The sequence below is a fragment of the Lytechinus variegatus genome, chromosome 2, assembly GCF_018143015.1.
Source record: "Lytechinus variegatus isolate NC3 chromosome 2, Lvar_3.0, whole genome shotgun sequence".
Taxonomy (NCBI): Eukaryota; Metazoa; Echinodermata; class Echinoidea; order Temnopleuroida; family Toxopneustidae; genus Lytechinus; species Lytechinus variegatus.
In genome coordinates, this window is record NC_054741.1 from 17,150,927 (window position 1) to 17,223,015 (window position 72,089).

The 72,089-nt window shown below is 37.6% G+C and overlaps 1 protein-coding gene across 4 annotated transcripts; it reads right to left on the reverse strand.

Moving 5' to 3' along the window:
- Nucleotides 1-18,295: 18,295 nt before the first annotated feature.
- LOC121407463 lies at nt 18,296-43,755 on the reverse strand. 4 transcript variants are annotated; one of them, XM_041598544.1, is made up of 3 exons: nt 43,093-43,755; nt 23,267-23,466; nt 18,296-20,213 (listed from the first exon to the last, which is right to left on the reverse strand). In XM_041598544.1, exons 2-3 carry the CDS (start codon nt 23,423-23,425, stop codon nt 19,488-19,490), a joined length of 885 nt encoding a protein of 294 aa, XP_041454478.1. In that variant the 5' UTR covers nt 23,426-23,466; nt 43,093-43,755; the 3' UTR covers nt 18,296-19,487. The 4 variants fall into 4 exon arrangements, with proteins under 4 accessions (XP_041454478.1, XP_041454476.1, XP_041454479.1 ...); XM_041598542.1 differs by lacking the exon at nt 43,093-43,755 and adding an exon at nt 30,847-31,984; XM_041598545.1 differs by lacking the exon at nt 43,093-43,755 and adding an exon at nt 30,490-30,840.
- Nucleotides 43,756-72,089: the final 28,334 nt, after the last annotated feature.

Here is a 72,089-nt window from a genome sequence, read left to right on the forward strand (position 1 = left end):
ATAAACATTTTGTCAAAATCAAACTCAAATTAGATCTTCATTTTAGAATGATTTTTGGCTTTTTTTTTGGTGGCTCCCTTTCGCTCGCTTGGGATTAAAGGAAATATTGCCAGATATAGGCCAGTGTTGTGCCCCTTATTTGGGGGCCCTGCGCCATTTGTCCCTACATCCATTGACATACTCATGTGTAAACCATAATTTGAATTTCATTTTATTGACTTGAAAAAATAAAGGTTTTTGGTAGCTAACTATTTTCTTTAAAATCTGAACGTTCATCGACTTACGCAATAAACGATAAAATCGGTTCAACTGACTGATAAATGATAAAAATCAGAGTAGTTTGAACCTATAGCTGGAAAAGAGAATTTGATAATTAGAAAGTATTAACTGCTATGACATTTGAAATATGTTTGTATTCATTTTACGTGTGAACATTCGCGGTTGACTAGATGACCAAAACTGTAAAAACAGAAGATTTTACAGAAGAACAATTAAAAAACATTTTACGGAAAGAAATAACAAAATAATTCTGTAAATTCTTATAACAGGAAAGATTTTCTTAAAAAAATTCTACAATTTTATAGAACAGGTCTGTTTAAAAAAGGAGAAAAACGTTTTTTTTACAATAAATTTGTAAGGTTACATACATCAAATACCAATATTCTGTAATTTTACACAAATTTTACACAGTGCAGTAAGACTACAGGGGCCCGTTGCAGAAAGAGTTGCGATCAAACACAACTAAAAAAAATCTTGCGCAACTTGATTTTCAGCCAATGAAGCGCCCGTATTCGGGACTTGCGCTTGATATTTTGACTTCCTGCAGGAGGCCCCAGGCGTTCTCGAGACTCTGCTGCAGGATTTTTATTAGGTAGAAATTTTCTGAGTACATATTCTGAACCCCAGTATGATTTAAATCCAGGATCCCGTCTTACAAAGAGTTACGATTGATCCAATCAATTTCAACTCTATGGAGTCCATCAGTGTCATATTTTTTTGTACAGGAAATTTGCAAAATGTCCTTTGCAAACAAAGGAGAACACACCAAATTGCCAAGAAATCAATGAATTTATGGACATACATTCATATCTAGAATTTTTTTAAAACAAACACGCATTTCATAATTGTTGACTTTTCTTGGTTGTTCATAGTTGCGATTGATTAGCTCAACTGCAACTCCTTTTAAGACGTGGCCCAGGTCTAAATTTAAGTTGTGCTTTAACTGTGGAAAGCCAATTGTGACAAAAAATTTTTATTAGCTCATCGACAATATCATTGGTAGAAATGCCAATCCTATACCCACGGGTGCAGGTGAACGAACCACTATATCATCTGATTTCTGTTGTTTCTCACCTTATCATTCGTCCTCTTTTAATTACCCCCCTAGTTAGTTTGATCCCATCTGTGCTACTAACTCCATCCTTCACCTTTTGCGTTACATCATTAGCTTTTTAAATTCTTGTCTCCCTCATCCTTCTCCATCATTATTATCAAATTTTCATCCTTTTTCTATAAAACTAATGCGATACAGAGATAACCATATTTCATTACGCTGTTTACGAAGAAGTGGCTCTACGTAGTTCGACGCCTTCATGCATAGCTTCCTCGTGGAACATTGAAAGGGGAACGGAGGCATCTGAGGGGGGGGGGGGGGGGGAGTGGGCTGTCAGTCATATTTTTAACAATCGACACTTTTTTAAAATTAAAATATTTCAGCTCTTTTTCACAAAGTACCCCTCCATCAAATCCCAAATATAATTTGATCATAGGGAAGAATAAAAACTCACCATGCAGATAAAATCTTTTTTTTGCATTGACGCCCAATGGCGACAATGCATTGTTCTTGTTCCATATTCCTATTCCGTAATCTTCTTCTTCTTCTTCTTCTTCCACCAAAATCCCATTTGTTTAACACATGGTTTTGTTAGCTCTACCCTGACTCCGTCCCTCATCCAAATTCATCCAAATTTGGTAGACATGTTGTCCAGCATCCCTAGTTGTGCCTCTCGTCTTCCATTTTCCAAAATCACTCATGCATGACCATCCAGGCGCCATTTTGTCAATTTCAAGTCCATTTGCATACCATTCTTCATTCTTTCATATCTCAGTTATCCTGCATGCTACAGACTTCTAACAAATTGCTATAGATAGTCCAAGAGTTGCTCCATCATCTGCCACGTATAACTTGACCTTCAAAATGCCATCTACATGCCTTAAATTCAAATCCGAAATAGCCTTCCTTCAAAAACTTCATATTTATTGAAATGTAATGTCTAAAAGTCGTAAAATGGCCGTAACTTTTGTGTTTTTATTCATTTTGCGCTCATTCTTTTAGAAATTGATCACGGTATCATAGCATACATGCTACTAAGTTTTCACGCATCATTGATCTTCCGTCATTGAAATAGCGCCCTCTAAAGTTTCAAAAACGCTTACCTTTGAATGCCCCTCATTGCGTCATGCATGGCCAAACCCGTACCCTTTCTTGGATTTAGGGTCTTTAAGATATGCCCTTTCATGCCATTTAAAAAAATATATACCTTACAACTGACGAAATATCTGAAAAATGCTCCCGAAAATCAGCAAAATACCCAAAAATGCACTTTACTGCCAGCACAACTTCAACTTGCTCTTATTTCCTTATTATTGAAGCTTATTCTTTTTAACTTGGCAGATATGAGTATTGATATATACTTAAACAGTTCGTTAATGTTTTGTAACAGAAACTAACAAATTGCTGACGGTAGCTTAAAATTATTGTGCAAAACCTTCATTTTTAATGTCTTTCTTTATATGGCATTTACTTCCGGTCTATTGCTTCCACACAAATAAAAGTGGTATCAATGTCACCGCATTGGAATACTCTTTCCAGTGATACCAAATACGACATAGGTTACAACAGAAAATTTCAAGATAAGTCAATCTGAACACATGGTATACTGCTCACAATGCACACATTTTCAACAACCACGTATGGGCCGCCAATATGGTCTAAAAAATTTTACTCGAGAATGTAACTTCCTATGGACAGCAAAATGTGCTAATATCCAATTTGATTAACATGTAATATTTGTTAGTCCTCCCCTGCCACCGTTCCTCATCAAAATTCATTCTAATTTGGTAGACATGTTATCCATAATTAGTGACCATAACTTTAGAAATAGCGCCCTCTATTGCAAAGTCTTAAAATAGTTGAATTGCCGTAACTTCCTTTGAATTTATTTTTGTCTCATATTTTCAGGGTTTGCCAATTGTATCATTTCACATAATCTAACTGTGTTTTACGCATCAGCGACCATTCCTTTAAGAAATAGCGCCCTCTAATATTTTGAGAATGTATATCATCTACAGTTTTCTTTCTATCTCTTTTTGTTTCTTGCCCTCTATTAAATCAGAGGCGTCAATGCATGCACATCGTTCTGAAACGATTGCAGTTCTAGTTTTAACTTTCGCCTTGTTCTCAACCATCCATGGAACTGTGAATGACTCTAAACACGAGACACAAAGTCTGTGGTTTCTGCGCTTAGCTTATGTAAGATATGGTAAATTAGAAATTATCGAATAAAACATTCATGAAAAGATAGTAGGGGATTGGGCGGCTGCGGGAGAGAAGGGGCGTAGTTCAAGAAATGACGCCGCTCCTCTTTTTTTTTGTTTCTTAAGATGTAGACAATCACAATGAAAGCGATTCCAGGTCATGGGGCCCGTTGCAGAAAGAGTTGCGTTTAAACGCAAGTCAAAAAATCAATCGCAAGTCCCAAATGCGCGCTGTTGATTGGTTGAAAATCAAGTTGCGCATGATTTTTAGGGTTGCGATTGATTGCAGCTTTTTCTGCAACGGGTACCTGATGCCTTGCGCTAGGAGACACTATAGGCCCGTCCATGTTTCTCGATTGATTGTCGAATTACCTCGTTCTCGAACCCGCTCTCATCCAGGGGGCCGCGAAACCATTTTGAATGTGGAGAGGGGGGGGGGGGGGCTGACCAAATAGAACATCACAATCTGATGGTGATTATCGCACTTTTGTCTGCGTTTATAGACAGCTTCAGCCCCCCCCCCCCCCCGATCCCGTGTCCCCAGTCATCCAAGATGACGTCAATGCATCGCTAAACTCCGAACAGTTAAAATAAAATTAGGTGCTATGTCATCATGGGTGGAAATCTGTCCCCAAAGGTAGGTGACCATGGGGCTAGAAAAAAGGTTATCACCAAAAAAGTAAAGCAATTTTAACCAAAATCAACATTTGACAAGCCCCCCCCCCCAAAAAAAAGGTTTTCACCCCAAATGTAAGGTCATACATGTCTTATTTCGATCGTGAATGATGTATTTTTCTCCATCATAAAAGACCACAAATATTCGGGGGATATTTGATATCGTGTCCCTGCTAATATTTTTGGTATAGGGGACACGTCTCCTGGTCCTCTCTGGGATTTTTGCCCATGCCTACAGGGGTGGCGGAGCGAAGTTACAAAGGGGGGGGGGTTACGCACATGATTCATGAAACTTAAGGCACGTAGAATTATATATAAAAATGTTACATCTTTGAAATAGTTACCTATTAGGGGCACTGATTCTAGAAAGGGCACTTACAAGAAGGAAAAGGGGGCACTCGTTAACACATAAAACGGGCCCTTCTCATGTGAAAGGGGCACAGAACACGTTTTTGAGGGGGTATTTTTGCGGTAAAAATTGGCACTGATTCGAAAAATGACACTTGCTTACACATAAGACTCCTTCTCAGGTGAAAGGGGCACAGAACACATTCGAGAGGGGGCATTTTTCTTGCGTAAAAAGGGCACTTTTTTAGTGCACCTGGGGGTCGATTGCATGACATGGACTCTGCTTGGAACAGCGTTATTAGTATATATCTCTATGGCTTGGAACTTATATCGTGTCGCCGATTGATTATGGTTCGCCGTATGAGACGCCTTTTAACAAATAATCAGCAAAACTTTTCTTTTATTCATTTCAACATGGACTCAGGTCCATCATGTCCATGATTATTTTAAGTGACCGAAAATTGTTGCTAAAAGTAATATAATATATCGTATCTTTGTATAGAAATGGATTTAAAAGTGACGTCAACAAATCTAATTTGTGATCCCATTAAAAATCGGTTTAAGTTTTGCTTACTCTTAGAGAGCGGGGAAGGGGGGAACAAAATAGGGGAGCAAACTCAGATAAAGGAGGGGTGTTAAGAAGTAAAATTTAGTAGGATAGGACGGAAAAGGGGGAAGGATTAAAAGGGGGAAGTGTGAATGTTTTGATTTATGATTCTACACAGAGTGATTGGCAGGTTTCATATTTTCAATCCATTACGGGAAGGTACTCTAACCAACTACCCCCCGAGCGCCATTATAATACATACAATAGGAATGTTGTACATGGGCGGTATAGTAGCATGTAAAGTCCCAACACATCCATATTGATACTGCGTCTTAGGGTATGATAATAGGAATAAGGAACAGGATTATAAAACTGTAAAGGAAATATCATCGCCATTAGCGATTGCAAACAAACATTTTAATCGACAGATATAGACGTCTGAAGACCTAGAAGTATTATCGTTTAAAATATGAAAGGATAGAAAGGGGCAGACCCCCCTTAAAAAGGCATAAGCGTGGGTCCATTAAAACTGTATATATACAGACGCGCAACTTTTAGTGTTTTCAAACCACCCCATAGTAAACATATTCATATACAGTATGCCACTTCTTCTTACAAGAGTGAGCATTATCCATTATCATACAAAAATAATGCCAAAATAATGATTCGGTATGAATCCTGTCTGAAAAATAAAACAGTTTGGTTAGTTATAAACTTTTATTAACACAGCCGAATACTCCTCACGAGGTTGATAATGAAGTGTCATGCCACGGTCAAACTAAAGGAATCCAGTGTTACGATTGATCTGGGGCCCGTTGCAGAAAGAGTTGCGTTTAAACGTCGGCCAAAAAATCAATCGCAAGTCCCAAATGCGCGCTTTTAACTGGTTGAAAATCAAGTTGCGCGTGATTTTCAGAGTTGCACTTGATGGCAACTCTTTCTGCAACGGGCCCCTGATCCGGGATCTGATCAACCTCAACTATATGGAAATCCACCAACGTCATAATTTGTTACAGGAACTTTGCCCAGTTTCCTTTTTCAACAAATAGAACCACATTGACTTTTTAAGAAAACATTTAATGTATGAATAAACAGCAAATCTAGAAAAATCTTTTTGCAGAACTATTCATTTTAGGTGTTGACGAAGCTGGCTTTCCATACTTGTGGTTTATAGGATCAGTCGTAACTCTTTGTAAGACGGGATCCAGACCGATCAAAAATATTACTTTATTGAATGTCCAATGACATATATGGGCGGAAAGCCCAGGGGGGGCAGACGGACGCGTCCCCCTACCCAAAATAGTAGGGGACACAATATCAAATGTCTCCAGTACACTGCGAAAACACCGGTGTTGATTTAACACCAGCCCGGAATCTCTTCATTATGTCCACACCAGAGAAGTGTTAAACAACACCAGTTTGGTTTTGGTCCAACACTTGATAGGTGTTTATACAACACCAATGAGTATTAAAACAGCATTGGTTTGATTCTAAACTGGTGTTGTTTCAATACGTTTCTGTAGGTTCCGGGCTGGTGTTTTTGCAGTGAACTATGTTTGGTCATTTAAGATAAAGACAAATACATCATTCACAATCGAAATAATACAATGTATTTTGGACTAAATGACCTCACATTTTTGGGTGACCCCCCCCTTTTTGTTTTTGCTTGTCAAATTTTGTTTTTGGTTAAAACGACTTTACATTTTTTGTGATAACCTTTTTTTTTCAGCCCCTGGTCCCCTTACCTTTGAGGACAGATTTCCTCCCATGCCTACAGGTACACAATCCAGGACCTCTCCCCCACCCCCATCTCGCTCTACCCCCTCTCTGCCATTCCGCTCTCTGTCTATGATTTAATTTTCAGAACATGTTTTCATTCACGTCATTACGACACTAACGCCCCATCGCTTCTCCTTTCATTATACCATTGTCTACACTTTCGAGTCTGGTGGGTTTTATGGTCTGTTAATTTGCTTACGTTACAAACGGATTTTCTTCAAATCTGTCCACCCCCCCACCTTATCAATTTCCCGTCCCCATTTTAATTCTATTTTTCTCTCTTCTTTTCTTTTCTATGCAATGTGTTTCACTTTCCGTGAGGATGCGCAGATCCTGACGGGTAAGAGTGGTAGAGTACAGCAGCCCCCCAATTTTTTTTTAAACTTATCATTTTAATGAAAATTCTAAACCAATTTACAGCAAACTTACGGGAAGTATACACAACGATTTTCAATTTCACTTCGAGAAATGCAAAAGCACCCACACAGCGGTCCTTGCTCCACGATCCCCTCCTTTTCTATTTTTTTTGTTTTGTTAATTAACTTCATTCCATATCTTTTTTACGGTACTTTCATCCAGACAAGGAGAAAGAAAGAAAAACGGAGGGAACACTAAACAAGCCAAAGGAGGAAGTGAGAGAAACGATTTCATGACAAAACAAAACTAAAAAAAGGGATTTATTTATACCTTAATTGGATTCGATAATGGCTCTCAAAACGATATTGTTCTCACGTCAGCCAATGATTACATTTCAAGTGCCAATAAAAAGGGGCCATAGTTCAAAGTGCGAGTAATGACAGACGCCTGAATACCTATTGAAAACATGATATGATTAATTTATGTGTATCATATTTGTATAAGTATGAATTGGAGCGGTAAAATGCATTTGTCTGTTGTCATCAACGAATGAAATGACAGCTCGTGACAAAACACGAAATCCCAAAGAATATAGCGTGTGTGAGTGTGTGCGTGGGTGTGTGTTGGGTCACCTGATTGATCACGTGGTGGCTTTCTGAGTATTGTTGTCTGGTCTGACTAAATATAGATCTGTCGGTTTCGAAGCGCATCAAAATACGTCACGCACGTTTGACAAACTTGAATAGTGAGCTGTAGAATCCTCATCTGAATGCGGTTATACCATTGTAAGATTTAAATGAAATCTAAGAAAATTAATGACTAGAATAGAAAATAATAATCAACGACTTGATTACGTTCACCCCTTGCCGCACTTTTCAATTGTCACCCCCCTGCCCTACTTTTCAATCACCGAAATCACCCGCCTCGTTTCACAGCATGACTTGTATGAGCAATATATGCCACACTGTTTCTAGTTTTGAAATGAAAAGCATTACAAATTATATCATGCACTGCGGCGGATTCAGAATAGACCATTACGGGGGGTGGGGGGCAAAAGGGGCCTACCTTTTCTTCCAGTATTTTCTGACCCCCCCCCATAAAGTAGGCCGAAGGTAAGATTTTTTTTTTACTTTCCCTTCGAAAATAATTTGTTTATACTTGCCTCTGAGTTGCGTTTGGTGTTATGCGCAGTACATAAAAAGAATAAATCACAGATTTAAGAATTTTAACTTAAGGTCTGCTTCAGTTAGTTCTTACATGAAAACAAATCACATAATATAATCGTAAAATGGACCATCACAATATTTACAAGTAAATGCAAAATTCTAATAAAAAAAAATCAATTTAACGATAACATAATTCCAGTCATCCACCCATGGTGGCTAACGTTCGTCAATAAGAATGTCTTGGTTTAAGTAGTAGACAGAGGTTAACAGTATTCATGGTAAGCAGCTATTATTCAAAATAAATATTATCATGCAAGGCGAAATTAATGTAGGTTTATTGCCCCCGTTTAAATAAACTCAACTTAAGCATAATAACTTGAATCATATTTAGAACGAGGGCAAGGGCCACAGAATTGGCAAGGGCGTACACAGGCCCGGGCGTACATCAATCTCAGACAAACAAACAGAAAATGTGATTCCATATTTTATTGTTTGCTTTGTCATATCCCACTAGCTAGACGAATCAGACTGGTTAAAATCGAGGTTAACGTGACATCTTTCAAGTTTTGGTTTGTCTTTTCTTTTCTTTTTATTCAAGTCTTCCAAACACAATGTACCCGACAGTAACGCCTTCCAAAAATCAAGGTAAAATCAATCACCTCTATACACAAAGCCCCTAATAGTAAGGCGAGACGTTGGAGAAACGATGAATTGCCAATTCGTCTACTGCAAAGTCGTTCACCCGGCACATGGTCTACCTTCATTTAGTCTAATGCCATTCCGTCCATCAACATTTTTTCCAGGTTAAACCATTTGGTCCAACCATCACTTCGTCTAATCACCAGTTCGTCTATGACCATTTCGTCTCATAACCAGTTGGGCCCGATTAGACCGAATGGTACACTGTAAAAAATATTGGGTAAATTTTTTACCATCACGAGGGTAATTATGTGTCTAACCAATTTTGGGCAGTATTTTACCCAATGCCGGAAGCATATTGTCCAGTAAGGGTTAAAGAATAAGCAGCAAAGAATGGGCAAAATTTTTCATCACTTTGGATAAATCAAAATACCCAAGAGAAATGTCCAATGTTGGTTGGACACATAGTTACCCTCATGGAGCATTTTACCTTATGTTTTAGAGTGTATATTAGACAAAATGTCTATTGGACCAACTGGTTAGATGAAATGGTGAGTGGACGAAATGGCGATTCGACCAATTGAAAATAAAACATGGAAACGTACTCCTTCCAACAAATAAATAAATAAACAAAGAAACAAAGTTAAATAAATATAAAAATGAATAAGTAAATGAATAAAAAATGAATAGACAATTAGATAAATCAGATGTAAAATAAGAAAGTTATGACGTTTCAAAGTTTCGCTTATTTTAAACAAAATAGTTATATGAACGAGCCAGTTACATCCAAATGAGAGAGTCGATGATGTCACTCACTCACTATTTATTTTGTTTTTTTATTGTTTGGATTATACAATATTTCAATTTTTACGAATTTGATGATTCGGACCTCCTTGCCTGAAACACAAAATGTTAAAATAATGGAATTCCACGTGTTCAGGGAGGAATGAAACTTCATTTCACATGACAATGACAAGAAAATACAAATATTTCATATAAAATACAAAAGAAATAATGAGTGAGTGATGTCATCAGTTCCCTCATTTGCATGCAGACTGAGATGTGCATATTATTGTTTTGTGAAATGAAGCAAAACTTTAAAATGTAATAACTTTCTTATTTTACATCCGATTTTGATGACATTTTCAGTGTTATGCTTGTTGAATTTTCCTCTTTTATTCAAATCAAGTTTTTGTGTGGGTGGACTTGTCCTTTAAAATTATCCCTGATAATTCCCATAATGCAACGTTTTGGATAATTACAAACTTTATGATACACACCAAATAGTAGATGGTGTTCACCGGTGAATTCGAGGGGGACTAAATCAGTCATCATACACCATGTGTTTAATTCAGTGTTAGTTTAACACCCATGACTGTTCAGTTATTACCCCACCTTTGGTGTTATATGTTCACGCACAGTGGTGCGATTTGTTTACACCTGGTATATATGGCAACAACTGGTGTTTAGTCTAACTCTTTTGCTCTTCAAAAAAGGAGGATATTTCCACGATCGCTGTTAATGCTATAAAACAGATCACACAATCATCAAACCCTTATAACCCAACCCTCCCAAATAATAACCATCGATAAAAAATGGGGGACTTCCCCGGAGACTTCCAAACTATACGAAACAAATGATATGAAGAATTACCCCCCCCCCCCGTTACACAGAATTGCTATGTCATAGCAACAATGCACGTTTTATATTTGTTTTATATGTATCAGAAAGGGGAAATCGTGCAGCCGACGTAATAAATTTGAACTTTCTTTTCTTCCCATAATTGAAGCCATCCATCATCTACGCCATCATAATTCATTACAATTGGGTGAGAGGGGGGGGGGGGGGGGCTAAATCATAATTAAGTATTTTTTAAAGATGTCTTGTTAATATATTTGTGTCATTACCTTGCCTTTCAACAATTACTCGTAATATTAATAAATAAATGATAATCACCATCATCGATGTGGATTAAGCTGGTATACACCGAAGAGGGCGATATAACAATCTGTATTTTGTTTAATAATTTGGATAATGGAATAAATTGACATACCGGAACTGCTCCCTTTCTCCACTGTAAAAAACCTTGTTTAATATTCTAAGCATGTTGTCTAAACCAGTCTACTCTAACTCTAACAAGTTGTTTAAACTCAGGTGTCTTAAACATTTGCAAATGATGCATGGGTAGAACAACTCCTCGTGCTCATTGGGAAAGTTTTCTTAAGGAAACGAGATAGAGAGAGAGAGAGAGGGGGGGGGGGGGGTGGCAGGTTCTTGCTTGGAAACAAAAAATGTTGAATTATTGCCAGAATACTGACGAGCAAATAAAAAATAAGAAAGATAAAGTTATCACTCCTACAATGCTCGTAACTTCCTCCGGAACCAAACTGACAAATACCCCCCCCTTCCACAAAACGTCTTCAATTTGAAAATTTTGTCTATTTCCACTACCCATTCCCACCATCAGGCGGGGGGGGGGGGCAATGTATAGGGTAAAAATCATGTATCTATTTTGTGATGATTTTATAAGTTTGAATATGAATCTGTAAACAAGAAGACAACATAGAGTTCATTCTCTTCAGCTTGTCAAACAGTATTTTTTAATGCATTTTTTTTTGGGTGGGCCTATTGATAAATCCTGGATGCACCTCTTGTGCCCCATCCCATTTCACCATGGCAACTACTTCACCACCTCACTGTATCATAATTTCGGGATAGGAAGGAGTTAAAACGGGGGATTCTTTATATTTAGCCAATTTTGATAACACAACGGATGACAAATTATCTCAAGATCGATTTAACAAACAAGTGGAACGCCTCTGGCAGCCTCGCCTGCATTACGTGATTCGATATAGCAGCAGTGCCGACTTTGAAAACAGCTATTGAATAACTATTCACAAAAATAACATTCATATGATAATAAAATACTATGTCCATCAATCCCAAAATGACCTTTGAGTTGACCATGATCATGTGACCTAAAACGTGTGCAAAACAATTTTTCATACCCGATTACCCTTATGTCTGTTTCATGAAGTTATGAAAATACCCCTAACACGGCCAATCAAAAATTCATTGACCTTTGATATTGGTCATGTGACCTGAAACACGCATATGATATAAACTTTTCAGTTATGTACACAATTCCAGAAATACACCCGACATTACAAGTTTGTTGACCCAAAGTGACCTTTGAGTTTGGTCATGTGACCTGAATCTCGCACAGGATATTTAGGGATACTCAATTGCTCTTATGTCCAAGTTTCATAAACTAGGTCCATTGACTTTCTACCTTTATGATGACATTTTCTAAAACTTAACCTTGGTTATTTCACAGTTAACGACGCCGCCGCCGTCGCCAAAGCGGCACTTATATTTTGCTCTGATATGCCGGCGAGACAAACATTGGAGAGTATATTGTAATTTTGTTGATGTTCCAAGGATAAGAATAAATGATAAATGGAAATGCATTGGTGCTTTCAAATTTCACGGTCCCTTGACATATAGCTTAACAATCGATCGGGGGGATATTCACGATTGATCATATATAATGATCAATGCAATCAATAACATTGTAAAGATCAGTCCCCTGTTACTAGTAATTGCTAAACGATATGATAAGGGCCTCAGGCAAGGGGAGGGGTGTTTTATAAAGCTGTTCAGGTTCGCGAGTTAAAAGCGACTTCAAGAATGACTGCTGATCCTTTGATGTGGTAAATGGTATACACCAAAATGTTCATTGGTGATTATTTAGCACGTAAGGATCACCAATCATTCTTAAAGTCACTCTTAACACTCTTATCTCTATGAAACGCCCACCTGGGGAGCATTTTATGAAAGGACTTGTCGGACGTTTTATCCGACAAGTCCTGTTTAATCTGACAGTTACCATAGTAACAGTGCTTTTCAGCCAATCAGAATCAGGGAAAGTTGTCAGATCTGAGAACTTGTCGGATGAAAATGTTGATGGAATGCTCCCCTGGTCTTACAATTTATTACAACTGATTGCATAGGTTATGTGTGATCAATCGTAAAGATCAGCCCTAATCTATAAGCTCTATGTAACAGGGCCCCATATTAGATGATATCTCCCTAACATTCTCAAGGAACCTTCTTCCTCCAATCCAAAACAATGCCCAGGTGGCAGTTTAAAAAAGACTCAAATGGAATATTGAGTCATGCTCATCAACTTACACATTATTCATTAATGCACTGCAGTAACATGCCCCCCCCCCGTGTGATCTGACTAAATGACCAACTAGGAATTGAAGAGTGACTGTAAGTTACACGTAGTGAACCCCCATAGTAACAGGCCATCGCACACCCAAGGACTGGTCTTTTGACTCAATTTTGGAATAAGATGTAGTAAAATTTGATGCAAATACTGAGACTTGGAATATCTGTGTAAAGTTCCTAATCATCAGACAAATACTTTCAAGACGTTCAACTCTGTGACTATACAACTACCATCCTTATCAGAATAAAAAAGCGAATTGAATATCTAGTCGCAATGACATAGCAATTTTACTAAAAAGAAAGGAGTTACATTACTTTTCTTACAATTAATTTGAAAATATACTTTTCATTTACATTTTCTGGAAATGAGCAAAATTCGATTTGTTCCAAAATCAGATTGAAGAACAGGACTTGTGAGTAGGCCTTTAGACAATAGAAATTATCACAAATGATACACAGGTTTTGTATGTGAAGCATCTTCATATTTACTCTTTTTTATTTATCATCAATTGCTGCTCAGTTTTTAACTGTAAACTCTCTTTTTTATCATCCTTAAAGACAATGGCTCAAACAACAATATAATTATATGCCATTCAGCCTTGTTCGTACACTCAAACAAGACTTTGGAGATTTGTTTTTTTTATCGTTTTCTTCATCATATCACCATTACATTTTCTTCAGCATCACAGAACAATTTTCATGGCATGCAAAAATGAATAAATACACAAATAAAAAAATGAAGAAAAAAATTACATACCACATTAATCATTCATAATCAATAACTTCATAAATTCTTTTTTTCCCCTAGAACGGAAAGTGTATGACGACAAGAACAGATTCATATTTTTTTTACTCTCCCTTCTTTTGTTTGAGGCTAGTACAGAAAATGTTGAACAATGACAGACAGGCCTAGATCAATTTTAAACAAAGATTTTTTTTTACCTCTTGGCCAACAATATAATAAAGATTACAATGATTACATTGCATGTGAACAGAATTATTTCATAAATCTTCCAGCAACTTTAAGCTGCAGGCATTCTTTGTTAAAAAGCTTTTTTTTTACCACGCGACTGAAACACTATCACATGCTTGCTACTGCAGCTTCACACATGGAATATCTTTTGGAGTTTTTTGCTTTCAAAATGAAGGGATCAATATTTTACACAGCTTTCCTGTGTATATTCATTGCTAGATTATTGGTAACATGATGAAGCACATTACAAAAAAATGAATAAAATTGGTGGGTTATCATTGAAGTTATTCTTTGGTCTGGACTATTGGTTCAACCCCCCCCCCAAAAAAAAAAAGAACTTATTAGCCTATTCTAGATAACCTTTTTAAAATGCCTGATTTATGTCAAGCAATCAAACATTTGGTAGAAATTTGAAAAAGAAAAACCAACAACTTCCTGCTAATGCAAATGGCATCTGTACTGTTTGCTAAATGGCCCCCAAACCCCCACCCAAAACAAGTTGAAATTAAGGAATTTTGAAGTCAGGAAGGCCAAGTAAAATCAGTCATAAAAAAGGGGGAAAATGCAATTGATTTGATGATCCAAATGAGTTATATTCTAGTTAGGCTAGTATGTCTGTTTTGAACCGTCAAAATTGACTAACGCATCCTTTACGTCACATCTGTTCTTCTTTTCGCTATACTCTGGACACACACTTATTAAATGAGAGAAGACAGCAAGATCATGTCTTCTAATTCAAAGGTATCTGCTTGGCAGTAGTATATACTGGAACACATAATGAACAAAATAATAATCACATTAATTATTTCAACTGATCTTCGATATCCTCAGATATCTGTAGAAGTATCTCGCAAACATCATTATGAACAAGATACAAAGATATTATTCTTTCCACATGGATAAATGAATGACTGAAAACAGAAAACAATACAACTTATGATTGGTAAATGAAATGAAAACCAGATCAAGAATGCACGGATTGCACAAGGATTGAGTAGCAAGTAGTGGGATGTATCAAGTGCTGTTCGTTCCAACCAACCTAATTGCCCAACATAAATCAATCAGTATGTCATGCTTGGCGGAAACACAATTTGAATATTTCACTCAAATTCATACTAAATGTTCACTTTTTAGGACAAATTATTTCAAAATACAAGAATGCAAATGGTCTTGTAATTACTAAAATATATTTTTAACATACTAAAAACATAAAGAGTAAAAAATTCATATCTATGATATTTGCCATAAATTCAATTAATTCAAATGCAAATGGTCTTGCAATTTTTATATTTTTTTTCAACATACAAAAAAATTCACATCTATATTTGCCAAAGATTCTATATATTAAAATGCAAACCTCTAAAAATAATGCAAAGAAATAATTAGGGAGAATTGCTCTTTATATACCATTATAATTTTATAATTATGATCAGAGCTCTTTGGATACAATACACCAACAAGGGTTTGGATATGTATTTTTTTTGTACAAAATAAACACAAAAATAGGTTTTAAATCATTTTTAAATAAAACATTCAAAATGATGTTTTAAAGATTTTTGTTGTGTCAATCAAACACAACACCTACTCACAGAAGGGAAGGGGGAGAGGGGGGGTGAGTTAACTGTGAGAACCAATCCCTCTCTGTCCCCTTTATACATTTGATACATCCCAAAGCTTGCGTACTCTGAAGTATCGTTTCTTTAGGTCGATACAAAGTATGCATTCTTGAATGGTATATATCCACCGTCTTCTTCTATCAAATTACTAATTAGTCAACAAAGAGAGAAATGAGACAGACAAAAGAATAAAATTAACATAAAAACTGACATCAAAACCAATTATGATGGTTTCATTCACTAGAAACGGAAATGGACAGGGTCATTTAAGATCACTGTAGCAAGATTCGTCTATTTTTGTACTATTAAGAGAAAAAAAATTGAAAAGTTGGTCACAATAACAGAATTATATTCTGTTTTTGGTTGGTAAATGAGCAAGAAAATGAAAGCGGAAATGTGATATTTGATTTTTTTTTAAATAGCTGTGGATAATCTTAATTTCCTTTCTTTCATCCATCTCTCTCTGACCAAAATGGAAAACACATAAAATTCAATCACAATAAGGTTTAACATAAACTCCTTTAGATACAAAAATTAGCAGATGAGTCGGGGTCTTTTGGCTTTGGTGGTTGGCATAATAACTAGCATGATAAATGCAAAGAAAACAATAAGATATAACATTGTTTTGAGAGGATTTCTATAAAATACAAACTCACACACTTAGTTTAGCTGGCTTTCAAAGATCCGCTTTCCCTTGGTCTATGACCAAATTAATAGAGTTATGGTAGCTTTGAAAGTTCCAAGACGCTCAGACGTTAACAGAGCCTTTAAAAAAATTATGCCAGTCAGAACCGGAAAGTTTAAGTAAAAATCCTTCCATCTGGCTTGTTACAACTGATATATGAACTATGCAGGTGCTTCGGGGGGGGGGAATGTTTGGAGATTGTCATGGAAAAGGTTGGTGCATCTCATATTCTGATGGGAAATGCCAATATAATAAACTTTTGGTATGAATAATGGTGATGGATTTTCCACGAATATATATCAAAATAAATTTAATATCACTTGCTGGTATGTTACAAGACAGTAATGCCCTTTGAAACAATATGAAAGATACATGTATGTGTAGGTCTTATTTTTTTAAACATAATTTTGACAGCGAATACCTCCAAGATGTTAAAACCAGATGTTACAAATAGTTCCATCTTTTTCTATTGTCAACAAAATTTTCAGAAAAATATATCTGAACAGGATCAATTCTTTAATATTGTTTAAAACGACTTCTTGGGTACATGTGATTGTATCACATTTTAACATGAAAATTGAATAATAAATTGGATGTGTAAGAGTTGGTGTATGTGTCAATTCCAAAAGTTAAAAAGGTTGTCATCAACCTTTTTTTTTCCCCAATGCAAGGACAAATATTGTAATTGTAACAGAATGCAGATCAACCGGATAGTCCTGTAGTTGTGGTTATAAAAAGAAGAAAAAATGCTCCATCACATAAAAATATGCAATTAATAACTTAACAAGCATTGGCCAATCAGGATCAGTGTTTCATACACATTTTGATCATAACAATGATCAGGAACCAATAAGAATTGTTCTTTCAAAGGCATTAAATTTAATATTTTTTAGAGCAAGGCCACTATTCCATAGGACACATTTCTATATGATGCCAGCTTAAAGGGGACTAATAAAAAAGGGGTACAATGGAAGAGACATCGATGGTCTTGGAATAAATTCAAGCCCTGCTTTCATATTTGCAATTAACTGCAAACCTTAGTTTAAAATGGGATTGCATTCTTATTGTCACAGATAATGCTTACATGTAAGTGAGGATGCATTTCTACTGAACAATTTTTACTCAGAATACATATTCTGAAATGTTTTTGGTTTATAAGATGGCCATGTCATTTTCATACAGTGCTATTATATTGAAAGGTTGATCATAGACTAACAAAAGGGCTCATTCGTGATGTACGTCTTTGCAAGTGTGGTTCTAGGAGAAGCACTGACACAACAATCACGGGAGACAAAATAGTGAAAATATATAAACTGATAAACCACCCATGAATGTGATCTTTGGTTATATTTCCTAGCCTCCCTAGTTAAGTATGAAGACAACTAGCCTTGATTTTAAAGGACTTTCAAATTAAACAATTGTTGCAACTAGATTCTTTCAGCTTCGGAGCATTAACCATCTTCAAGTGAGCTATGCTTTCGATCTGCATTTCAAAATGAGCATTCTGCCTTCCAACAGTATTATGGGACACCTTTAAAGAGGAATTTCACCCTGACAAAAGGTTTGAGAAAATATAAGAAATAACAGAATATTGGTGAAGGTTACCAGAAAATCTGACACGTAATAAGAAAGTTAATAGAATTCGACGCTTTTGATTTGTGATGTCATTAACTAGCAGCTTCTCCCTTTGTTATGTAATATAAAATGCATGAAGTTCATTTTTTTTAATGGTTCCTGATGACTTAATTTTTTTTTCTTCCAGGAGCAGGTGTGAAATGATTTGTCTTTTGATATACTGATGGTACAATATAGTCCATTTTAATTTTAATAGAAAATGACATTTTGATTTTTTTTTCACATGATATGAGGAACTGCTCACACATGATGTTACAAATTAAAAAGTTAAAATTGAATAACTCTTTTAAAATCGTTTTACAAACTTTCACCAATATTTTTCATTATCTTTTATGCTATTTTTATGAGAAACTTTTCAAGAGGGTGAACTTCCCCTTTAATGATGCCACATGTATCTAGGAGTTGTTGCCATTTTGTTGAGACATGCAGGATTTACAGCTTGATGTTTCCATAATCTGGGGTGGGGGGCATTTCATCAAAAAGTGTAGTCAGTCATTTTCACTGACTAATTTACCTTTGGCCAATCAGATGCAAGAATTAGCAGAAAGTAATGATAGAAAAAAAATCACTGGCTATTAGATGAAACACTCCCCGTTCCACCTCTACACAACAGCAATAATCAAACTTTGTTAAAAAGGTGATGAGAAACTCTCTACACAATCCATGGCCATGTTGTTTCCTATGCTGATGTACACATGAACAACATACATGAGAAAAATGATATATTTCCAGAGATCAGCGGTGATATAATATCCCAAGGTTGAATACTGTAACTTGGAGAGGTGTATTGTTCAGTTTGGATCACTCCAACTAGGTTGTAACTATACGTGTGTGACGGTGTCTGTAACATTGGTTTAAGCTAAAAAAGTGCTTGCACATTATACAAAGCTTTTGAACAGCAGAGAATTCCCCTTTCCAGATGCATTTTTTTCTTCTTTTTTTTAACAAGAACTAGATCAAGATGCACTTAGGGTAACCAGGTACTGTCATTTGATGAGATGAAGAAAAGGCAGCCAAGCGTTGATTCATATATTTTTTTTCCTTCAAAATATCCACTCCACAATTCGACAAGCAAAAGGATTATTATCACGTTGTTATCCACGTTGTACATTTGAGACTGCGTTCCAAGTCATTAAACAAGTGGCGACGGGTTACACAGTGCTTTGACGAAACCTAACCCTTCCCTTTATAAGCCCCATGCCCGTACCCATATACTCTAAAATTCACATTTTTTTGCACCCTAACGCAACCTGACAAACGTTAAACAAGTCCACAAGGAGCGCTTGAAGCTATGTCAGACACAGTCTGCACCTTCATGCTTTAGTCTGACTCCACTGCCCCTATTTGCCCCTCGAGCACTGGCATTAAATCTTCCATTAGTGTTTGGTTGACAAGGAGGAGTGCAGGGTGGTTGTTGGCATTGCAGGAGTCCATCTGTGCTGTTACTTGTACTGACTCTACTATCATCACACACATTGATAATATTGTTTTTTGTCTGGACTAAGCTCGCGTACGGCGGTGGCCCTTCCGAATCAGAGTCTACTAAGTTCAACGGGCTGCGCGTCTCGCTGTCAATCGCCTCCAATCCTCCTTGTAACGTCGCTGTCGTCGTCACCGCTGTTGCACCATGTTTATATCCTCCACCAACCCCTGCTCGACTCCCGACCCCGCCCCGTTTGGATTGCGAGCCGTTCGATGCATTCGACGGGCTCCGCCTCACCGGATGCCGCTGAAGGTTTTCTGTTTTGCTACGACACTGTATCATTAAATCTTGCCTCTCACTGTCATATACAGTCCGATTTGGCGGTGCTCTGATGCCGTTTTCTGTCATAACCTCCCGGTGTATTCTAACATTGTCACGCATGTGCTGCGGTTCGTCCTCATCCGGGAGACATACTGACGTGGGGAACTTCTCCGTTGACTCACTGTGTGAACAGACCATCTCGCGTTGCTTTCTTAGCCTCTCCTGCTGATGCTGCGCTGAGAATCTATGGCTTGGTATCAGAGGTGACTGATTAACCTGCAGAACAAAAAAACAGAAAATTCTGTAACTATTTTCAGAAATCAATACGGGCATCGGTTTCCATTCATTTCATCATCATGATCTCATTAGAATCGTCTTCTCTTTTTGGTGGAATGCTTTTTCACATTCAACAGAGAGTATCCCATTCAGAGTAAGATCATACTGTTGGAATACTTTCAAACTTTTCAAACTTGTTACATTTTACTTTAGATGCCTTTCATAATCATTCAGTTGCTGCTCTTTGCTACTGAGTTTCCAAATACTAGACAGATCTGGAGTTTATTCATTTACCAGACATCAAAGAAAAAGCAGAATGATGGAATTTTGGTAATTTGCCTTAAAAAGAAAGATTTTTATTTTTTACTTCACAAATGTTTTTTTTTAAATATTGTTCTGCTTTTATTAAAACCAACTAATTGTCAGGGTTAACTTCCCCTTTAATATCAATCCCTGTACTTTTTCTGGGACCCTGTATAGAAGATACCAACATCTCATTTCGCATGTTCATTTCCATTTACAAAACACAAGCTTATCAGCCTAAAGCACACTTGATAACGCAGCATTGTTAATGAGTTAGACATTCTGCCTAGATTAAATGTGACAATGTTCCAGGGTACCCCGCTATGACCTTTGACCTGACCCCATGACCCAAGCATCAGAGATCCAGGGGAGCTAGGATGAAGAGAGAGGCACTGCGCACAAAGGATCAAACTTGGGACAAAAAAGGAAAACCAACGGGAGATACATAGGGGATATCTCCTGTAGTGCTGAAGGTGAAAATATTCATTGTGAGTTTGTAAATTCTGTGTAAATTTATGAAGGAAAAATGTTGCCTCCTCAAAACAGAAAAATGATTGTTTTTTAGTCGAAAACAGCTAAAATTGTTTCTTTTTTGGAGGGGGATGGCATGGCTTCCACTTCTTTAATTTTCATCAGTGATATAAAGAGTAGATAGATACATTTGAAACATTTGGCAGGAATTTCTAATCATTCTTTGATTCTACAATGGTCGATTTTTTGTGGCTTCTACTGCAAAAAAAAAAGTTTGTTTTGAAAGTGGTTGTACAGTATTCAACCAGATATTTTCCCACATCATCTTTCATCAAATCTGTGGCTAGAGAGAGAGAGAAAAAGAGAGAGCGGAAAAAAGGTTGTTATGATGGCTGTAATTAATTCTTTAATAAATAACAATGTTACGACTGACTGTATCAGTACATGGTATACCATTAGACAAATTCATTGGCATTCTAGCCACAAACTAAACCAACCCTGACCTTGAAAATAATTGATGTTTTGGAACAGCAATCATTGTCACATACAAGTGTTCAGTTGTTTCTGGGTGAGTGAAAACATTTCACGCACCTGAACAACTGCCTGAGATCATTTCAAGACTCGATAATGAAAAGCGGATTATCAAGATATTAATCCCAATTTATTTGACAAAATTTCTTTGTAGTTTTTCTAGATTAAACAGCAGAGAATTCAAAATCAAATGCCATTGTAATGGGTCAGATGCATATAAAGTTTCGATTACTGGAAAGCAATTGCTTCAAGCACAAGCAAAAGATCATGCCTAAGCAATTGCTTTACTTTGTATACATAACCCTTTGCTTGTGCTTAAACCTTTTTCTTGCCTTCAGAAAGCAATTGCTGGCGGTTTGAACAATAGCAACGTCACGCGTGTGCGACATGACTCTCGGAATAAGGCTGAACTTGAAAGCAGAGGTATGGCAGTACAAAACACTGCTTCTCTCATGTAACATCTTTTCCTTAAAACGTGGTGTCAAACTAGTCCTTTTGTTTCTAATTGATAAATTTATATAGTTTGCATCCGGTTGGCACTAGGAAGAAAACATGATTATGCCCTGATCAAGCAAACGCTCGAGCTGCTCTGATGGAGCTTAGAAAAAACCCACGCAAATGCTAAAACGCACAAGCAAATGCTACAAGGCAGTTAGCAATCGCTTGAGCTTACAAGCTGGAGCATTTGCTACCTCATTTTTAATGAATACAGAATCAAGCAAAAGCCTCACAAAAGCAATTCCTACTTTTTATGCATGTGTCTTTCTTATAAAGAATGATAGCATTCAGTAGTCGTTACTTATCCCACCACGAGAGGGAAAAATTACACAGGGGCTTAAGGCAAACTTTCCTCTAAAATGCCCCAAAGAGTCTAAAAACTAAATGAGCCATGGAAATTCCCATATGGTGCCATGTAAATTGTACTACAATGCAATTTTTTTTGTCTTTTTGTCCGTCGAGCTCAAAAATATCAGCTCTGGAAATATTCAAAATCAATTATTCTCCGATGGTTGATTGTCTTGCGGGTGACACATTTGCTTCTGAGACAATTGCTCTGGAGTTAATTTCATCTAAGATGCACGGTTAGTGTTAGGGTTGCAATAGGGTTTTATGTTGGGTTTAGGGTTAGGATAGTATACACATAGCGAATAGGCATGAGTGTGATGGTGCGAGATTTCACATGAGGTGAAAGAAAGATGCTCTATTCAACGAGGCGTTAGCCAAGTTGAATAGAGCGTTTCTTTCTTTCACCGAATGCGAAATCTCGCACCATTGCACGAATAAGAATATTCGCTATTTGTGTTGTACAATGCCTCGGAATCTAGCGAAAATATGAGGAAAAAGAGTTTTTCCCTCCAGTAATCTATGAAAAGGGAGCAAAAATATTGAAAGCGAAAAGCAAAATCCCACAAGCCGGGCCCACAAGCGCACATGATCTTGGACAGCATTGCGCATTTAGCCAGCGGGCTGTACGTGCATTGTCACCTTTTTCAATGAAATCCCATTGTGACGTCACCTCCTAAAGCCGTGCAATGGTACATTTTGAACGGTACATTTTGGATGGTACATCTTGTGTGCAACGGTACAAATGTTTGACATTCAGCGTACAAGCTAAGTAGGCGTTGTACAATAGGGTATAGCGTTAAACCCAGTCAAGTTGGTCATTCGATTAGTGTGTGGAATTCAGAGAGGAGCAATCGTCGCCGGAGCAAATGCCGTGGAACAGTTTGGCGATAGAAGCAACTTACCGGTACGGGAGGATTGTCTGACGTAATAGAATAACTGGAGGTTGGTAGCGAAGAAGAGTGTGATGCTAGGCGGCTGCTGCGACGGTAGTAAAACATGATGACACAGCACAGACACACGACAGTCAACGGCGCCAGAAACACCAAAACAAAATATTCCATGTGCCAGGCACCGCTGCTAGTGCTACCTCCTTCTCTTGCACCTGCAATATGACAAAATGAAGAGAAGAGATAAATTATATTTGATATTACTATCACAATTAACTTTGGATCTGACAAGGAGAGATATAAACAATATTATGGGTGGTTACATAATATTCTAATTTGTCTGTAGTATATTTTTGAGCAATGCCCCTTATGGGGGAGGGTGTTTTTCATGAAACATTCAGTATTCTTATTCAAGAAATAGTATGAAATACTGGAAAAAGAACAATATTTTGTATCGTTAGAAAGAGAAAAAGTGCTGCAAATTTCCACAGCCATTCAAATATTGAACAACGTGCCAAGCCTGAATGAAAGTCTTTCAGCTAGGCTCAGGCAATATAAAAAATATCTAAACTTTTTCAAGAAATGCATATTATCAACTTCAAAATCAATTTTCAAAATTTATATTAATTTTCATTAGTATGAACTCCTACTTCAATTACAATCATGAATAAAAAAAAAATTAATAACTGGGTCCAATTTGAATAAACTGAATTATGAAACCTTGGTAGCTCTATGGGCTCACGTGTTGTAAACTATCATACATTTCTCAAACAGATTCATGAATGTCATGATGATAAACACTGTTGACTGTGGTTAGCTTGGCTGGAAAGAAGAACATGATAGCCTGTTTCTAGGGCAAAAGTCTATCGAGAACAGAATTTTAACTGGATTAAGACACAGACAAAGCCACATTATTATGAATCATAGTCTGAGCTCTGGGAGAGATATTCCAGCTAAATGCATGTGACAGCGACTCTTGCTTTTTACCAAACCAGATGGCTAAAAAAAATAGGAAGAAATAAAGCAAAACAGACACGCAAACGGGTGAAATGAGAAAGATATTGGGTAAGAGAAGAGGTATGGCAAGAGTGAAAATATCGAAAGAGAAAATGAGATGAGGATGGAAAGGAGATACAGAAGGAGAAAAAGGAGGTGCGCAGTAAGAACAATACATTGACTGATAGAATGAGATGATGATGATAATATAAGTGAGAGAGACAGACAGATGGAGAGGTACGTATGAGAGCGGATGCAATGAAAGACAGAATGAATGAATAAAATGAAGATGAAATGAGAGAAGAGAGGGAGGGGGACGGACGGTATTACAGATGGGAGGAAAAGGAGACACTGGCGCATAGAGAGGAAAGGAGAGAGGATTGAGGGACAGGAGAGATAGACAGAGGGATAAAGGGATGAAAGAATGTGGTATAGATTACATAAAGTCAAATTCTCCTCATGATTTCATCCATGTCTTTGTATGTCTGTGATGTTTGGAAGGCTCTGCAAACAATACCACTCCCAACACTCGCTAGCCAGTATAGTCCCAGCTCTATCTGTTCCTGATGCCAGATGCCACATAGACAAACAGCACTGCAGAAGTGCCTGCTCCGGTAGCCTACGAGAGGCACTAAAACGTGGACGATTTTAACATGGGGGTAGAATTCTACGATTTTGACAAATCTGGTCAACCATTGCTCACAATTCACATATCATTATTCTTCATGTTCTTCCTGATAGATAATAAGATGATAATTCATCTTGTGACTGGTCACAGAAACTAGTCTAAGTGGTTCCACTCACTTGGATAATGATATATAAAAGTACTTGAAAAAGTAGATAACAATAACTATTTGTCTGGTCTCTCTAAACATAGCATCAACCCCTATAACAACAAAGCCCCATTGAATACTTTCAGTCTGAAGGCTACCCATCCATACCTTTGCTTGAAGTATTGATATTGTGATTTATTTTCACAAGATCATTTCAAGTGGTTATCGACACAAAAACACCCAGACAAAATATCAATAAAGACAAGCACCTATTACAAAAGAGCAGAAAGGAAAGCGAAACTCAGCTTGTGGCCACTTCCTTCTTTTGTCATTAAAAAAAAAAATCTTATGGACCATGGCTCTTTTTTCTTTGACTAACAAAAATCGAAGTGGAGTCAATCAAAGAATGATCCCTACGTAAATGTTCACACAGTTGCACACGAGTAAAACACACATAGATCCATCAATCATATTCTAATTATTGGGTTTACATTTCAGACATTCGCCACACTTTGAAACAACATGCTGGCAGGAGTCGAGCTATTTTCGTTCTTTCTACGTGCAGATAGAACCCGCAGTATTTTCCAACCCCCCTGTGCCCACGTTTGCAGAGTGCGTTTTTCACATAATTAAACATTGACTTTATGCTCTTCCGTAGACATAACATGTCTGCCCTTCTGATCTATGTTTATGTTTGGTAGAATTTCATGTGTCAAACTCGATAGGAGAGCATGCATCTTCCTTTTAATCTTGGTGTTACCCTTTGAATTTCAAGAAAATAAATATTTAAAAAATGCTCACCCCCCTAATCCTTATTAACAGAGAATATATAACATTCATCATCTTCTCTGTCACATTTTTCACTCACAAACAATACTTTTTTCTCTGAATGTCTGGTTTTTGTGTTGCAAACAACATAAAAGCCTGTACATTGCATCTCAATTAGCAAAAACTACTATTGATGTGGCTCTAACTGATGTGTGTGTAGAGCAATATGGTTGAGTGTGCCCCCCCCAATATATACCCAGTAAACACCCATTTCTCCATCATCTTCCGCCCCCCCCCCTCCTCTCTTCACTCAATCTGGCCCTATATGGGGGGGGGGGTGTAGTGCTTGTGTACACAAATATGCATAATACCCCATCCTCCTCCCCCGACAAAAAAGAACCTCTTCTCTTCTTTACCCCTTTGCTATAGGGGAAGGGGCATTTCGTAACAGCAAGAGCATGAAAAGCGGACATTACATTGATGGATAACTTTTGTCAGTCATTGATACTGGGTACAATGAAAGGGAAAGAACTTGTGGCAGATCTACTTTAAGCTGAACATGGATATAAAAAAGGGGGGGGGGGGGGGATTAGCCAGAGGGGACATATCATGGATGATGAAAAAGAAACATGATGTACACCCTGCTGTGTTCCTGTATGAATCAAGAAAAATATGATCTCAACCCGGAACCAAGCGAAACCGAGAAAGATGAGAGAATCCTGTCTGACTTTATTATAATGGTCTTCGTAACCAGACAATAATACTACTTATTTGTCTCGGCTCTGGCACAGGATTCCTGCCTAACCGATCGTGAACAACAGAAAGAGGGCGAATAACGTCACACACGTTTCACTGCGAGTACTTAACTCAAATATAACGCGATACACCATTTTCTTGTGAAAATGCGCAACTCCGCTAGAGAAGTGGTACACGTTAATGAAAGGGTCTGCACAGAGGAGACTAGGTCTGTCTGGGTCAGGAGAGTGAGGAAGAGAGAGCAACAGACAAGCTCAAAAGGCATTTAACATAGATTAACATTATGATATCAATACATGCTCCCATGGAGCACGATTTCAGTGAGGTAGACCTCTCCCATCCAGCAAACATGTTTGTCTGCGTGTTATCATTTTTTCCCCAACCAGGATTTCATTTCTTTTAACGAAAATAATCCCTTTCGGCTTTGCCATCAACAAGTCGCTGGATACAAAGGTGATCATGTTGATCGCAAATGACGTACAACAAGTCCCCAGTCATTTCACACCTAATGCTTAAACACATGTCATACAGAATAGCAACAAGAAGGGTGGGACCTCATTACTTGCTTGTTTGCTTCTGCAATCAGTAAAATTCAGAATTAATGTTCCAAAAGTTTGCCTTTACTCCCTTTAATGTCTCGGGCTATTTAATTTTTTCAGACATTGAACACCCATAGGGAGAGAGAGAGAGATAATACACTTGTTCAATGTATCTGCTATCAAATTCTATACATAGATATCATTTCAAACATGCCTTGAGTAAATAAGACAATAAAATTGAGCGTCGTCGCTTCATGCATCTACAGATCGTTGGTTTTAATGTGTAAATCAATAAATTTTAATGACGTAGTAATGTAGGTACTGTATGGCTATATACCGGTACGCTCTTGAACCTGCAAAAAGCCACTCGGAGGCCATGATACACAAAGGTTTAGCACATTTGGGTTTCACATGTGGGGAGAGTTTCATCCACATTTTCGTCCGATAAGTTGTCAGATCTGACAACTTTTCTTGATTTTGATTGGAAGAGAAGCACTGTTACTATGGTAACTGTCGGATAAAATGTCCGACAATTCCTTTCATGAAACACTCCCCTGAAGACAATTCTCTGAGGTCTGTTTTGAAAGAAATCCACATGCTACAGTGATCTTGATTGGCCTATACGATATAGCTATTAATTGCAATCCTTATGTTATATGTACATCACGCAGGGGTGTGTAATGAAGAGTTACAACCAAAATTCTGATCTGGTATCTTTTTTTTTATTACACAATTCAGAATTGGCCTAGACCAGGGGATCTACTGTATTAGAGGCATTTGCATGACTTCTGGCACACGAGGGCCTTGTAAAGTGGCACTATGCACGTAAACAGCTATGAAAAATAAATAGACACATTAAATAGATTTCAGAATTTTGTGTTAAGTTTGTATTCATATTGTTGACATTTATAGTAGCAGTTTGGGGACCAGCTAGGCCAAAGGCCAGATGGTTACAGATTTCCAATAACAAATAACGAGACTTCAACAGAACTGATAGAGATTACCGACCCATGGCCTTGACTAGTGCTTTCACACTATAGTAGTAAATACTGGTTATTTTTTTGGTTCAGGTGGTATGAAAGCATTCATGGAGGGGGGGGGGTGACTGGAGTCCGGTTTGCTAGCATATGACAGGAAGGAAGAGAGAAGGAAAAACCAACGGATGGAAAGAGGAATATGAATCGATGACGACATGGATAAAGAAATATTGAGAGGTTCGGGGGTAGAAAGTTGTGATATATAAAAAAAAAGGAAAGAGGAATATGGTTAGCTGAAGAAGACATGAATAAATAATATAAAGAGAGTACGGGAAAGAGGCATAGTGGACAGAAGAGAGAGAGAGAGAGGGGGAGGAGAGAATGAAAAAGGGTTGTGTATTTTTTACCATACAATATTTAAGGAGACACAAAAAGGGATTTTCATTTTATCAACAACACTTGTGAAAAAGTGACATTCATTACTTTATATACTATGAGCAGATATCAAATAGTGAGTGAAATATAGATTTTTCAAACAATAAGAACAAAAATTGCAATAATTGATATGTAGGCCCCAAACAAAAACAGAAAGAGAGGAAATCGAGAGAGACGGAAGGAGAGAAAAATGTATCACTATGATATAGAGTGTGTGAACAGACAGTTCACGGTCACTGCAGTGTCCCTGTCTGGCTTGAAACCAGTCAATAATATCCACTCATCTGAGAGAAAGAAAGAGAAAGAAATAGATGGACAGACATGACAAATAGATATTTATACCCATTTCTATGTCAAGAAACTGTAGGGAGAGGCGCAAGGATGATAAAAGTAAATGTAGTGACCTATATGCCCAGGCCTTTGTGTAAGAGGGAGGCTTCTATACTGTGACCAATGCAAGGCCTGTATAATGTATGTACATGTATATAGGCTCTATTATATTAACATCTAGTATCCAAAGCAATTGTCCTTGCTTTTCCTCTTTATTGACCGATGGTTGTCCATAGCAGAGCACAAGACCTAATCTACTTTTCAAGATACCACGTTATTTAATATGTAACTGGATATAGGTCATCATATCTTTCGTTAATAGTAACCAAGAATTTTGAGATACCGGTATATGAATGAAATGTCAGAGAACATTGTTTACAGGCCTATAGATTATCTATTTTTTAATGGATTCACTGTTAATATTAGTGAGTCAGCCCATCTATGCACTTTGAAACTTATGTATAAAGCATCCTATAAATATTATTATATTGTTAACATTATCATTATTTTCAGTATCATTCTCATTATTATTATTGTATTATCAATCCACCCATTAAAACATACTATGCTATATGGATGGGTTCTATATGGAAGACACATCTTCATAAATATTCATCATAGAAACATTGCTATCAAGCACACCCCACCTGACTGGTAGTGTAATTACTTTCACATGAGCACTATTTGTCTGCGTTATTACATGCGAAAACATGTTTTTCTCCAAGCATGAAAATGAAATCAGGGCCCACTCATCGCTGAATTAAAAACACTTCCATGATTTATATTCTATCTAAATCCATATCTGCAAGAGGCGAAGAGGGAGGGGGAGTAGCGTATCCTGCAGATAATCTTACCAGACTTTGTGATGAATATATATATATCAAGCCCACATTGCCACAAATGGCACTGATATAATGGGTCACCAGCACACTTTTAAAACACATTCTTCTCTTTTTAATCAGTTTTACAGCATTATTGAGACGCCAGATTAAATATTTGTTCTAGTTGACAAGATGCACAAAGTCTACAGAAGCTAACGCGACCGATCCCCAGACATAATAGACATGATATATATATGGTTGATTAGGTATCAAGTACCTCTTCATTGGTGTACATACGGCCTCCTTTACAATAATGGTGCATAAAGTTCAGCATTCGACTGGAATATTGAAACCAGAAGGTGATCAGACCTTTTACGTGATAATGGTGTATAAACAGTTTATTTTTATGGTCTTCCGAATATGACTAAAATGGCAGGTGCCTTTTCTAACACCTTGTCATCATTGGTGACATTCATGTTGAATTTGGATGGTTTTTGCCCCCATAAAGTATTACTAATTACAGAGAACAAATAGGCTTATCTAATCTTTCCATTTTGGGGGGATAGTACAATAATTTAATGAAATAAGCAAGGAATAATTTCACTTCATAACCTTCATTAGCCAAATTTCTGGATGGATGAGGAGAGCCTTCATATTTTCTGAAGTCCTATATGATAAAAAAATTAGTATACAAAAGGAAATTTCTGGAGTAAAAAAAAATGTGGAGCAAATTGCGATGCCATAGAAGGAGATTATATAAGAATATCACAACCCACCAAAAAAGGTTTAGTCTCCAAATAAGTCTCACAGAAGACAAAGTGAGGATTATAGCATGGAACATACCTGATATCTGTCTGACAAAAGAATTGAATCAACAAATGGATATATCCAAGGCAAACTGTGTGTAGTGGCACAAAACAAACATAACAAGCATATAAAGGGAAGCAGAACTCGTAAAAATCCCGAAGCACAGGCTACATAGGCATGCATTGTCGTCTGCTAGAGTTATTTTTAGATTCATCCATGGCATGACATTTCCAATGAGAAAAGCAAATCATAATGTAGATCCAAATATCGCATAAGGCATTGACTGTAAATCCTAGAAATACCCTGTACCATGAAATCCTGTGTAGAATGATGGCCACAAAAACAAAAAGCTAGCAGACAATTCAAGATGTATACCAAAACGTTGTGACTTACGTACATAGTTTGTGCGTTAAGTCGGGAACTGCTGGATGAGGCAATTGGAAAGCCGTGACCACGGCAATAACGAATGGATGTGCGCATAGAATGTAGGAGCTACTGCCACGGGTTAGCGACGGGATGGTCGGTAAGGTAATCCTGGCAGCAGGAGCAGTGACAACGGTCGCAGCACCAACGTGAAGAACTATATCACAAGATCCGGGAGAATGGCTGCTGCCGCCTCGTACATGTTATGTCATTTGGGAACGGCGAAGATGTATGGATAGGCGGCCAGAGTAGAGTTGCTCCTGAACTCCTTCACCGCACACGTACACTCCTACTACTGTGAGCGATTGTCATTCCCTGCTGCGGCTCAATGTATGCCTGTCTGCTGAATGTGTACTTGCCAGTCTCCTTCTGTGTACACTCCTACATACAGCGGTCTTCTCTCTCCCGCTCTCTCCTGCTCTACTGGTCTCTCGCTCAGACAGATTGTGCACTAAGCCTTCCGCGATACCCCTCTATCTCACCCTCTCTCTCATTGTCTCACACCAGCACGCACACACACTTAATATTCAACCGCAGATAGACACACACACACACACACGCAGGGTACACACTGTCATTCAGACAGTCTCAGGGCTAGAGTCAAACTCTGAGTTGTATTTTATTGTGTACACGAATGTCCTCACCCACAAAAGTGTGATTATGTCTGCGCTGGCATATTATAGGGTTTCCTACAGACGTGACTAGCACACAGCCAATTACCAAACCATTTTCCTTTCTCTCTCTCTCTAGATCTCTCTATGACTCGCCCAATACCGGCAAATACCTTTTGACGGATTTTTATTGGCCGATCAGCTCGTTCTCCCATAGCCATTGGCAGTGCAGTCAATCGCGCTACCTGTATACTGCGCCAGACTTGATTTCCTAACTGTGTCACAGCTGTTCGCTGATGTTTCCCTTTAACCGACCTTACCATGTCAGGTGACTCGGTCTGGGAGGTGGTATATGTATGTACATGCTGCGGACACACTCACGCTCCTAAGGGGAAGGTCCCCTCAACTTGTCAGACATTTTAATTGGCAGTAAATGACAACAGGAACTATTACCAATCATATGCTATCAGTTCTTCTGTACTGGCTACATGGATGGCTAAAGTTTAAAGACACACTTTCAATAAACGGGAAAACAAACCCCAACGGTCAGTCGCAGATACACGTATAGAAATGGAAAAAAACAGCTTTCACTGCAGAATCAAACTGACTGCTTCACCAAGGTGAATTCATACAAAATACAATTAATCTGTACTACTTGGCAACTCTCTGCTAAATTGAAAGATAATTAGTTCAAAGGGGCCTGTGAAACTGGAAATATATAAACAAGTGGAATGCCTCTGGCCGTCTCACCTGCATCACGCGGTTCAATATAGCAGCAGTGCTGACTTTGAATACTACTCTAACTCGCACAAGATGTTCAGTGATACATGGTTACTCTTATGTCCACTTTTTATGAACTAGACCAATAAACTTACAGAGATATGATGGTTATTCACCAAAAAACCCCAACATGGCCAAAGTTCATTGACCTTACATGACCTTTGACCATGATCATGTGACGTGAAACTCAAACAGGATATTCAGTGATACTTGATTACTCTTATGTACAAGTTTCATGAATCAGATCCATAAACTTTCAAAGTTATGATGGTAATTCAACAGATACACCCAATTCGGCCAAAGTTCATTGACCTTTGACCTTGGTCATGTGACCTGAAATGTGCACAGGATGTTCAGTGATACTTGATTACTCTAATGTCCAAGTTTAATGAACTAGCCCAATAAACTTCCAAAGTTATGATGGTAATTCAACAGATACCCCCGATTCGGCCAAAGTTCATTGACCCTAATGACCTTTGACCTTAATCATGAGACCTGAAACTTGCACAAAATTTTCAGTGATGCTTGATTACTATTATGTCCAAGTTTCATGAATCAGATCCATAAATTTTCAAAGTTATGATGGGAATTCAACAGATATCTCCAATTCGGCCAAAGTTCATTGACCCTAAATGACCTTTGACCTTGGTCATGAGACGTGAAACTCATGCAGGATGTTCAGTGATACTTGATTAACCTTATGTCCAAGTTTCATGAACTAGGTCCATATATTTTCTAAGTTATGATGACATTTCAAAAACTTAACCACAGGTTAAGATTTCGATGTTGATTCCTCCAACATGGTCTAAGTTCATTGACCCTAAATGACCTTTGACCTTGGTCATGTGACATGAAACTCTAATAGGATGTTCAGTAATACTTGATTAACCTTATGGCCAAGTTTCATGAACTAGGTCCATATACTTTCTAAGTTATGATGTCATTTCAAAAACTTAACCTCAGGTTAAGATTTGATGTTGACGCCGCCGCCGCCGCCGTCGGAAAAGCGGCGCCTATAGTCTCACTTTGCTTCGCAGGTGAGACAAAAAAAAATTATAAAAAATGGGTGCCAGTTATCCAAGGAATTTCATTTTCACAAAGAATCAATGGTTGAAAAATGTTCTAGTCACTGCACTTTCTTAAAGAATAGAATGTTAGATGCTACTCCAGTTGTAATTCATATTATTGAACCTTTCCCAAGAAATGGCTGAACATAAAATTTTCCCTCATGAGTGACCTCGCCTAATCTTCACTGCAGCAGAATTAGTCCTTGCACGGGACAGTCTCATTATCTAAAGAAAAATCCAGTCTCTAGCGCGTCTTCCTTCCATAGCAGTACGGGAAGGAACGAGGACCCAGTGTTAATAATAATCCCTACGTTAATAACAAGCACCCCCTTAACCGAACTGACCCACTAGCATATTGCCAGCTCCGGATGAAATATGCACGACTTAAATATATGGGCGCTGGAGCAAAATTGATTTTGCAGTGATGCTGGTGGTCAGGTATGGCCGGTGAAAGAAAATGATACTGAGTGCTGCCCTCTTAGTTATTACCGACCTTGCCACAAGATGTTTGCTTGTCTAGCCTTGTTTGTTGCTCAGCTCTTGGAGTACATCACCCTACCTAATGTCACCCGATAAATCCTAGACATGAACCTGAGGGGTAAGACATCTTTTAACTTACATGACTGCCCATAAAACAGGATTCCTATTTCACTGGACTTTTATTTCAAAAAGTAGGTGGAAAGAAACTTTTACTATCCCTGCAATACTCAAACAAAACATGTTGTACATTATCATTTTAACATTGGTAAAAAAAAAGATGCAAACTTTTAAATGCATGTATTATTCATTCATATTTTACTCATCCTTTGAGAAAAACCTGCAAACATCTTAATGGATTTCGATTTGACTGATTATTAACCTGAAAAAACAAAAACTTTTGTTCACATATTTTGTGAGATTTTATTTCAGATTAAAGCTCAGCTTAGTGTATTAATAATGTACATGATACTCAAGTTAGTATACACAAGGCTACGTGCAATGTCGCAGCCAGCAATAAGAATTACAGCATAATAACGTGGCATCATTTTTAGAGGAAAAAAATCTCAATATTTATTTTATCAGGATCATGTTTATATTATACTGTACTGGTTACTGGTAGTTTTTTTTTTTTGGGGGGGGGTACAATTTGCAAATTGATGAAAAATTATCCAGGCAGTGTAGAAAAGAGAGAACAAAGAGAAGCAGAATGAGAAGGAAAAAGAAGCAGAATGAGAAGGAAAGAGAAGCAGAATGAGAAGGGAAAAAAAGGAGAATGAGAAGGGGAGGAGAAAAATTTCAAGAAATATCACTAATCTTTTTTTTCAAGTTAGCATAGCCAAAACTTCACGAGGTTCTGTAATAAAAAAAAAACCTAAATACAAACTAAAAAATAAATCATATACTGTAGGAATAAGATATCGTCAGGACATAACATAAGAAAAAAACATGAACAAGTCAGTTGGAGAAGACAAGACGGGGGGGGGGGGGGGGGTTAGTTAACAGAGAAAAGAAGAAAAAAAAGACTTTGGTTTTCAGGATTGATCCTAGACCATTCTGTCTGAGAGGGAAGTATGCTGTCCCATTCATATCCTGACAAACTAATAGAGTCAATCTATCAAAAAGATATACCCAATATGTATCTCTTTACCGACAGGCAAACCAATGAGTGGGACTAGACACCGGTCCAACAACTAGCCCATGCACCATGAACAGAACATAATGATATTATAACACAGATAGAAAAACAAGATTCATTACCAGAAATAAGTCCATTTTCCTCTTTCAAACATCTAGCAGCTTCCTTATTTTTTTTTTTACATTATCATATACTGTAGTTGTAATGATCAGTTTTGAAAAATTTTTGCATCTAATCATAATTTGTTAACTGCAAAATTAATCAGCAGTGAAGAACATTTCAAAATTAATTGGTAACTCTAATTAAGGTTATGCTCTAATTAATTTTGATAAGAGCGGTTTGCTGTTTGTTTCCTTCTCTCTCTTTCTTCCTCGTATCTCCATTTATCTCTCTGCCTCTGGCGTCTCATCTATTGTTTCTTCATCTTAACAAATCTGGTAACTGCACTTGGTCATTATTATTCAATAATGGCTGCCACAAACCAAAGGTACTGAATTCGCATTACTTAATCTAGTTTACACGTTATAGGACCACAAGGGATACTTCACACTACAACCTAAACTCAAGGACGGGAGGTAAAGACGATCACCGTCTTCCACAGTGGCTGAGAATGGGACATCTCTCAACATGCATCTTTTAGCATCTCATCTCGCTGTTTTTCCTTGGGATCTCCCCAGGATGACAGGGGATGAAATCCTAACCTTTTCCTGACAACCAAGGATTCATGTCCCCAAGGCCGCCACATTGGTATAGTAATTTGGAGTCATTTGAGTGCAGGGTAATGATGACATTGACAAATCATTCAGGATTTTTGGTTCTTTCTTTTCACGATTTCAGATTTGAGCCAACTGGAAGTTTTGAGTCGAACAACTCGGAATTGATAAAACTTGGAAAGGTGTGGCTGGCATGAGCTGAAATCATCCAATCCCAAGTCAAAGTAAAATTCTGGTATTGAGTCACATACATGCTTTTCACACTGCATTTCCTTAACCCAATACTGTCTTTAACCCCGGACTATCCTTCTCACCATCTTCCTTAACCCCATACTCTTTGCTTAGTCGGGGTTAACGCCTTAACCACGGGCTATCGCACAGCTCACGAATATTGATGATTTTGCCACACAGAGCGTGATATATCTGCAAGTTTGTGCAATATTTTGTGTAATATATGTGCAATTCTGTGATCGACTAATGCTTAGCCCAGTTTCCTTTCACACTACATCTCTTAGCACCGCAATTTTGGTGCTAGCACCGTAATAAGCTGGCTAACCCTGCTTTTTGCAGGGTCAGATAGTACCATACTATTTACCATGCTAGCCCACTTTGCTAAAACGTAGTGCGAAAACAAAGTGGGCTTAGCTTAACCCCAGGAAATTGGTGGGGCTAAGACCCCCCCCTTAGCCCCACCAATTTCCCAGGGTTAAGGAAAATACGTGCAGTGTGAAAAGCATATTCAGTTTTTAAATGGGTTTCCTGTATAAAAAATGCCTTATGGATCCACATGAGTAAATTACATACTTCATAATTCAAATCTGAAGGAGAAAAATTGAAGTGGGAACTATGTCCATACCAAAATGGCATTTCTAAAAAAAATCCAGTGATCATCTTCTCTTTCATTGAAAGAATTTTTTTTCTGATTCTTGAGTTAACTCCACCCAATGCTCTTATGGGCCTAACCATTTACAAAGACATCAATTTACAAAACATGGAATCATTCTTATCGCGATTTTAAGAGGCTGTGATCTACTTTCAAAGAGGGGGTAAATATGTGATTGTGAATCTAGGTCGATGTGAGCAACCTTACATTAAAGGTTCCACACTAACTTTAAGAATATTTACTATAGGCCATTTCCACAAATCAAAGGAGAGCGGATAGTAATTTGAACTTCAATTTTTTAACTTAAGGAAATATTCTCAACTCAAACCAATAAACGCCGTCATCATGTCCATCTCATGGCAGTATAGATCTAACAAGAAATGATATAGAAATGATATGACAATCTGTAATTTAGGGGACTGATATGGAAAATAACAGGTAGAAAATCCCCCTCTTGCAACTTGGTGACCCCAAAAAACCCTCTGCTCTTTGTACAAGATTTGAATTTTTTTTTTTTGGGGGGGGGGGGAATGTTCTCCATTCTCAACTTCAAGTGTACATGGATCTATCAAGATCTTGATGATGCTAATCATGAGCGTGTGTACCCCAGCATGAGGGAAACTGTTTTATGGGACCATCTTTGTATTCCTGTAATCAATATTGCATGAAAATCATGGAAATATTGAACATGAAGACAACCCAACTTGCTTTTCAATCAATTTTGAAGTGAACCAGTTACATTAATGTATTATTCCTTGATGCTCTAATTCAGTCATCTTTCAGAGATCAATAACATGATAACCTTCCTCATGGCTTTTGTTTGGCTTTTTTGGACATCTCCAATCTGATTGAAGAAACAATCGGATAAACCTCGCCAATGTTCAGACTAAAACATAATAATAATAGTCAGTTCTTGTATAGCTCATAACACGTTATGAATAAAGTCTGTATGCGCTTCCAAAGGACTTGGATATTATTACCTCGGCTGTAGCTCAAGCAGCTTTTACATTGATGCTAATTGCCAGGATCTGTTTTTATTTTTTTATTTTTTTTGTTTTGTTGCAGATCTGCAATCATGATTAAATCTTGCTTCAATGATGAATCCATCCCATGTTTGGGTATGCGTCTATACCAAAGACTCGATAAGGAATGAAGTATGATATTTTCAACAGAAGACACCTGCATCGTTCAGACATATAAGGATAAAAAAGGAAATGATGCAGTTTTCCACCGTATTCTGGTTGACACTTACCTAGCTAATTGACAGAATGAGAATAATGCTTGCTCCATCCAGTTACACTATCCTATGTTCGTCATATTTCCATACGCCTATCCAACATTGATTTCTTATTGAGAACAATTATGAAATTATCATCTGATTCTAACAGCATCCATTATAAGATGTTCAGTTATGAAATATTTATACTGTATTGCTATAATATTCTTGTGTTAGTCTGAACATCGCATCTGTCTTCATGATGATTCTAGCTCAAGGCAGTAATTTGTTCATTGTTGCTATTGGTGTCTGAAAGTCAGATACGTTAATGAGAATATAAAGCAGTAGGTCACCTTGAATGAAAAACTAAACAAAAAAATTAAATTTTCAAAACCCTCTTTCGATAACAAGTGAATATATTTACTCATTGCATACTTTTGTTTCAGAAACACAAAGAAGGTAACAAAATATTTACAGAGAATCTATGAATCAATTATTCTTAAAAAATAAATCTTTTAATTATTCTTGCTTGCAGTTGTGAAAAATCTATTTTTGTCTTTTCTGTTATGTATTCATCTAACCATAAGATGGCAAGAATAAACTGCTGTTGATTGTAGGTCATAGATATCATTTCACCAAAGATTATGGGTTTTACTATATCATACACCCTCCTGATATTTTTCTTCTAATTAATGGCTGGTTAATATTTTCTAAAACTTTTGGGCTGGTTAACACAATTCTGAGTGTACCTCTTTGTGTTTTATAAGTGCATTTTCACAAATTTATATACATACATGTCTGTGCTAATTAGTTGGAAAATTTGTCGTCAGTGCTCAGTACCTAACACTATTGACGGTCAATCAAACACAAGCTTTCAGAACACATTTTTACAAGCCATCTCCTTTAGTTCACAGGACTTCTTTAATGAATGCTAGAAATTGGAAACAGCATCAACAACAACAAAAAACACTACAAACACTACAAATCTCTCCCGTAAAAACAAACAGAGAGCAAAATAAATAAATAAAATGCCAAATCCTGATGTAGCTCACCCCCTTTTTTTTACATTAGTTTCGTGTGGAAGCCAAACAATGTCAGTAATCTATTTTCAAGAACCAGAAATATATATATTTTTTCTTTTGACTTTTATAATGGATATTAATCCATAGCAGCTTGGTAGATTTCTGCAGCAAATTGGTGCACAGGTCACAAGCTTGTCGATGTACCTTTAAATCGACAACAACTATCGTCTTCCCTGAGTGTCATTTATACTCCTGCGGTCATATAGATTTATCACTGTTCTGTGTCGTTTTGTCCTGTATGGTTTTTGTCTTCCTGGTTCGTTAAGATCCTTGGGTGATTAATAGGATTTTCCGAAGGTCCGTCTCAATGATGTCTGGAGGTTAGACGTTCAATTAAAAGGTAGAGGCGAGAAGCTATGATGCGATGATGAGCCCATCACAGCCACATACACCTATCAGAACTGCAATGCACTGAATGACTCTAGCACCACTAATTTCAACTGAATCAATCTTACAGCAACAATTTTTTTTAGCTCTTTAAGTAATTTTTATAATCCTTATCATTATCAAACTTAAAGATAAATGTAGATAGAAAAAAATATGATGCCGGGGCTCCTTAGAATTCCTTATAAAGAGGACTACACATCATCTATCCCAGTATATTATACTTCATGGAGTGACGATCCTGATCCAGTGAACTGTTACGGAAAGACACTTGACATCAGGAGCGTGCCAGCTTGATTAATCTTCTTGCTAAAATTGTCCACTAACAGCAGAGCCCTGCATTTGTGTAAAAACTCTAACTGCCATAGTCTCGCAATACATTCAAACTCACCAAGAGGTACAACAAGATGTACTTGGCATGGTATTTGTCTGCAACGAATCCAGACCCCGCACTCTGTGAAGCAAAAATTACTCAAAATACGGTGTATTGAGATGCAGGGACTTCTGGAATTGTTCACCGAAGTGGCTGTGAATACCGTCCTATTTCCGATACTTTACTGAACAATTACAACCATATTGCTGTACTTTTCAACCGAATGAAGCGAGAAGATAGCTGCTAAGACAAAAATATGGGTTCAGATGTCATGGCAGCTGCACTATGTGTACATCATTAAAAAAAAGAGAGACATTATTTGCTCCTTCAATAAATAGGGCCTTGCCCTCCCTCCCCAATATCGAACTTGATAAGATACAGGGAATAGTGTTTAGGAAATATGACCTAAATAGTTTAAGAGTTCACTCCTGTCAAGACAAGGGTGGAATGCATTACACATGGGAAAATACTGAGCAAGTTGCAAGGGGAACAAACTACTGATAACACTATGTAGGTCAGCTGGGATGGGGGTTCATCTACAGAAAATGTGGTAACAATTCTTTTTTTTTGTACATTTATATATAAAATGAAACGTATACATACAAATCCGCCAGAGATTTTCTGGTAGAAAATTAGTACTTCCTAAGGAATTGCCAAAATGAGTTTTAAATGAGGTAATCACTAGAGAATGCAGAGGGCTATTTTGAAAATACCAAGAGTTGGCAATGCCAAGACAGCCAGACAGTCTGAGTTGGCTACACCAATCTTAGGTTTGTTTAGCTTGTGTCTGGGCTCAGTAAACCAAACTCGAAGGGGTCAGTCAGCCAGTAAAAAATCTAGGGGGGGGGGGTGAGGAGCACAGACATCCACCCCCTTTACCCTTCTCTCATAGTGTCAACTGAGCAAAAAAAGGCATATGTAGTTGTAGTAGGTCCATGGTATATCCAAGTCAAAAAATGAAAAGGTGAATCTGCCAAAGTATTGTAGTAGGCAACACATTACAAAAGTAGGAATACAATACAAATACCTTATATAAATATAGAGATGACATAGTAGTTTTGTAATCTCTTGCCTTTTTAATTTTTTTTGGTAATATCTTTAAAGAAACACCCTCAAACTTGCAGACACCATATTCTCTGTACAACCCCTCAGCTGAGACACACATACACCTACAAATGAAAAGCTAAATCTGTCTCAGACAAAGCCACCTGCTTTTTCTGATAAGCATACTATTGCATATCGTCAAGAAGAATATGACGTTCAGTAAAATTCACAGAAAATGAGTAACACCTTTTCTGTATAGATATAAAGAGATATCGAGCAAGGCATTCAAAAATTCAGAGTGATGGAACGCTCTTGGGGCTCTGTAGATTACAGGTAACAAATGATAAAAGATATATATCCTCGTATCATACACCAGCGTTCTTATCACTATCAGGTGATGACCATGAGCTTCGCATGTTTCCAACATGAAATAGGTTCATGAGCCATTTACATGACGAGCAGAATAAAATCATGTTCGGGTATCTTGGCGTACTTTACTTATCACACGTGGTGTGGGTTTCATATTCATTGTGGGTTTGGCAGGTGTGGGCTTCTTCATCTTCTATTCAAGATAAAAAGGGTTGCTGTCTTCATCAGAATGAAGTTGGTGCTCTAGCCCCCTACTGCAGCTCTAGCTCAATTTTTCGCTCACAACATCAGCTTGTGTTAGACTATTCCCATAACAGGATGCCATTTTGCCTGGCATCTTTACCAGACTAAAGTTAAGCCCGATCCCATGAACATAGTACGATGCACACAGGGTTGCATGGGCACCAACAAGAAATGTGGCCCCAACTCACATCATCATCAACATCTCTTTAGCGTCAGGTGGACGTTTCATGAAGTCGTCAATGAAGTTATGCATAACTGGAACATGTTTTTAGGTGCTAATTCTGCTGCATAGGCATATAAACTGAAGCACAAGAAAGTGTCACCAGTCGTGCATAAAGTCATTTGTACCTTACAAACAACTTTATGGAACATCCATCAGGTAATCTATAGCTATTCCCTACACTCTCATTCGACTTGCCACACGTCCATTCTCCATCAGGTTCCAACAAACTTGACAGACGTTATGAATCATAAATCTGCCAAATATGATATCATGGATCAAGCTTGACAATAACGACTGCCCGATTTCTCTGAAGTTCAGCAACTGTTTGAGATCCTTGCATCAATGGTAATTCATCAATTGATACTCCATTCCCTTCACATCTATGACTGAATTAGGGAGGGGGGTATCATGTATCTTGTTAATAGTTTCAGGTGTTTGGACATTGTCAGGGCGTGTCTGAAATAGTTGCCCCTCTTTTTCAAAGTTCACACTTCAATTACAACATATCATCAAGGTGTCTCTTTGGTCATACATTGTTTAGATGTCTTGAACAGGTTTTTTGTCAGGCATTGGGATATTCCACTTTCCTTCAGAGTCTACACAAAGACGGAGAGATTCAAGAGCAATCCATGAACAGTAACGAAATGGGATTGTGACGTGTCGTAACATGGGAATGATTAATCTAAAAATTGACGTTTCCATTCAGAGAGTGACACCATAATGGATGCTCATCACACAATGCGACATGGCTGCGTGAACCGCGGCTAAACACATCTGCACGATTTTCCCCTACGGCATTAACCCAATGCCTGCCGTGATCAAAATTTGCCTTACACAGCCATACGGGAGATTCAGCGATGGGTGCTTTGACAACCCAGGAATGAGGGGGGGGGGGGCAGAGTGATTATTATTTTTATGACTCTAAAACCCACACCATGGGTATCTTGCGCAATGAAGGGAGAGAAAAATCAATTACTCCAACGTGTCTGTCTGCCCAATGAGCCGAAACGCACGCACCTGAGCAGTAGGTAGAAGAGACAGATGGATAAAAAAAGTTGTTTTTTTTCCTATCAACCTCACCCCCCCCCTTATTATTATTTTAAAGTTTGCTTTGTCTAGCTTTAGCTGGCCGGCATACTTTGATAAACTTGGACAGTGTGAAGTGAGTCATGCATCATTATTTTTGGTCTGGTTATTACAGAGTCTACTAGTCTTATCCTCTGCTTCATGCTATCGGAGCAGAGGTGGTGAAGTCCATCATTAAGTGGGAGGTAAAAGCACATGACGATGATGATGACAGCAATGAGGTAATGGCCTATATGGTTCTTAAACAATAATTTAGAGTGATGAATTGTCTTTGTAAAGCTTTCAAGTTGCAATAGCAGTATACAAAGGCCACTTTTGTGTTTTTTTATGGAAGCAGAACTCAACTTGTTAATCTAATCACAATGCACTGGTGTGGTTTGTGCAACACTGGACTCTTCCCTGCTCTCACAATACAGGAACATTGAAATGTATACTAAAGTCTAATCATCAAAATCGATTTAAAAAATAAAAGGTTGCTTCTATCACCTTTAATGAGCAAAGTTAAGTGAAATAGAGACTAAACTCACCTAAGAAACCGCAGTTTAAAAATGATCGTGATTAGATAGATGCAAACTCAGTATTCAGCTAAGCAATACTAACATGGAGACTGTCCAGCCCGGTCTAAATACAGCTGCCTGTCTGTGGTTTTACACCATGCAGAGAATGAGTGGTCAGTGAAACTCCCTGGCTGACCAATGCTGACCAATGGAGCTTGACAGCCAGCTTGTCCAGCACTACCCCCCTCTCTCTTGTTCTCTCCAGATTGGCCAGACTGGCCATGAACTGAACTGACCCTACTGTGTGGGTATCAGTGTCCTCTTGGGGCTATTTTCTCCAGACAAAGCAAACTGGTCAAGTCCATTTGCAATGGTTGGCAGACAAAATGGCATGGTAGTATGGCTGTAATAGGAGCTCCCATTTCTCTGTTCTTTCTTCTCTCCTTTTCCCCTATTCTGTTGTCCAATGCTCCACCTGGTCATACTAATGACCGATCATTTGCGTTCTCTTGTTCTTCTCTTTCTGTTTGTAATATGTTTATTTTAGATACAATCTTTTCTCATTTGAGAATCATACACACTGCTCTTCCACGAGGTCACATCCTATTCAATGACATTGCAATAATGGGATATCTGTCTAATTCCTGGATGAAAATCAAATTGCTATCACTTCCTTTCCTTTCATTTCTTTCAGGCTATAGGTGTTCCTCAATGAACAATATACTTTTCCTTAGGACTAGGAGAGCTATAGATCTCTCACATTACTTCATTTCCCCATCCATATTCCAATCCCCCCCATGGTCAATCACTCCTTATTCTCTGCTCCCCCTCTTTCTCTCTGGTTCTTTCCTTGATGTTGTACTAAGTTCTCTCCCATTTATATGAACACTATTATCTTATTTGGGGGAACCATGCAGTTAAATTCAGGTCATGGTCTAACTCTGTGCTAAAATTATGGGTAGTTGAAATTGAAAATGTCAAAAATTTAATTTTTGTATTTCAGATGTTTACTGTGCAAGACAGTGTGTGGTTCTTACTTCTACTCTTGGCTCTAGAAAGTTTACTGAAGTCAACCCCCATCAAACCAATACAAGATAGCTAAATGCAGGTGAAGATGCCAGTGACCCCAACCCCATCTCCTTTCAAATCTAAAGTCATGCCTGTTCGACATACATCTTACAATACAGACATTTTCACTATAGAAAAGATGTAGGCATTGTTGACAATAAATAATAAATTTCTCTGGATGTGACTCAAAAAATGTTATTTAGAATGGTCTATCGCGCACACAATGATCTTCATTATCAATTAATCAAAGTTGTAAGCTCTAGACATAATAACGTGATTAAGACTTCTTCAACCTGGCCTTCACTGCGCTTATTAACAAGTTGATTTATGACTGTCTGACACGTACGCACGGACTACCTCCAATGGTGAGCGTGTATGCAGTGTGCATATGTGTCACCGAACAAATCATGCCAATGCTTGACCACTCTGTCTGGCACTTGCATAAAATTATATGCGTAAATTCTGATTGCAGGTCAAACTGTCTGACCATTCAGAGCTGTCTGGCAAAGCCATCCAGGGAAAATTAGTCTTCATTCTGAGACATGATCATGCAAAGATATGGGTGAAACTACAAATAGGGCCTATTGAGTTTTCTATTTTGCATTCTCAAGAAATCTGAATGTCGTTAGGAATAGGAGCTTTAAAACTTCTTATTTTTTAAATGTAATTTTTTTCAATAGATTCATTGTTTACATTAGTCAGTCTACCTGTACGCTTTGAAACTCCCATATAAAGTGCCCTATAAATGTTATAAATATTAATATTAAAATATTTCTCCTTAAGTAAAATCCTCAGGAGAATCTGTTTCTTTCCGGGAGGTCTTTAAGGGGAAGAGGTATGAATTGTGACGAATGGGGGGAAACTTGTCAGCTCCAAGCCGCATGAGGACATCGGGTCTGCAATCAGAGACTATGTATACTTGACATCTCGCATGATTCTCTGTGACTTGGATGAAAATGATTCAAAATTATACACTTAGTCTACACAGTAGATAATTCAGACACTGATTGTGCCAATATGACTAATACTGCTGGAATTAATCGAGACAGATGACGGAATTCAGGGATACAGAAAGGGTGGTAGGATGAATTCGCCTTTTTAGGCTGTAGCCTTGCTAACGATAAAAGTGTACAAATACCAGACACAAAGGTCTAAAGGTTTCATTATTATAAATAGTTGGCATGGCATTATTCTTCTGTCTCCTTTCATTTCAGAGATGAAAATAATTGACCAACTAATTATGAAATCAACTTTGACAAGAAACTGTCTCAAACTTGGAAATTTATTATGATGTAGGCTTAACTAACATTGGTGAACCCTGTAAGATTTAGGAAAGTCTCACCCCCCCCTTATGCAGCTGCACAGGAGCGTGGTGTGGGGGTGGCTTCAAATTAGTCCCTGATTGAAACTTTAATCAACATTGAGACAAGTCTGGCAAAAATAAAAATTGTTTCAAGTGGGCCCTTCAATACTCTATTCCAGGTCTGGACATTCAGTCTGCAAATGACCACTTTCTTCCATCATTTGCACAGCAAATTAGACTTCAGGTAGTCTACAGGTGGAGACTCCAACTCACACTAACAAGTGGGTCTTTATACAAGACTAGCACAATCAAAACTTGCTGTTTCACTTTGGGTCCTACATACACAAGTCATTGGCATGGACTTTAGGCTGCGAATTCAGACCCCTTCCCTCCAGCGAAAGACGGAGCGCAGCGAAGGAGGCTTCAGCCATGACCACAGCTGGCTTACCTCACCAGGCCTCCACTGACCTTTCTATCTCAGCTCACACTGTCCCAAGAGAGTCTGACCACTCCATTACAACCAGACATAACAAAGACTGACTGCCAGACAAGGCAAGAGTTAAGAGAAAAGAAAATAAGGAGATACTAAATGGCCTGGCTCTGATGGTCACTCCAATACAATTTGGCCTCATGGAAGGTCAGTAAGCGAAAGAGAGATCTTTACAGGCACAGAGGATAAGATGGTGAGAGAGTTTGTTCTGTAATATGAGATCTTTTAATTCATCAATTTTGCGATGTAATGATGGATTTATCTGTCTTCTTGTTGCTCATTTTCGACACCACTAATTAAAATGACAACTCATTTCACCTACATTTCTCACTCATTCCCCTACATGAAACCGATTTCCAATATTACAAAAATAATCTATGAGATCAATCTTTTTATAGAATCCAAAATGATAGATGTTTCAGTCAAGAAATTTTAAGCGCGTATGGTTAGGAATAGAGACAGCAAATAAATGGAAACATTAAATGCTAATTGCTATCATATTTGAGCATTGTTTTGTATTATAATTACCTCGACAGATCGCCCACACAAAATCCGACAAAGACAAGTACTTACATGTTCAAGAGGTTCTTTTTCTGACTCATCACAGTCATGTTTTGGTTGTACGAAAATAACTGAGAAAATGGCAATTTTGACTGGAATGGATTTATGACATTTGCAAAATTAGAACATACCAAGAGGCCTAAAGCTACCTGCCTTCAAAAAAAGGAATTGAACAAAATCTTTCTAGTAAATAAATACTCCTCATAATTGATCACTTGCCATGCTCTTGAATATCTATCAGAATTTTCACAAAGAAAAAATATGCAAATGACTTCATAGTTATACAAAAGCCTAATGGTACATGGCTTGAAATGTGACAACATACCAAGTATATCATCACATTTACACAAGCAGAAATATAATACTGAAAATTTCTTGAGGTTCATTTACACCAGACAGAATTTACATTGAAATGACAATGAAAAATTACAAAATGTCAAACTCCAAAATAAAGATCTTCTGTGCCTAAAATTCTAACACTCTGTGACACTGAGTTTTACCAATCCAACAAATGACCAACCTTACATGTAGATATGAAGTGAAAAGATTTAACACTGTGGAGTGGAATGAGTTTTGTACTGTGATTCAAATGGTTGAGGTTGTCTTATGTCTTGTTTACTCATGTCACGCAGACAGGGATAACCCTTAGAAAAGAAAGGAAGTCTTTGGGAAAAAAGTCACAAGACCTTCATAATGTTCATCATCATCATAGATACTGTCAAATAAATTGAGATAAGTGTACTGTAACAAGAATACAAGATGAGCACTATAGGTGAGACACATAGCAATAGCAATACACGTAGGTGTCTTGCTCTGCATTGAGAAAACCTTTCACCTCCCTGGGGATGGGGGGGACACTCAAATTATTTTTTAATGGGGGTGTGCCTCATGAAACCCTGAAATAAGGGTCTAAGGAATTGACCATAAGGATAAAATATGGGGCCTTGGGAACTAAATATATACTGGGCTGTGTGAAAAACAGGGTCTACAGAATGGGATCTTGGTATCGTAAAGCACAATGCATGCTAGCGCTCTGTATGTGTACGGGTGCTAGCGGTGCATGGCGCTGCTAGCAGAGGGAGTTGTGAAGCCGTGCATGCAGCTCTCGCATGCAGTGCTCGTGCTGGACAATTTTGGCAGGGCAAGGGAACTGAGATATTTCGGAAAGGGGGTCTTGCGAGCAGGGCGGGTTCTAAATGGAACTTTCATCATTCAGAGTATCTAGAGAACTGAAAATAAGGTCTGAAAAAGGGGGTCATCAAAGTGGCAGTCCCCATCTCACCAAAATATGTTTTCCATGCAAATTACTACACTGCTTTTCTGTGTTAATTATCATCACAATTATTGGTTTTCAGCTGAAATGTCAGGACATTTATACACAGATAAGTTTACGCTAATGTACAAGATCCAGATCTCTGATAATATGGTAACAATTAACCTTGATTTCAAAGACTTTCTCATGAAATAATGTATGCTGTGTAACTACTTAACTTTACCTTTTAAACAAAGTGAAAATATGACAAAACAGTATAGCCTAAACTGGAAATAAGACAGAATGGTATGGTAAATGGGCTGACGGAATGAGACCAATGTTAGAGGGAGTGGTTGTGGATCAAGTGGCAATTTATTATAAATCAGCCAGATTATGAAAATAATACGAGAGATGAAAAAGAATGGGTGTGGTATACGTACATCAACTATTTTTATATTTGATTCATGAGATAAAATCCTACAACAATACTTAACACACCCAGTATAAATTATTCACATATCCTATGAATTATTTTAAGCCAAAACTACTGCCAAGTGATTGAAGGATGTTAACAAAAGGTAAAACAGCAAAATAATATACAGAATGGACTATACACAGGGCTTTTATTTTATCATAAATTTTGAATTATACTGGAGTATCATCAAACATTTCAATCTTACTAGAGTTAACTGACAGTTAATTTTTAAAAGCTTCTGGGTTTGTGTTTGTTTATCTGATAATTAGGTTTTCAATTTCATTGCTGTTAAAATTTCTTTGGAAGTGGTGCCCAGATGCATCACTGCTTAATATTTTGGTTGCTTTGTGACAGATATAAACATCACATTTCTTAACATAAAAAGGCCTTGTACAAAGACTACTAATACTTCTACCACACGAAAGACAATCCAGTTTTTCATTTTCTAAAATGTAAAATTTGGTTTCTCTCCAAGAAGGAAATTTAGGCTTATTTTGTTCTTACAAACATACTTGGCAATAATTCATAATGATTAATTCCTAGATTTTTCCAATAATACAAAATGATCAATTTTAGAGTTAACAGTGCCAATTTACCCCTTAAATGAATCACTTTCCATTTCGTAACTTCTTCTCTGAACCTAAGAATGTACTTTCAGATTATGTTGGGAACTGAGGTAAATTTAGGTATGGAGGGGTGATGTAACATATTCTAATTTTCCAAGAAAAGCTAATTTACCAGGACCTCCCCAGACTTTTGACTACACACATGATATCTATCCACTTATAATCTATATTTTTCTGAAGATAAAAAATACATCCTGGCAAGCAAAAATTTTACATTGAGACAGGTGAGGGTGTTGGAACAGTTCTGTCACCGCAGCAAAGACAATGAGCTGGGCATAACTCGAGGTCACACAAACTTTTTAAGTAACTCATCAATCCCATCGCTCATGATCTGATATATTGATACAGAACTCATTCAATCGGGTAATTACAATAAAATCAAACAAAATATAGCTCAGTAAAGTCCCCAGTTTTCCATCATACAGAAAACGGACTAATTCAAAGGAAATCAAGAATAACATGGCATTTGCTGAAAACATATTTCGGGGGAAAAAGTGAAATATCTGGGGTTCCTTCTTCAAATAATAGGGAGTTTAAGAATGAGTGAACAAGGACGGTGTACCAGTCGACTAATCATGTGTGTCAATGTACATGTAGTCCTCTATGTTCACCACAGATACAAATATTTTAGATTTCAATCGACTTGTACATGTACGTGCATCTACATGAAACAGTGTGATAGCGAGCGGATCATGACACCCTGCCCAACCCGGAAGATCTGGCATACCATTGTGTTACAACCCGGTCAGGTGATGCGAAGGTGCACTTGCGCTTTCACTTGCTTTAATTCCTTTTTATATGATTTACGAGATATATATTTTTGAGTTCAGAAGACAATTTTTACATATAAGATAATGCATCGTACAACTGTACAACTTACATTACTTTTGTAAAAAGTCACTGAAAACTGTGTTTTACAAGGGTAATTGAACTTCATCCTGAGCTTGAAATGACATCACTCACATGCACGTTTACTATGATTTAGGAGAACAGCAGAATAAAGGTGGCGAGGTTCACGATTCTAATAGTCGTTGAGGGTGAGGACGTGACGAACAAAGTATGCGCGACGCCTTAAAATGACGTCATCTTGTACCAGTCGTCTATGTGGACATATTTATGTTTCTAAAAGTGCTTAATGACTTAATGACTATTCTGAGGACTGTTGCAGAAAGAGTTGTGTTTAAATGCAACTCAAAATAAATCATCGTTAAGTCTGTTTCATTGGTTGAAACTCCAGTTGCATTTGATTTTTGGATATGTGATTCATCGCAACTCTCTCATCATGTGCTGTGCAAATCATATGATTTTTATTTACCAGTAGTCTTTGTTGACTGATGTACCAATATTGGTGATCTCTTGTTGGTAAAAAAATTGTGTTCTCTACTTTACCACTTCCCTCTCTTCTGTCTTTACCTTTGTAATATTGGAATCTCTCTCCATCATGGGGCTTTTTTGTAGACAAATGAAAAATTACTCTGTCATTAACATTGCTATTGTATACACTTTTAACGTGCAGTCCTAACTGAATCAATTTAATGCACCTAGTTTTATATTTCATGCATGAATTCCCGATGATGGGAATAAAATCTTATGCTATGAATAATATCCATCTTTTTCTAACCACCACGGATAATTTCATAATGATATCTCCAGTATCATAACCACAATCGCAGAATGCTTATTATTTTCATACGAGCAATGTTTCTTCACACTCTTGTGATCATAGAAGATCATTAAACTTGCAGCTGCAGTTGCAGAGTTTAATATTGCTTTGTTTGTCCCCTCAATATAGAAATGTCACCAAACAGATTGGCACTGCATCAATGTTGGGTACCCAGTTTGTTGTTGCATGTAATGAAGTCATGTGTATGTTCCCTTAATGATTACCGATTCCCGTTTCTGCTCTGCCTCGCTGGCGAAAAGGTTGTTAACCTCATCAAGAAATGATCATACCTCGGGTCAAGAAACGGGATTGATTGGAGATGGAAAAACAGGAAAATAGACATGATGGGGAAATGGGAGGGTATAGGAAGGGAGAGGGGTGGAGGGATGGGGAGGGGTAGAGGGACAGAGGTAGATGACAAATGATAGGATGGATTTAAAAGGGGAATAAGATCAGACAAAGAGAAATTAAGGGGAATGGTGTAAAGAGGAAAAGGGGAGGGGTTGAAAGGAGAGAGGTGACGAGAAGTGGGAATGTGAGGATACAAAATTTCCTAAATAATTGGGAGAGGGAAAGAAAATACAAGAAGCAAACAAGAGAGCATGATGAGAGGTACTGAGAGGGGTAAAAAAGAAGAGATTTTTAAATAATATACAAACAAAATCATGGCACAATATCGTAACAGGCCTACATGATATCATGGGATTCCCTAAATATGTATTGCACGATGACTCACTGAGCAATTATTTGTATAAATATAGATATAAACACACTTTGAGGCTAACCGCAGACTTGTGTGAGCAAAGCATATTTTCGGGTAAGAGAGAAAAACAAATTAATCAAGTCTAAGTACATTAATCCAACTTTGAGCTCTGGATTAATCTGTCGTTCAATGTTTTTGGAGCATCGTGTCTGGATGTGGGCATTACATACTGTCAGATTTTATTTCTCACTGATACTCGAAAGCTAATGCGCACAGCCAAATCTATACAAATAACAGTGTAGTTAAACTTAAAAATCACTTGATAAAAAAAGGGGGGGATTGATTGGCTATAAATATTATTGGCAATTAACTAATTGGCCAAATATCATCAATTTTTGAAAAACAAGACACTAAATAATTTTAAGAACTTTAGAGTATTTTGGGTAGCCAGATATGATAGAAGATATTGTCAGTGGTGATCCACATTGTCGTATTGCGATACGATGGTGCTCCCATTTCAGAGAAAATCAACTGCAAAGTCAACTATAATTGCTCTTTTTCTCCCAGCCGTGCAAGATTTTTATTGCTGGAAACATTACATAGTAGGAAGACCAAGACAAGGGCTTCACTAGAAAATTACTTACGTATATACGTATAATGTAGGACTTGTACTGTAATTTTCTGCAAAAATCTCAAAATCAATTTTTTTTTCCCACCAAAATTGACTGATATAAAGGTTCTGATGAGTGCCAACAATAATATCCCACAAATTTTGTAATAAGTGAAAATGTTAAAATACGACTTATTTATTCAGTATGATACTACAATTTTCAAAAGAATCTTTTAAAATTTAGATTTAATTTCAGCTGTTCAAGTATTCCTACAGTACGATTACTCTTTGATGGCAAGCTTACAACACACATCGAACAAAAAAATAGAAAATGATTTTTTTTTAGCATGATCCACAAATTCTTATGAGTTTTGTCTCTAGAGGGCTCACTTTAGATGATGTATATAGAAACACAAGAGAGATAAGCCCATGAACATGCCAAATTGGGTAGCACACTATATCTTGTTACAAAATAGACCATGCAGCAAGCTGGTAAAAACAGCATGTCCACTCCACAACTACTTTCTTGTTTTTCCTTCAACAAAAGGCTCTAGATTTTTAACCAGACTATGTCAAAGTACCGGAATGAGCTCTCACAGATGGAGGGTACGAGGGGGTGAAAATAGGGGTGGGCATTTTGGGGTTCTTTCTGCAATTTGGCAACAAGTTTAAAGGACAAGTCCATCCCAACAAAAAGTTGATTTGAAAAAAAGGAGAAAAATCCAACAAGCAAAACACTGAAAATTTCATCAAAATCGAATGTAAAATAAGAAAATTATGAAATTTTAAAGTTTCCCTTAATTTCACAAAACAGTTATATGCACATCCTGGTCGGTGTGCAAATTGGCAGACTGATGACGTCACCCACTCACTTTTTCTTTTGTATTTTATTATATGAAATATTCTAATTTTCTCCTCCTTGTCAAGTAAGACAAAGTTTTATTTCTCCCTGAACATGTGCAATTACCATTATTTTAACAGTTTATGGTTAAGTTAAGTTGGTCCTTATTGTCAAATCTGTAAAAATTGAAATATTGTATTATTCAAACAATAAAAAAAACAAAAGAAATAGTGAGTGATGGACATCATTGACTCTCTCATTTGCATATCGCTGAGTTGCACATTGAACTGTTTGTGAAAAATAAGCGAAAATCAAGAATGTCATAACTTTCTTATTTTACATCCGATCTCGATGAAATTTGCAGCATTCTGTTTGTTTGATTTTTCAATATCGATTCAAATCAACAACTTTCTGAGGTGGACTTGACCTTTAAGGAATACCATGGCATATCCAACACTACTGTACAAGCAACAAAACACAAATCTTTCATTATAACAGCTTTATCGCCTTTTTTTAACAAGCATGCATGGGCCATTTTAATAATAGGTCCCACAAAGTCACAATTGTTCGTGATCTACATTTTGGGTGGGAGATTCAATATTCAGGATTTTCAGAGTAATCATATGAGGATAGACATGTGTAATAATAATAAATAATAATTATACTTGCTTATATAGTGCCTATTACTTACTTTGTCAGAAGACTCTAATACCCCTTTCATATTGCGCTTTTCACCGGCGAACTTCACCGGTGAAGTTTGCCAGCGAAGGGGAAAGTGTCCAGTATGAAAGGTACACAGGAGAACTTCACCGGTGAAGTTCGCCGGCGAACTTCTCCACCTCTAGAGGTGGAGAACCTAGAGGTGGAGAACTTTGCCGGCGAAACTGTTTCACCGGTGAAGTTCGCCGGTGAAAAGGCCAGTATGAAAGCAAACCGGAGAACTTCTCTTTAATGACGTCAGAGGTCAATTTTTTCTATCCCGAAGTCCCCTGTAACAAGACTTCGCGTGCGATAGTTGCAAGCTCAGCTGAATGCTTTGGCCAAGTAAATACCCTCGAACATAATTTTTTTTTTACTAACAATATTTATTAAAAAGCAATGTACGTGTGTAAAAAAAATGCGCTAAAATAGAAAAACAAGGTGATATTGTTTGTTTTTCTCGTAATACTTCCTAAACATGTTGTAATTATTTTTTTATACCTTTTGTAATGGGTAAGAAGTAATGTTTACAATTTTCTTTCGTTTGTTCTGCAATCGCCTGTTGACTTTCTCTGGGGAAAAAATGTCAGTGCGAAAGGGTACATTTTTTTCTTCGCCGGTAAAGTGAGGAATGCGAGGCGGAGAAGTTCGCCGACGAAGTTCGCCGGTGAAAAATGTAGAGGGCAGCGTGAAAGGGGTATAAGCGCTCTACAGTATATGCAGCATAATTACCCTGGATTTAGCAGTGCAGCTGTTACGCGCGCTGCGTTTCAAGGAATAAATTCCTGCCAGGTACCCATTTACCTCACCTGGGTTGAGTGCAGCACATTGTGGATCAATTTCTTGCTGAAGGAAATAACGCCATGGTTGGGATTTGAACCCATGACCCTCTGTTTCAGAGTCCGGAGACTAATCCACTGGGCCACAACGCTCCACGGCCCATGCATGAGTACTCCATACTTATCACCTAATCACTGTCAAGTGCAAATTGAAATTAAAATATTGTGTGCTATTTCCCCCATTTCTAATTTTCCTTTGTGTATCTACAGTAATCACGTACAAATGGGCGCATTTGTTACAAAAACAGAATAGTCTCATTTGTATTGGAACAAACACACTTTAAGATCTGGAGCAGATAGACTGAATCGTGCACAGGGACTACATGTATCTCTTAAAAATCTAGGGCATCTGCCTGCTAAATAGATCTTTCATATTGGTTATGTCATTTACTACATGTATCAATGATCGAGCGTTAAAGTCAAATAGCCCATGGTTAAGTTCGAGATAAGAATCACATTCCCTCAAGCTACCTCAAATCAACCAGACAGGGCTTTCCAAGCACACAATTTCATCAAAGACTTGGACATGCTCGCCCTGATGAAGCTATATGAAAATGGAACATGAATTGTTCTCAAAATCTATGATACAGATTTTTAAACAATGCCAGAGTGATGTAGGTTGATGGTTAAAAGAGATAATAAATTAATGTCTTCTGTACCCTTGATAGCAAGCCTTCATTAATGTCAGACATGACACAGCTCATCAATAGGCTTGCATGGCATTCATGTACGTGTAGGCCTACAATATTTAGCCCAACCACAGCATTTCAAATTTCTAATATCTCCAGTTTCCAGCATTTTTTTAAAATGACTGTTACAACAGGAAATAAGCATACATATAAAATCAATAATGTTTAAACATTTGCTAATGAACCAATTTTTCATGATATGACACATCTAGATGCATTATCCAGAGATTGATATAATTTGTAAAAGCCTGGGAAGAAAGGTAAACGGAATATAACATTGCATTAAATCATGCATGGACGATTAAAAAATATGAAACCTTTTTCTGCTTGTGTGACAATACTTAAACATTGAGAGAGTTCAAACAGAGTTTAGATTTTTCAGATCTGTTCATTGATTGTTTTTTATAATTTCCTAGTGTTACAAGAGCTCTTATTCTTAAGTTGCAGGCAATATAGTCCAGTATTAAAGGGAAATGAAACCCTTGAAACAAGTTCAATTGTATAAAAACAGAAATATCAATGAAAGTTTAAGAAAGAAAGATGAATGAATGTTGTAAAAATTACAAGCAATTGAATGTTGGGATACTCATACAATGTAGATCCCTACAGTGGGAGTATGACCAAGATGTGTGATGTCACACATGAACGGGTTCTTATGGGGGAAAATACAAATGAAACATTCTTCACATCATTGTGATATACTTTGTTCATCTTGTATTACAGCCTTCCCATATACTCCTGATCTAAAACTGACTTGGTAAGAGCATCATGGTAAGAGACAATTTAGGTTAAAGATGTGCAAAAGTAATGGGAATGCTGTTCATTGAACATCTTGGTCGCATTGCCAATGGGAGGATCTCCACAGCATTACTGATCTCCTCACTCAAATTCTTGAACTGATTTATTTATTCATTTATTCTCAAAGTTTGGTATATCATTTTCCTTGAGTATTACTGCTTATGTGTAATTCAACTGGTTTTAAGGTTTTCGTTGTGCTTTAAGTTGATTGTAAGAGACAAACACTTGAAACCTCTTCACAAAATCACAATGTGCATGTACGATTAATTTACCATAAAAGGAAATGTTTGTCTCGCATAAAGTCATATCATCCTAAGCCATAATGAAAGGTGAGCTTTTGCCCAGGAAAGGACACCAAGGGAAAATATTGATGAGGAGGAAAAACCTACTTCAAAGAGAAACTTCACGATTCCCATGTTTGTCTAATGCAATCGTGGGAAAGCTATATTCATGTCTCTATTCCTTGTTGTAAGCTCCCCTCTTTACACTAATTAGAAATCTAAAAAATTATGTTTTAAAGGTAACTTCAGGGAAATGATTGTTTCTCGTCTGAATGACCTATGGACAAACTAGAATCTCTTTCTGAACATCCTTAAAGAGAGAGAGAACTCAGAAAAGTGGAAGTTACTGATAAAGCATCATTTCAGATAAAAAAAAGTTACTGTAGAGCTAGCTGTTTATGCAATTAATTTTGAGCATAATACAATTGGCTACATGTATTGTCAGGACTGACTGTAAACTACATGTAGGCCCTACTATTACTAACTACTATCATAAACAATTTCTTTCGAACTGAAAATCTGGAAACATATTTGGCATTTTTGCCTGTATGAATGCATATAACAACCCAGCGTGAAAATACCCGCAAAATTGGTTGGTACATGTACATTTTTAAATAAAAAAAAATCATCAGAAGATTTCTCCAAGACTTGCAGGGATTATTGCATTGTTAGAGCAAAATTATACAACTTAAATTGTATCAAATTCAGGGGTAATAAGAAGTGGCCTACATGGATTCCTTTCTAAAGAAATCAACAAAAACTTTCCTCTGGTTCCAATTGTGAATGTGTGAATAAAATCATGGGTTATTTTGAGGTCTGAACACAAGTTCTTGTAATTTTCAGTTATTTTAGCTGCGTGTTTGGCAAGTGTAAACATGCCTCCCAATTTAAAAAAAAAATGTTTTTATGTTACCACTTGACTAGACAATACACCTGACAAGGGTTAACAATAAAAACATCAAACATGAGAGGTCTAAAAATCATGACAATTCAGTTAATACACACATATTTTTCTCAACTTTTTTTTTTTGGGGGGGGGATTTCATCCAAAATCAATGACATAATAAACTCAAGATAAAGAATTACAAAAAAATTACAAATCTTCACTTATTCTTTAATAACAACGGTGTACAAAATATTTACTGAAGCAAATGATAATGGAATGATATAGGCCCATTCAGAAAATTAAACCAAGCCGTGATTCTCTAATAAGACCTAAATAAAGCATGATAACAAGCATTCATGAATGATTTGCCAAAATCAACATATTGCTCCTCGTATTTTGCTTCAAGCTCCTACATACAATGAAAATAAAATGCATGTACAGGTATTAAATATGAACGAGTGAGCTTAATTTACTGCATAAGAGGGTTCAAAAGCAAGGCTGCAAATCTAAATAGCCTCTTGAACGACTTCTTAGAAGTTAAAGAGTCATTGGAAGAAAGATACATTAAGTGGTTCAGCAAGCAAAGTTCATACCGATTCTCATAGGCCTACATCTCTTAATGATCATATCAAATGGCTTTCAAAAAATAACTTGGATAATCTTGCAAAAACACTGAAAATAAAAATTATGGAGGCTTTGAATTATGTGACAAAGAATATAATCTATAAATGTACAACATGAACTAGACAAATCCAAGAGAATCCAAGAATAATTCAACTCAAAAACACTTTTGAGCTAAAGTTGACAAGGAAAGGTCATCAGGGTCACATATTTCTGGCTTTCATGTCAGACAAATATCATTTCATAAAACTCATGACAACTCAGAAGGAAAAAGTTGAAAAAGTGCATTTCAACAAGGTGAATGAGGGGAGGTACTTGTTAGACTAGATGCATTCAGACTGACTTCATCACCAGAATACCTGGAACTTTACAAAAAGTTGTTCAGGGCTCAAAATATCTCACTATTTTCCACATTCATACCAACCCAACACGTACCCTCTCAAATTAAGTCCTCAAACTTATTATTATGCATAGTATGGTCTGATTAACAGGTGAAGCACAATTCAAAATCGCTCATTGAGAATACCTGTTATCTTAGAATGTTCTTGTAATTTTGACAAGTCCCTACTAGCAGTAGGTCATTTTTATTTTATTCAAATAAAATAACCATTTTATTGCTTTCGCACTGACAAAAACAACTGGTAGTTTCCTGATAGGGGGAGAACAAGGTAAATTCCCCTATCAGAGAATACCGCATACATTTGTAATTCCGAAGCTTCGTTATTCCGAAGGTTCGGATATTCCGAAGGTTCCTTATTCTGAAGGTTCGTATTTCTGAAGATTCGTAATTCGGAAGGTTCGTTAGTCCGAAAACGAAATGAGGTTCGTTATTCCGAAAACGAAATGATGAACGAATCTTATATTGTTTTCGGACTAACAAACCTTCAGAACATCGAACCTTATTTCGTTTCCGAATCAACAAACCTTATTACGTTTTCGGATTAACGAACCTTAGGAACATCGAACCTTATTTCATTTTTGGATTATCCAACCTTCGGAATAATGCCACAAATGTTCGGATTAACAAACCCTTTTATGTTTTCAGATTAACGAACCTTAGGAACTACGAAGTGTAACCAGAGAATACATGGTATTTTTTTAACTTCGAATCGGTCTGAATACGCCTACTTCCTCACACTATGCTCACACGCAGATAGGCTCAATATTTTTAAGTGTGAAAATGCAAGGAAAAGACAGAGAGGGGGAGAAGAGAGAAGTATGCACCGGTGAAAAAAGTGCAAATTTGTTGAAGCTTTCTGTACACTTCAGAAGAGATGCATAATTTGATTACAGCGTGTCTAGACGAATGCCTGAACTGGAAGGGAGAAGTCAAGGGGAGAAAAAAAAATAAAACGATTGTCGACAAGTTCATAGGTGATTCTTTCATTCTGGGAAGTACCAATTGATGAAAACGGGTTACACCGTACCATTGCAACATTTTGCACTGTCAAAATTCGTTCCCAATAGGTCGTGTCTATTGCTGATTTTCTCTGAAAGATGGAATGGGGATGTATCAGATCAGGATACAACGGCAATTGACCATGCACTCAATAGTCAGTGAAAGAAAGCTAGGCAGAATGAAATGATTACAAGGAACCTGGGCTTCAGCAGATATACAAATTGATTTTGATTCTAGGAAACTAACGTGACAATCCTGTGTTTCTTGAGAGATAATCACTGATAAATCTAACTTTATCCAAATAGAAAAAACGCTGGCACGCAACACACAATGGGCAAACACTCGACTTGTATTTACCAAAGGATACATGCAAATAAAAAAATATCTAAGCAAACAGGGGATTTGTTTTTAAGAAATAAGAAACAAGAATCAAACAAAAAAACAAGGTACATTTCAAATAAGACCAAAGTCTGCTCAAAATAGCGCAGCAGTTAGGGAACTGTGTAACCTCGTGATTAACAGGGCAGCACACAACTTAGAATGTTGTATGTAAATATGATTTGAAGATATAATCTCAGCAGTTAAATGTTGAAAGAAAGCCACTGGAATCATTCAACACCAATGTAGCAAAAAGAATGTCATTTCAAATCAGAGATGGGTCGCTGAGTTTAGAAATAAAGGATATACTTTAGTCATTCCATGAAATCATTTCAATAAAGAGATGATAGATAAGTCACAGAGACACAGATTGCTCTGAAGAATGTTACCGATTGTATCCAGAAGTTTTACACAGCAGGCCACAGAACAGCCATAACTATGACGAATTATGAAAGATACAAAGCTCACAAGATCGAAGCTACCTCACCGTGCCAAGAAATGACAGATTATGTGAGCGCATCATGGTGGGAGGACAGGTCCACGAAAACGAAAATGAAATTGACGGTAGGAAGAAAGAATACGCAGAGCCCACGTGAAGCATACCCCTTGCTGCATGGTGCAGGAAGCCTAGTGTTATCCAGGCTATGTCCTGCCCTCATCTACCCCTGGGGAGCCCCGTCTGATGAGGAAATTTATCACGTTTCCTATAATTTTGCGGGCTGGAAGCATGGGGTGAAGCTACAGTGACTCAGACAGGTGTGTGTAATAAGTAGAAGGGGGAGCCAACAGGATTATGCTTGATCGGGGAAGGGTTGGAAGATGGGGGTGGAAGGATTTACTTCCAACTGGTCTAATGCCAATTTGTCTAATTACCAACTTGTCTACTATCATTTGGTCTATCATCAGTTCGTCCACTATCCACATGGTATAATTGCCATTTCGTCCACTCACCATTTCATCTAATAACCAGTTTGTCCAATAGCCATTTCGTCCGTAAACTATTTGGATAAAGTGTTAACTAGGTGAATTGAATGAAAAGAAAATGGGTATAAGACCAACTGGTTATCAGATAAAATGGTCATAGACAAACAGGTGATTAGAAGTGATTATTGGACGAAATGGTTGTTAGAAGAAATGTTGACGGACTGAATGGCATAAGACTAAATAAAGGTACACGATGTGATGATTGGACGAGTTGCCAACAGACGAATCGGCAGTTTACTGTTGGAAGGTGGGTGGAAGAGGGGTGCACCAGATGGGGCAAGGTCAAGAAATAGAAGATGAGTTAACAGGATAGCACTTGAGAACTTGATTGGGGAGAGGGTGGATGGGTGGTAGAGAGGGGCACCAGATGGGCATGGTCAAGACAGAAGTCAAGAGCTTACAGCATCACGATTGATAAGAGAGGGTTGGGAGGATGGATGGGTGGGAGAGTGGTGCTTCAGATGGGGTGTGGCAAAAAAAATAGAACAGGGAGCTTACAAGGATCATACTTGATAGGGAGAGGGTGGAGGTGGGTGGTAGGGGGTGCACCATGTGGGCGTGGTCAAGAAATAAAAGGGGGAGTGAACAAAACTGTGCTAGAAGGGAGGATGGATTAGGTAGTATAGGGATGCACTAGATGGGCATGGTCAAGAAATAAATGAGGGGGGGGGGGGGTAATAAGATACTTGATAGGGAGGTGTGGAAGGTCGGTGGACAGGTGGCAAAGGGGTTCATAAGATGGGCACAGTCACAGTGGTACATGATGAGACCTGTAGGAGTGTCAAGGGTGGGGTTGATAAGAATATGACAAAATAAAATCATGAAAAGGAAAAGAAAATGATCACTTTTGCTTTCACATTGACAAATTTCCTGATATTTTTTGGAAAGAGATAAAGTAAAGCTAGAGAGAGCAAGCAAGAAAGAAAGAAATACAGAGGCAGGGAGAGGGAGAAATAAAGACTGAGAGAGAAAGGGAGAGATTACAGACAGATAGAGAGAGGAAAAAGAGATAGAGTGATGGGTGAGTCAGAACAAACAGGTGTGTCAGGCACAAACTTGGCATTGCCAAGACCAGGAATCATATTAAGAACCTTACAGGTTTACACAACAACACTTTTTTTTCATACAAACACACAAAACAGAAAAGAAACAGAGAATCCTCTGTTGCTTCAAATTATGAAAATCATACATTCAGTCAGGAATTTGAAAATTGTGCCATCATGTTCCTCTTTATCAGCAAATACCTTGTTGCTCTACATCAGTAAAGATATCTGTCATTGCCTCTGACCTTACAGCACACTACTCTAATCGATCAAGGGTAGGTTACATTAAGGGACTTTTAACGGAAAAATTTAATCTTCCTCTCTTATTTTTCGTTATTCAAAGATACTTATCAGCATTCAAAATTCAACAAAAATGTAATTTGTGAACAAAGAAAATGTTGCGATTTGAGCAAGTTTGGAACACAGGGATATATTTTTATATTAAACTTCTTTGACTGTTATCTCACAGCTCAGCTATCCATTCTATGTCCTATTTTTCGAAGTTCCCATTAAACCCCACAGCAGTTAAAACTTCTATGGACAACTTATCAATCAAGTTGCCACCTTACTGGCAGAAGGAGGTTAGGATTTACAAGTACAACAATTCCAATTCCTGTTGGCCAGGCATAAGGCATTAATGCTCATGCACACTATACATTTCATAGCATGCATTTCAGCTCAAGCCCTTATGCCAGTAACACAGGGTTTGAAATTCAAGCATAAATGGAACCTATATGTACTACCATTATGCCAGCCAGATGACAAAGCATTTTCCTCTTTCAGTATGTTGATGTTAATATCGAAAATGCAAATCTCATGATAGCACTTCCTTGAGAGACACATGACTTCTCAAACAAACAAAAAGCAAAGACAATAATTCAATCAAATCAATCTGTAAAATTCAATTACAAACTTGTCAATTTTCAATGAAATGCCACACCCTCTCCCATAATTGAAAAAAAAAAAGAAAAAGTTTGATAAATCTCTGGCACCATTTTCCCTGTGCAAGAGTTGGTTGGCATGATTTATCCAGTATGCTGACAGGCACATACCTGATGAATAAATTACAAGTATCCTGAAGGATTGCAACTGAAGGGAAATTTGGAGTGCTCATAAATTCATGAGTACCTAGATTCCCTTTTTTCCCCTCCTTTTTCTTTTCCTGTGGAATGTTATATGGGCCGGCAGCCAGAAAGGGCAATTTATACCTGTGCTGCATGTATTTATTGGCATGAGTCATACAGGTGTGATGACCCAACAGCCAGAGTTATTAGGCAGGTAGGTATGTATTTGAGAAAGGTCTAGGGTTCGGGAAGGGTGGGGTGGGGTGGGGGGGGGGGGTGCACAACATTGCTGGACAGGTAGATATATGGAAATAATACAAGACAAGAGGGGCCCCATTTACCTTGCATCATTATTCCTCTATGCTGTTCGTGCCTGCAACGCAACACCCAATTTTTCCATCTCTCTATCTCTCTCTGAAAGCAGATATATAAGACTTAGGCTCGTCTCCATTCTCATCAATATTAAACTATTGCAATGCCACTGCAATCATCGTACAAGCCGACACAGAAGTGAGGCAGTGGGGATGCAGTTTAGGAACCACGAGAGGCCTTATATCCGTATCGGCAGGAATGGCGCTGCTCGCAAGAGTACAGGTAACATGCAAATACCTCACACAGGTGTGCTAGCCTCCCTGGCGCCAGGGGTTGACGAATGGTGTCATCCCCTGTCACATGCAAGGCAGGCAGAGATGTGTGTGTACCTGAATGTGTGTGGTTGAGAGGGGGGGGGGGGTGAAAGCTGGTATAGGATGGGCACGTTTTTCTTATGAGGAGAAATTGGGGTACCAAAGAGGGGGTTGATACTGTAGATGGGCGAACCTAAAGGGGATGATCTTGAGGCATTTACAATTTTTCCAATCAAAAAACTATTTCACTTCATTATTTCACAAATGGACAGAATTATTTAAGGGGAATATAGCATAGGGGTGACATCGGCAAGATAGACATACTGTAATGGTAGCTAATAATGAGTTATAACATGGAAAAACATAATTGCAAGGATTTTGCAAGACATGTATGATTGGTGGTGTCCAGCCCTGGTGGTGTCCAGCCCTGGTGGAGTCTGGTAATGAGTTCTTGAAATATCATGAATGTGGATAGGGAAGAGGAAGAATGCTTTGAAGCAGAATTTGATCAAGAATCATTATTAATGTGAGTCTGAACAAATTTCAAATGTAGACGAGACAGTTACAACAGGGAGTGGCTGAATGCATTTGAAAAAGCAAAAAGGGGCCAGAGATGAACCATAGCAACGCACGCAACAAAAACTCTGGATCTACCTGATAATACATTACATGATTCAGGATAAGCACAATGACACTCTCTGCTCTATATTACACATTTCATAAAGTTTCAGGAAAAGCATTTTTGTCTGAACAGGTTGAAAAACATTCAATCTAGCTGGCTAAGAAATGTCACAAGGTAGAAAGATAGAAGGCATTCCGATGAGAAAAAAAGGTGTGCCATATACCAAGATGGTGTTTTCATGATGCTTTCATTGCAGGGGTTAAGGTAGAACCAGGCCAGGCAAATATCTTTGAGTCTCCTTCTTAAAGATATGATATCACAAAGTTTACAAACATTTTTAAGAAATCATGAGACAAAAAAAACAGTATGTTTATAAATGTTACAAAAAATAGTCCTAAGCTGCATGGATAAGGATAAACTACATGCATCAAACATAAACAAGGTGGTTGGTTCACTAACCATGAGCTTGCCTGATTTTGCAAACTATAAAATATGCAATATGATCTTTTGACCCCTAGATGACCTTTGACCTCATCCTCATGAACACACATGTGGCATTACCCAATGATCATATTTACCAAGTACGAACATAATTGATGCAGAAATAAAGAAATGGGAGCAAGTTGAACAAATACATGTGCATGTACAAAATTTTTGTAAAAGACTCACAGAGGCAGTTTCTCATTACGCTTTCTAAAACTAGTTTACTGGAAACCGATTCAGGAAAACACTTTGGAAGATCGCTTTGCTAGCGTTCTCACTCGATCACACGAAAGTGGTTTTCAAAATCACTTCACGTAAAGCGCTCTTGTTGCTATGGAGACGCTCTCAGTGGGGTGACACGTTTCGCGCGAAATTTGAATCGCACCATAGGCTTTCTACACCTGTCGTGTGGAGTAGCGCAATCAAAATGTGCGAAGATCGCTTCCCGAAGAACGGTTGTGTCCCCACTTACGCTAAACCAGTTTAACGAGGCAAAGCGATCTTGAAAACTACATCGCAAGTGGTTTTCCAAACTGGTTTGGAAGATCGCTTCCAAGACCGCTTTGACCGTTCTCACTACGCGTTAAACTAGTTTCCACTAAACTAGTTTTAGGAACGTAGTGAGAACAGCCTCACAGACAAACAGGAAAAGTGATCATTATATTCTCTACCGAACTTTGTTCAGGCGAGACAAAAACAATTGAAAACCTGTTTTCATAATTGTGGAAAATCTTGCAAGTGATAAAAAAAGGAAAACATCCCAATTCTCTCTCGATTAAAAAATTCAACGAGGGAAATCTCGACCTCTTCACACAGACATCAAGATTCTTTATGCTTTTGTTAGTTCATCATTCCCTCATGAACTGCCCTCCTTTCTTTCTTTTCTCTTTTTTAAAAATACATGTATGCTCTACTTTCACTGGGGTCACAATTCATCATTATATTTTATCACTTTTGATGTACATGTAGCTATTATTCAGATTCCATATCATGTTATGTTGGTAATGCTATCATTACTTTATGGGGCATATTCAATAATGTCATGACTTTTGTGATACTCTTGATGGATTGTCTTGCATTAACTTGTTTAATGTGCACAAGTTTACGGTTTCTTCATAGTTGCCTTGCAACAACAACAACAAAAATTGCCGCCTCTAATTTTTGAAAAGCCGCATCTTCCATTTACTTTGTACACAAAGAAGTTATAGAGCCTTATCACACAACAGTTTCTGAACACGCCTAAAGTGGGAGAAAGAAACATTTTTTTCTTCACTTTTCTCCTATTTCTACTTTGCAAACAAGGACATTTTGCCTGAAAAAAATCATATAAAAGAAGCTTTGGATAATTTTCTTTTTTTTATGAAAGATCCCCTAAAATACTTACAGGCTGAAAGGTAAAGAGCGATACTGTCGTATCCAAAAAATTGAAAGAAAAGGAACATTCACTTGACAATCTACCTGAAGTTGTTCATAAGATATAAAGCATTTGATTTTCTGGGAGAAAAAAAACCAAGAATTACTTCTTGCGATGATTATTTTTATGCACTTCCCTGAAGTAATTCATTTACATTATAAATGTGCAGGGCTGATGTACACTGAACTATCCACCGATTTTAGCACAACTCACATGTACAGTAAAATTATCAACAAGTTACACTTCTGTACTTTCAAAGCTCAACGTATCTCTTCTTTAATTTCTTCAACGAACTCGAAGCCAAACCCCAATATTCAGCAATTCTGTTAGTGAAAGTCTCTACATGAGCCCGTCATTTTTTTTGGAGTAATGCTCTCCGAAATGGTGAAAGAACTGGGGCAATTGACAGTTTCATCGCCCATAAACCATGATTCATACAGCCAAGTTGGAAGGATGGGCGGGTAGGTGAAAGTCGTGTTCTACGGCTTGAAGTTATTTCAATTGCAATCAAGGGGTGTGTTTAGGCCTAATGTCATGCCAACGTCACACCAACAAAACTGACTCCAAATCAACCGATGTCATTCGTAATAACGTAATAGTTATTTGCTTGTCAGAGAGTCCTTTCACACGTGAATCTTGAATCATCATTGTATTGATTGGAATTCGTATTTAGAATCATCGGACCATTCCAACGCTCACTCGAAAACTGTGATTTGAACTCAAAACCCGAGCGAAGGCGGTATGTGTCCTTGGTGACTTGATGACAATTGCATTTACGGAAGTGCTTGAAAGGACACGTAAGCTCCGCCCCAAAAAAGTTTTTTTGGAGGTCAAGCCTTTCACACGTAAACCCATATCATAATTTGAGTGAAACTTGACTGGAATTCACCTCCGGAGTAGAATTTGAATTCATAATTGTGATTAGTGTTCGTGATTCTAGGTTGGTTTCACACATGCTAAAAATTTGTCATTAGCCCGTATTTTTCACTGGAATCATCATTCAAATTACGATTTTTTTTTACCGTGCGAAGAGGGCTGAGAGTCAGTTTGCTGGTGAGACAGTAGCATAAGGATGCATTCAATATAGTTGATCTACAGCTAAAATCACATCTTATGCAATATTCATGACTTGCATTTAAGGATATCATGAAATGTCAGGAAGTGAAAGCATTTGTGATTAACGATGCTTTCATGCTTTCTAGACAAACCATGCTTTTTGAGAAGCATCAATCTCAAGTATAAACAGACAAGTTCACAATTGGCCTTCTAAATCATTAATAGGCATTTGTACATGAATGAGAAAGAAAACAACTTTGCACTAAACACATAATAAAAGTCAAGTATGGACACATCCATAGAATCTTGCAAGAATGATGAGGATGCAGGCCCTGTTCTCCTAAGTAACATTTTAGCTGGAGGACGATGGGAGGTCACATTTAACAAAATCTACTCTGATCACCCTCAAAAGAAAAAGGTTTTCTATATTTCACCCTTCTATGCTTATGATTTCATCGCTTAACATTGAAGTTGGTTTTCAATTCCATGGAGTACACCCCCCCTCCCTTTCCAAATTTGCTGTTGCTTTCTGAAGAACATAAAGAGACAGTAGGCCTACTTATATGCTGCCAGGGTGGCTGGTACCTCAGAAAAAAATTAACAAGCATGCATTTTATATGTTGAATTTGCTGGCTTTCCATAGTTGCGATTGATCAGTTCATCGCAACTCTTTGTAAGACGGGCCCCTAGTCATTTGTGCCAACCCTTTTCTGAGGAAAGTGGTCTGTATCAAGATTCTTTTGGTCAGCCAAAACCTTGATGTCAAGCATTTCAGTCTGCCAAAAACTTTGGCTAGGCATAAGTGTTTCAGGTCCATCCCGGTGGGTGTTTCATAAAGCTGTTCGTAAGTTAAGAGCGACTTAAAGAACGACTGGTGATCCTTTCTTGTGGTAAATGGTATATTCATTGCCGATGGTTTAGCACGTAAGAAAGGTTCACCAGTCGTTCTTAAAGTCGCTCTTATCTTACGAACATCTTTATGAAACGGCCCCCAGGGATGACCAGAAAACATGGGCAATGGTAGTACTACACATAGAATTTATGAAAACCTTATGACAGGTATTTCAGCTGACCAAATTGTTTTATGATGGGAATAGACTTTGAATAATGAATCTATTTGCAGTGTAAGACTTGCGTCAGGTAGATTCAGGGTTTTCCAGGACTAAATTTTAATGAGAAAGGCATGACAATATACATGTATGTGGCAGGGAGGGCAGTTCTTCACCACATCTATCAGGAACAACAGATGCTTCAAGATGATGCAGGCGGCAAATTTCTTATTCATTTTTTTACACATATTCGGCACATATGGCTCAATAACTTTTCATTATGGGCTAAGAAGATTGAGACGACTCTCCATCCACATTTTGCTTTAAAACTTATTTTTATTCTATGTCAAAGGAACATGGTTGGCAATTTGAATTGTCACTCAGGAGTACAGATGGGGGGAGGGGTAAAAAACTAGCAACTTCACCCACAAAATTGTCATTACATGTATCCTGATGCACTTCAATAGCTTTGTTTATATTGCGTTTTTACTGGTAACTGGAGACTCAATAAGAAACTACAAGTAAAACCACTGAAATTGTCATTCTCGCTTGACCTGTGTACACTCAAACTGCTGCAGACTAAACATGACCTACATGTCAGCCATTTGACAAGTTCACATTGAAGTCACTTGAGTTGCCATGTTGATCTACATGGTGATTATCATAACGAAGAGAGTAAAGCAAACTTTCCAAAATTTTCCCAAAGCACAATGGCATTGAACCCCTTAAACCCTCTGGTTATTGGTGCATTTCAAGAGAAGAGGGGAACTCTATTGGAGTTTTAATGTATTCTTTCTAGGCCTAATTCTTTCCATAATATTTGGAATGAGTATTATTAGGCTTGGCTTATCTCTAATTCATTCCATAATATTTGGGAAGAATATTATAAGGCTTATCTCCAAATGGGACATTGCAAATGACTGATCTTCAAATGATCAATAATTCAGAATATAATCACGACACTGCTGAAATATTTCTTGGCGAACATTTACAAGTATAAATATGTATAAGTATGTTACTCGCAGCATACGATGGTTATTTCTCATCATTCGATGATTAAAGCGAAAATACCTAGTGATCCTCATATTAGAAAGAATCCTATACCTAATATTTCAAGGAAAAGTAAACATTGAATTTCTCTAAAGCTGAAGGTTAAGATTTTTAGACTACCTGATTCTGTCAGGTTAGAGGTCTGTGCTGAACTATCATCATGACAAGGGCTCTAATCGTTGCCCTTGAATCTGATAGCTAGTTTATGAAATGTTTTTTTATTTTAGTTATAAACTGATAATAGTGTACATGCATTTTCTGTTGAAAGTAGATCTGACTACAGTGAATGATCCAATAATAACAAGATACTTGGGTAAATATTCACTTGGACTGGAAGATATAACTGTGGCTGGGGATATACAATAAAGAATTTGACTGATTATTCCATATCTTGAAGAATACATTAATTCCTAGGTGCATTCTAAATATAATTAAAGATAATTTTCCAATCAGTTTGAGACTATAACTTTATCTTTAGACTATAACTTCATCTTTATAAGCTATACCATGGAATATGTGCAGACACAGCCAACAGATTTAGAAGACAAAGAAGAACTGGGCAATATCACTTGTACATGTAATGATACAGAGGGCCACGTATGTCCTGGTCACTTCTTTCGTCTTTCTTTTGGATGGTGATGTTGAAGATCTGTCCCAGATAAAATTATAATTGATCATATCTGATTGATAAACATCTTTGAAAACTCAATGACACTACATGTAGTGCACGTACACACACACACACATGAATGCACACTGATTCCACTCTCAAAAATATGAACCAAGGACAAGGACTTCTCAAACTGGTTCTGGATCAGTGCCATGTTCTCAAGAGGCGGTTTCAAACCGCCTCGATCACAAGAATCCCCGTTAAATTACGAGAACTTTTTAAGGCTAAAAAATACCCGTTAATTATTCCTGCATTCACACCGCCCCGAAACACATCCTTCGGGATAAGTTCCCGAAGTTACGAGCATGCGCAGTATGGTCTGATAAGCAGACAAGGCGCGAGATTCAAAATCACTAGCCCAGCAGCCACCCACGCCGCCGCGCCCAACGACACGCTGGGCTAAAAGTTCCCGTAGTTTGCTTTCACATTACCAAAATACCTGGTATTTTCTGATCGGGGTAAATTTCCCGATCAGAGAATACCTGGAACTGGCGAACTTCGAGGCGGTCTGAAACCACCTAAGGTCACATGATCTCTGAACGTCAAACTTCAAATGGTTTCAAACTGCCTGATCACAAGAATTTTTTTCAGGCTAAAAAATATGCGATAATATTTCTGCATTCACATCACCCGGAAACAGAAATTTCTCAAAAGTTACGAGCATGCCCTGATAAGCAGGCAAGGAGTGAGATTCAAAATCACCAGCTCAGTAGCCACCCACACCCACTAAATGCTGCGCTAAGAAAGTTCCCGTAATTTGCTTTCACACTGATAAAATACCTGCGACCCCAAAAAAGTCCCTGCGAAAGTTCTCATAATTTTGAAAAGTCGGCCTACATACTATTTAGCGGGTATTTTCTTTCAGGGAAAATTACATGTAACATGTAATTTGCTTTCAAACTGCAAAACTCACCTGGTATTTTCTGATCAGGGTATATCAGGATAAATTTCCCGAACAGAAAATACCTGGAACCTCGAGGCGGTCTGAAACCACCTAGATCCAGCCTAAATCAAAACCCCTAAACAAACCATACATGTCTGTCAATACCTGCACAATATACATTTATTATAGCTTCACGTTAACCAATGATAACCTCACTCGACAATATACACAATGTAGGATATCGAGTACCGAAATAGTGACATCACAAAAAACTGTTTTTTTTTCCATTTTAGCGTTTTTAATACCAGATTTTGGTAGAGCATGGTGAAATACCTTCACAGCCCAAATTTGGTGACAATCGGTCCATGGGGGCCTGAGATATGACCTCATGAATACATAATTAGTTCCACTGAAGTCTATGTATAATTGATTTATTTGCATGGTTCCTGAAATTTAGAATCAGGCCAATAATACATTCATGGGGCTAATCATGAGGTTATATCTAAGGCCCCCATGGACCGATTCCCACCAACTTTGGATTGTCGAGGTATTTCGTCATGCTCAACCAAAATATGGTCTAAAAAAAGCTCAATTCAAAATATGAAAATTTATGACTCACACTTCAATACTATGCCTTGTTCATAGAAATTTCTGCCTGAACAAACCTGGGTTATCAAAAATAAATTTGATATCAGATGATACTGTATTCTCTCCCTAAAATTTAAGAAGATCAGCATGAAAAATCCTCAAGATCGAGATGGAACTACTTATTACTAAGAATTTCATAATACCTCTGGAAGCGTTGGCATGCCAGGTCCTATTCCTCAATGCACAAAGTTTATTATCCAGATATATTTGGTTGGGGTGGACAAGTTCCAAATTTCGCAAAGAGCGTGCTCATGAAGTGGGCAACCGTCCTGTTGATCAGAAACATATAGCTGGTCTTGCCAAGTGTGGGGATGGCGATAGAGGTTATGCTCAATACAGTTCCTGCATTTTGGGAGCTGCTCTCTACCTGTCCTGAAAGTTCTATGGGACCATTCAAAAAACAAGAATAGCAGGCCAGTTGACCATGCCTAGGCCTCTGGTCAATTCAAAGGGATTGAATGGGGGAAGGGGTCATCAATGGTCCTCTTAATCCCATTCATTCCTGTGCAGTGGACCATGCACCAGCTCTCACTTTAGTGTATTTATTCTTCAAAACTAGACCCTTTTGAAAAGGTTTCAGAACACACAGACACTTCCATTGTTTCCCAAATACCTGTACATTTTGAAAACCACATCAGACTGACATGTCCAAAAAATATTCAATAAGAGTGAGGCAAAAATGTAATGTAATATAATTTGAATGGGCTCATATTCATACATAAACTAAGTGTTATGCCCAAGGCAAATACAATATTATGAAGTAAATAGAGGGTTTTAATAACATTTTTGAAAGACATTCATTAAAATATTCTAAACAGCATTTAGGGCTAATAAAACTCCAATATTTTCAACCATCTGAGGGCTTGACATTGCTTAGAACTGGCACCACCTGTGTGATTTCATCGCACAATGCTTTAAGTCTTCAAAAAAAACTTACAGAAATAAATAAGGGCACTGAATAATCTGTTTCCAAACCGTAAAAGCTGTCTGAACTCTGAGACTACAATTCATTTACCTGTCTGAGCTGGACTTACTGACCACAAAAGGTTCAGTCCCATTGACTTTATTTCCTGTATCTGTACTTGTATTTGAATGACAACAGAAGCACCAGACAATGAGAGGAGCAAGTTGTCTTGAAATATATAGGCCAACCTATAACTTGTCTTACCTGAATTATTTCAAAATTACATGGTGTAGAGCACATTTAATCAAATCTTGGGAACCGAAAAATTCCATGGGGGATCGGGGCGATT

What these genes read in the sequence shown, in the direction of transcription:
- LOC121407463 (XM_041598544.1), bottom strand. Translation starts at nt 23,425, where the DNA reads ATGGAATATTTTGTTTTGGTGTTTCTGGCGCCGTTGACTGTCGTGTGT. An exon ending in CAGACAATCCTCCCGTACCG is followed by an intron (nt 20,214 to 23,266) that starts GTAAGTTGCTTC and finishes TTTGTTCTGCAG; the next exon opens with GTTAATCAGTCACCTCTGAT.